This window comes from Paramormyrops kingsleyae, chromosome 4 (assembly GCF_048594095.1).
Source record: "Paramormyrops kingsleyae isolate MSU_618 chromosome 4, PKINGS_0.4, whole genome shotgun sequence".
Lineage (NCBI taxonomy): Eukaryota > Metazoa > Chordata > Actinopteri > Osteoglossiformes > Mormyridae > Paramormyrops > Paramormyrops kingsleyae.
Genome location: NC_132800.1, coordinates 38,960,594 through 39,019,866, shown reverse-complemented (window position 1 = coordinate 39,019,866; position 59,273 = coordinate 38,960,594). Strand labels below are relative to the sequence as shown.

Sequence of the window (59,273 nt, the reverse complement as noted above, 5' to 3'; positions counted from 1 at the left end):
TAGTAGTAACGCATTACAAAGTAACGTCTTACTGTAATTCCACGAGTAATTTAACTACCTTTTCAAATTAAACAAGGCAAGTAAAAGTACTGAAATTTACATGGGCTTGTTACTCAAATCAAGCTCCTTGGGCTATTAGCACGGTGTTGGTAGTAATATAGTAGTAATACGTTACAAAGTAATGACTTACTGTAATTCCACTATTTTTAGCAGTAACAATTAACGTAACTACCTTTACAAATTAAACAAGGCAATTAAAAGCACTGAAATTTACATGGAATTGTTACTCTAATCAAGATCCTCAGGCTGGTAGCACTTGTGTCTTTATTTGTTGCTAATCCAACATGAATGCAGAACTTAACTGTCCAGGTTTCTTCCTACTACAAATATTTCAATAATAATTGAAAACAGACACAAACATTATGCACCTACGATGAGGAGAAAAAGATTGTGGCCAACTGCCCCCCCCCTTTCTGCAGTTGCAAATTTTTGTCTCCTCAAATCCTTTTGTCTACAGTGCTGACAAAACCGGACAGGTTACCTTCAGGATTCCCATTTACAAGACTGCAGCCCATGTCTCCACACCAGGACCCCTAAGCCTCCAGCAGTGGGCTCGCTGGCCCTGAAAGCATGTCACTTACATTTTCATTACATGTATTTTTGTTTAGCAGATGCTTTTGTCCAAAGTGATGTACAAGTTAGGCTTGTTTTTTTGTAGCTGCCGTTCTCTCTCTGGACAGAACCTACAGTACGACAGGGCCTTCCCTGACATCCTTTGCCCGACTGTCCCAACGAATCACCCTGAATGATGTCTGTCTGTCATGACGAGTGAGAGGCTCCCGTTTGCTTTGCCATCACCGCACACTCAGGGTGTGGAAACTGTCATTCCTGAACCTGAATGACCACGAAGACACAGGAAAACCCTCTATGTTGATGTGCCCCCTAAAAATCCATTTAAAATACCATTAAACTTTATACTGGAAATTATCTGTGGCCAATATATAGTAAATTTGATATGATTATACCACCAACAAGAGTGATGTATGACATCCATGAAAAGCCCACATCAAGAGGACTTGCTGCTGCCCAGGGCACTTACAGGACTTTGTGGGGGTTCCGGGACGGTTAACCTCCTAAGGGGGGGGGGGGGGCAATGTAGTGCTGGAGGTACTGTGGAGCAGCATGGCATATTGGACTGGCACCAAACTTGTACATAGTTCTTAGTAAAGCTCACATCAATTTTTGGGCTTCCTGTTTCACTCTCTTTGTAGCAAAACCAGACAAACAGCCCCTTACGCTGAAATGGTTTCGCACCCCACAACAATAACATGATGATGATAATATCTGTCCATGCATGGGTGTGTGTGCGTTCATGGCAGAATGAGGGATTATGGGAGTTAGTGAACAGTAGAAGGAACCATCTGAGATGTTTGATCTCCAGCAATGGCCAGTCAATTCCATCCAGCACTCTACCTCTCCTCATGCCCATTGTAGCCGTTCATATTCATTGTATCTTGTAACTCCATTTCCACCGAGCCGTTGTTCCTGATGTCTGAGGGGTTCACTAATACAGCCCATGCCTACGATGTACACAGACCTCAGAAACATCCTTGGCTGCTTAAGGCACCGCAGTATAAGCTGCCTGTCAATCTATACTTCTTGTATCTAAAAAAAAAATAATAAATCAAAATTGTAAATGAAAATTGTTTTATGCTTCATTTAATTCCTTAGTCACTCATTATTAATGTTGGGCCTTGCAAATGTGTTTGTTTTAACACACAAAAAATGAATATGGGTAGTATTTCAGTATTTTGCCTCACTAAAAAAGAGAATGGTTAATTTGTGTGCTTTCTTTTTGTTTTGCTACTATTTTCTTGCTTTTTCCCTCTCTTTTTGAGACACTTCATCAGTGTAGCACATATAATGACTGACTGAGGAACAAGGCAAGGGCAGACACACTACACACGCTAGCAAAAAAAACTCATTATTAGCGTAACACTGCCACCTGCTGGACAAACACTCCTGGCGACAATCGCTAAAAGAACTGCGTTTGCACCTTTCTTTAAATGAGTGAAAAACACAATAAAGACAAAGTTAACTGACTCCGTTAACTGGGAATGATGTCACCCTACTTATAGTGTAAAAAAAAATAATAATAATAATAATAATATAAATAGCGATTGAAGCTTTCTTCATCGCGTGATCAGTACATTGTGCTATAACAAAAAAATAAATACACTGAAACCATGCCACATGCAAAAAATTGCATTACACCTACAGGAAATTTTATGACATCCCATTCTAAATCCATATCAGTATGGAGTTGGTCCCCTTTGCAGCTATAACAGCTCCCACTCTTCTGGGAAGGCTTTCCACAAGATTTTGGAGTATGTCTTTGGGAATTTTTGCCCATTTATGAGGTCAGGCAGTGATGTTGGACGTGAAGGCCTGCCTCGCATTTTCACAAAGGTGTTCATTGAGTTTGAGGTCAGGGTTCTGTGTGGGCCAGGCAAGTTCTTCCACACCAAACTCACTCCACCATGTATTTATGGACCATGCTTTGTGCACTGGAGCACAGTCATGCTGGAACAGAAAAGGACCTTCCCCAATCTGTTCCCACAAAGTTGGAGGCATAGAATTGTCCAAAGTGTCTTGGTATGCTGAAGCATTAAGAGTTCCCTTCACTGGAACTAAGGGGCCTAGACCAACCCCTGAAAAACAACCCCATACCATTATCCCTCCTCCACCAAACTTTACAGTTGGCACAACACAGTCAGGCAGGTAATGTTCTCCTGGCATCTGCCAAACCCAGACTCGTCCATCAGACTGCCAGACAGAGAATCATGATTTGTCCCTCAACAGAACACGTTTCCACTGCTCCAGGTTCCAGTGGTGCTTTGTACCACTACATCTGGCGCTTGGCATTGCACTTGGTGATGCTCGACCTTGCCGATCCAGCTCACTTTGGGAGTAGCTGCAGGGATCCGTGCACCGAGGCCGGCAGCTCCTACGTACTCGCGGCTATGGACTACTTTACGAAGTGGCCCGACGCATATGCGATTCCCGACCAGAGCACCACCACCACTGCCACTAAACTGCTGAAGACTGTGGGCGTATCACGCAGCGGTACAGAAGAATGCCGGCTGCACCCCCACTGCCCTCACGTTTGCCTGCGAGCTACGGGTTCCAGTGGAGCTGGTGTTCGGCTCACCCCCTGAGTCGGAGTTGTCATCGACATCACCACTGGACTACCTACGCCATCTCCAGGAAGCGTGTCTGCATTGTCCACGAGCTGGTCAGGGACCCTCAATGCGCGGCCATGGCCAGACAGGAGAGGCCGTATGACGTCCACTGCCGGGGACAGGCCTTCCAGCCCAGGGACTCTGTTTGGATGTACGGCCCCATCAGAAGGAAGGGGTGGTCACCCAAGCTCCACTGGAGGGACTCTGGGAAGGTCCTGGAACGAATCTCTGACATGGTGTACAGGGTGTAAATGCCAGAGCACCGCAGAACTGTCATGCTGCACCATGGCCGTTGGCACTGTACCAGGCCTTAACCCACTCAGAGCAGTCATCACCAGGATCAGTGGTGAGTACCGTAGCAAGGACTGTTCAGGACAGTAAGGGACTCGGGGGCCCGCAGCCGCTGGGGACTTGCTGCTGCCCAGGGCACTTGCAGGACTTTGTGTGGGTTCCAAGACGGTTAACCTCCTAAGGGGGGGGGCAGTGTACTGCTGGAGGTACTGTGGAGCAGCGTGGCATATTGGACTGCCGCCAAACTTGTACATAGTTCTTAGTAATTACCACGTATTTTTAATGTCTTGTGCTGTATCGTACTGTCATGTGTGATATTAAATGTTAATTGTGGTACATAGTGTGTATGTGTGTGTGTGTGTGCGTGTGCATGTGTGCGCCAACCATGCTTGTTAGGAATAAGCGGGGCAACGGGCACGGTGAGCAGTAACTGGCACAGGTGAAATAAACGCCACCTAGAGGTCGAATTCCACCGCCTCCTCTCACTTATTACGTTGACATTATGGCTAGAAAGTACGCTACGATATATTTTAAAAAAAACGCACTACAACGCATTGTGCTTCTCATTGAGTTTTTTGGCTTCCCTAGTGTGAACATACCCGTAGACCCCATATGCAAGTAGACATCTTTTTGCCATAAATGGAAATCCATAATTAAGAAACCCAACGCAACAATGTCTACCTCCTGTGACTTGTTCTCACTGTTCACGTTAAGGGGAGCGTAGAATCGAATTGTCCGCGATAGTAACATCTCTACTTTCCAGTACTTAGGGCTGATGCAGGTTAGAGGATTATCTCTCTCATTGTTGCGGTTTCCTGTGTGACTTTTCCCTGCAATTTGAATTTGTCAGTTCAAAACCTCAGCAAGACCAGGTTCTTGTAAACACCACACATCTTCCCACCGTTTGTTGACGTGTCATTATATTTAAAGGTCGCCCCTTCAGTGACATCTCAGAACATGGTCGTGAGGTAGGCAAACTCTTTTGTTTCCTGATTATAGTAATTATAGATTCCACTGATAGTGATTTAAACAAAAATGGGTATTAATTCATTTGCAGAAAAAATGTTGTATTATTAGTAATTTGCTCTTTGTTGGTGAATTAATTATATATAAAACCCATGCACATACCAAATTTTTGTATACAGATAGAGAGTCAATCACGTGTTTATAATTATAATTTTTTTTTACTGTAAAATGTTTTATTACATGCTTTAAATTATTCACACTAAGCTCTCTCATTTTGTCTATCATTTCTGTATCCCCTTAGCTAGTTTGTCGTTTTTTGTCAATATTACCCACCTGATTTTGGAAAGGTTGAAGATGACAGCATTTAAATTGCTCCTAATTTTTGGGTTGTATCAAGGTAAGGAGATTCGTTAAACAACCAAATCCATCCAGGAAAATCAATTCAGTACCACAGTCCTCCAGTCGGACCATAATGTGCCATTTGTTAAACCCAAACCTCTCTTCTCAGTATCTGTTGGAGATCAGCTACAAAGTGACATTGTAGGAGGACACAAGGCGGACCAGTATCGTTGGCCTTGGATGGTTGCCATTTTTGTGAAAGAGAAGAACCCACACAATGCTGGAGACACCAAAGCTAACTTTACATGTGGAGGTACTCTCATTCATCATCAGTGGGTTCTGACTGCAGCACATTGTGTCCAGTAAGTGAAGGAGATGTTTCAATGGTGACCACCGGCTGGAAGTAGACTGCTGAAGCAATGTGTGGCAATATGCTCTTTTCAATGTCTTTCCAATATAAAAATCATCACGTATTTGAAATGTACTGTGCCTCTGTGATGTGGGTGTTTTAGGTGCCTTCATGCAAAACTAATCCGGGTGCATGTTGGCATATATAAGAGAGATGACCCCAGCAATGAAAGGGAAGTGAAATACTTCAGTCAACATGAGGCGTATGCTCACGGCATACAGAGGAACGACATCGCCCTCCTCAAGCTCTCTCAGCCTGTGAAAGATGTCCAGCTGGTCACTCTCTCCAAAGCCTCTGATGTTTTCTCCTCCGACGTTGAGTGCCGTGTTGCTGGCTGGGGCAACATAAAGCAGGGTGGTGAGTATAATTAGGTTACTTATCAAGAAGCCGTCAACAATCATGGTCATTGCTGTTGATCACTATACTCACGTCCATCACCAGTCCCAGTGGAAGCTTATGTGGCACCTCAGGCAAGCTTCACCACCGACACCCCCTGGCAAACACCCTATTTCACTTTGTCTAGGATGGTGCATGGTACTATTCAGCATGGGGGGGGGGGAGTTGTTAATTTAGTATAGACTCGAAAGATGGTGCCCTAGGCAAATGGGTTGATCAGCCCTGCCCATAACATGGTAATTCGCCCCTTGTGACTAAATTCCTCCACAAATCATTGCTGTTCCCACATACTGCAGTTCCACTGAAAAAACCAGGAAAGCTGCAAGAGTTGCCAGTCCCCCTTGTCAATACTCAGACATGCAAAGAAAGTTACACAGATTCTCTGACTGTTTTTGATGACAGCGTTCTCTGTGCTGGGCTTGGAAAAACCCAAAACCAAATATTATCTGGAACTTGTCAGGTAAGAGCTCAAATTCACTGCATATTGCATATGTCTAATGATACTTACAACACCTACAACAAAGGATGGAAACTGGTCACCACAGTGTCACCTCAATGGAGAATCGCAACTCAACCAATCAAATTCCTGCTTGTTACAATGTTTAATACATTTACAAACAGTGATCAGTAAACAGAGTTGAAACCACAAACTCACAATGAGTTGTGCTATATTTCCAAGTGAGACCTTTTGTATGAATCAAACATAAAAAATGTGCACAGTATTGCATGAATAGATAAGCAGAGCCCTGTTTGATTGAGTTCCTTATACTATTCCTACCACGGTATGTGTCATTTTCAGTTAATTAAAAGAGAAAACAGTTATCAGTCATATTTTTAACTTATTTGCATGGAAGCAATACACTAGACAAAATTTACAACAATTTTGGGAGAAAAGTAAGATTTTTCCATTTCATATTCTTACTCCTTTTTAAAAAGTTTTTAAAGAAACCTTAGTTGCATTAGAAAACACTGAAGCTGTCACAGAAATAAGATTACCACTATTACTTGGTCAACTTGTGGAAATGGCAGTACTCATAACACCAGTAAGTTAGTGGTATTACAATAGCAGTAATTATACCACTGGTCCTTGTAATGGTAGGGTACATGGGGAAATTGTGTGACTTAAGGCTGCCCCCTGAAGGCCAGATTTGGTAATTCATGTCCTGTCTCACATGATGTCTGCATTCAGGGAGACTCAGGAGGTCCTCTAATGTGCCCAACCAAGAATAAAAATAGGCCCTGGGTACAGCTGGGCATTGTGAACCAAGCAGACGGATGTGGTGAAAAACCTTCAATTTTTGCCAATGCTACCTACTACCGACGCTGGATCGCCGAGAAAGTGGGTGTGGTGCCGTAGAAGAGTGTCCCCAAAGAAGGCTTGGCACGCAAAACTGCTCTGATTTTTCACCCCCGCTTTGCACATATTGTCATTGTCATCCATGAAATGCATTTCCATATGGCTTACGCTAAACAATAAGCACTGTGCATCCATTTTTAAAATAAACTGCATTTAATAAAGTTGTGCTGGTTTCGAAATGTATCACTTCAACGCTGAGGTACCCAGAAAGCCCAAAGGTAACTGTGCCAGATCTGGGCCAGATCGGGTCAGTGCCCGGGTCCAACGGCCCAATACCGGCACAGATTTGGATTGGGGATCAGGAACAGATCTTGGCCAGTACTGGACCAATACAGTTATTAATGCTATGACATGTGGTGTGGATCTGGCCCAGATCTGGGACTCAAACTTTACATCTGGGGCTCTTCTGGCCCTGGACTGTGATTGTTGATGATTTTTTTCAGCTACATTTGGGCCAAAAGTGGCCCAAATAAATCCCCACACATTACTTGCCTTCAAAACAGTTTATTTTATTTTTTTTTTACATTTCTGAATCTCAATCTCATCCAGAGAAGACATAACATTTTTTTATTTATTACAAAAACTTCAGTCATATGAAAAATATCACAATGTTTTGAATATTTTTTACAAGCTTGCGTGAATTAAATTGTTTAATTCAATTTCACCGAGGTCACAGGGCTGATCCACTGTCTCATCTAAATCTTGGTCTGAGTCTCTTCCTTAAGCAGATCCATCCTATAGGACTGCTGGTCAAAATGTGATGTATCTACAACAATGTCCTCCTCTAGCAACCTTTCACTCCTAATCTCCTACCTCTCCTCCATGTCACTCCCCCTATTCTCCAAGACAGTGTTAGCTGGCCTTTCCCTACATCCAGTCTGCCCTTCCTCTACACTTTCCCAACTCCAACACTGGTATTACAATAGTAAAGCTTTCTTGGTACATATCCCTAATTTCTTCAAGTCATCTTGCAACATGCTCTCCATCTAACGGCGGCCCTAGAGAGGATCGAGCGTTTCCTTTGAATCCATCCCTCACAAGCTGTTAAATTTGCAGGAAAATAAAAGGAAAAATAATAAAAAAAAATAAAAATTTACGAATTTAGGTGTGTGTGGAGACCAAGTGTCAAATGCAAGACATTGAAAATAAGTCAACTTAACATGACAGTTTGGGTGATTAAAGGAAAAACAGGTGATGAGCAAAAGTTGGAGCCAGTGGAAGCAGGTACAGGTTCGTGAACTTAAAAAAAAAGAAAGGAACATTCAGTAATTTCCGACTATACACTCACCTAAAGGATTATTAGGAACACCATACTAATATGGTGTTTGACCCCCTTTCGCCTTCAGAACTGCCTTAATTCTACGTGGCATTGATTCAACAAGGTGCTGAAAGCATTCTTTAGAAATGTTGGCCCATACTGATAGGATAGCATCTTGCAGTTGATGGAGATTTGTGGGATGCACATCCAGGGCACGAAGCTCCCGTTCCACCACATCCCAAAGTTGTTCTATTGGGTTGAGATCTGGTGACTGTTGGGGCCATTGTAGTACAATGAACTCATTGTCATGTTCAAGAAACCAATTTGAAATGATTCGAGCTTTGTGACTTGGTGCATTATCCTGCTGGAAGTAGCCATCAGAGGATGGGTACATGGTGGTCATAAAGGGATGGACATGGTCAGAAACAATGCTCAGGTAGGCCGTGGCATTTAAACGATGCCCAATTGGCACTAAGGGGCCTAAAGTGTGGCAAGAAAACATCCCCCACACCATTACACCACCACCAGCAGCCTGCAAAGTGGTAACAAGGCATGATGGATCCATGTTCTCATTCTGTTTACGCCAAATTCTGACTCTACCATTTGAATGTCTCAATAGAAATCGAGACTCATCAGACCAGGCAACATTTTTCCAGTCTTCAACTGTCCAATTTTGGTGAGCTTGTGCAAGTTGTAGCCTCTTTTTCCTATTTGTAGTGGAGATGAGTGGTACCCGGTGGGGTCTTCTGCTGTTGTAGCCCATCCGCCTCAAGGTTGTGCGTTTTGTGGCTTCACAAATGCTTTGCTGCATACCTCGGTTGTAACGAGTGGTTATTTCAGCCAAAGTTGCTCTTCTATCAGCTTGAATCAGTCGGCCCATTCTCCTCTGACCTCTAGCATCAACAAGGCATTTTCACCCACAGGACTGCCGCATACTGGATGTTTTTCCCTTTGCACACCATTCTTTGTAAACCCTAGAAATGGTTGTGCATGAAAATCCCAGTAACTGAGCAGATTGTGAAATACTCAGACCGGCCCGTCTGGCACCAACAACCATGCCACGCTCAAAATTGCTTAAATCACCTTTCTTTCCCATTCTGACATTCAGTTTGAAGTTCAGGAGATTGTCTTGACCAAGACCACACCCCTCCTCATCCTTTAGGTGAGTGTATGTTGATCTGTGTTTGTGTGTGTGTGTGTTTGTGTGTGTGTGTGTGTGGTGGTATCTTACTTGGCCTGTCACTGAAGAGTAGAAAGTAGCAAGTCAGTGGAAGTCCTTTTGGGATTTATGACCAGACTGATTCCCCTTTACTAATGATTTTCATTAAGCTGGAGTAACTTTTCATCCATACACTTTCATGGTAACCATTGACCAGATTTGGAATCAGGAGTGATTGTCCATCAGTTTGACACCAAACATGCCATACCAGCCTGGCGGTTCACACCTCATACCATCTATATTACTTAATTAGCAATTACTTATGTTATGTATGTTACTGACTCACATCAGTATACGGTATAGGTGTTCTGGGTTGCACCTCAACAGATGTTACACTTTGGGTAAATGGTACAGATATTACATTACATATTCACATTTAAACAGCCCATCTTACCCTTAGATAGGCGTGGCCATTAGTTTGCAGTAATACCAATTTAAATTGCACATCTGGGAACAACATATTTTGGTTGGTGTGGCTTATGCCAATTGGTCTGCTCTCCCGAATGGATAATGTACACCTTAATTCAGTTCAGAGTTTACTAATGGGCCACAAAGATCAGATAAGGGCCACAGAGGAATGTGAAAAGGGGGGGGGGGTTAAACAAAGAAAGAAGAACTTCTGAAAGTTAGGACACATCACAATACCTGGTTACACCATTTAATTTTCAAGATAACCATGAGAACATATATGCAGTGGTAGCTATACATATTCTTTTATTCAAATTTAAATAAGTGTTTAAGTGCGAGGGGTAAAATAGGTGACACTCCATGAATATGATTATAAGGGTGGCACACAAAACACTAATATTATCTAAGGACACATACAAACATAACCTATCTGTATATTGAGATTAGTAGTCATGAGTAAATCAATATACAGGGTATACAAAAGCCAAACTTAAAAGAAACTCTCTTTTAGGGTTTAGGGTGAGTGGTATATAAGGCAGGATGTATGGGGAGGGGGTTGCATGCCAAGTCGAGGGGGCGTAGTGGTAATGGCGCTACTACGACAGGTACATCTGGACAGTGGGTTGCCTCTCCCCCCGCCAGCTGGGCAGCCCGCACCCTTTGTCAACCCCGCTGTGTCTGCTCGTGGAGAAAAGCGGACAGATCACAGACAGGAGGGCGTGTCAGATGCCTTTCCGGGATCTGCAGCTAGTAGCCCTCCACAGCCCTCTGTGAACACCCGCCGCAGGAGGCAGAGACTGAAGCCCAGCCCAGGGGATGACGCCGCCATGCCCCCCTTTGGCCCCGAGGAGTGGAAGATCCCTCTTCCCCTCGAAATGCTGCCCCGGTTCAGCCTACTGCCCCAGGGGCTTGAATGTGGCTTGCCCCCTGAAGCACGCCTGCTTAGTTCAGCCAGCCTGGGGGAGGTGTCTGCTCTCCTGCTCATGCCTTATATTTCAGGCTCCCAAAGGCTCCTGCTGCGGCGTGTTCGCCCACGACCTCTGCCTCGCCGGCTCCTGCTGCGGCATGTTCACCTGCGCCCTCCTGTGGGCCCCAGTGCCAGTCCTGGCCTGCCCAAGGCCTCCAGCTCCAGCCCCGGCCCTCCCGAGGCCTCCAGCCCAGAGGGGCCCTGTTAACCACAGGGGGGAACCCCCTAATTTGACCCTGGTTCCTGACCCAGCCCCAGGTGCCACTGGGTCCCTGTCCAGAAGGGGCCTCTCTGCCCCTCATGTATCCAGGTGGGGGGTCTGCCATCCCTCAATCTCCCGTAGAGGGAGACGAGGCCACCGCCATGGCCGTCTTCTAGCCCCCGTGTCTGTCCCCATCATCCTTCTCCCCCTACAGGTGCTCCCAGGGTCTCCAACTCTGACCCCACAGCACCGGTGATGTCCCCCTGCCCTGTTGCCTCAGCACCATCGCCTGACCCGGCCGTCCTAACGTCACTTCCCCGCACCAGTCCTGAAACCCTTTTTCAGCCACCTCACCTCTCTCTGGCCAGCCCTGGACCCCCTAGCCCTATCTTCACTAGTCCTATGTTCCCCCTTCCACCCTAGTACCCTGCCCTGCCACTGGTCACCCCTGGTCCATTTCCGCCCCTTATTCCTCCCGTACTGTCCCCATTTTGGTCCCTTCGTCCTCCCCAGCCTCACCTCTTGCCCCAGAGCCTTAGCCCGCCTTGTCTGCTCCCTAATGCGTTATTCCCCTTCGTCTGTCTCTCTCTAGCCCTGGTGTCCCATCACATGGCTGCCCTGTGCTCTATGTACCTGAGTCTTGTGTCTCCTATGGTGTCCAGTGCTGTGCCTTGTCCATAGATGTCAAGTCTCCCGTTTTGGCCGGGAAACTACCATATTTTACCCTTCTTTCCCACCGTCCTCCCGTATTAGTATTTTCCCGTAAATCTCCCGTATTATAATATCATTTTAAAAAAAATTCCTCTGCCTCTCCAAACTGAACTCAGTAGCCTCGCGAGAACTGCCACCTGCAGTAGTCTGCAGGTCATTTACAACATTAACCAGGTCATAAATGCGGAGGTTAAAATGACAATGCTGTGTGCGAAAAACAACGTTACTTTCACTTTCTGTGACGACTTCAACAAGGATACAAAGTCTGCAACAAATCTGTATAATAAGTCATTAGTGAATGCCAGAGAGCCACGAATGCACATGAGAAATTAAAAGAAATTTTGTAATGAAAATAAAATGTAAATGACAAGTGGTTATTTTAGATTTCTTGTACACCTGTCTTAAAATGTAAGGGATACTGGAGCTTGGTTGGGGTGGCGGGATGGCTCGCGGTGAGTGCCGGAAAATTTCCCTTATTTTCAAATCCAAAACTTGACAGGTATGGCCTTGTCCTAATCCCCATGTGCTATATTGAATTGTGGTCTTGTCCTGCTCTTGTTCCCCAGGTCTTGTCACTCTGTCCTTGTTCAGTTCTAGGGCATCCTTGCCCCTTTCGGCATCCCCTCTGGCTCCTGCCATGCAGTCGCCATGGGTCCCTCCTGCTCTAGCCTCATGGTCGCCTGTTGCTCCTGCAGCCTCCACTTCACACCCACTGAGGGTCCCTCCAGCTCCCCGGTTCCACTTGCCCTTTGGTTCCTGGCCACCTGGGCTCACTCGCCGTCCTGCTTCACTGTCATTCTCCTCGTCCTGTAGTACCTTCTGGTTCCTTTGTGCACCTTGTTTCCTTGTCCCTCTGTCTTCGTTCCCTGCTGGTCTCTCTGTGCCCCCTATGTTTCCTCTGTCCCTTTATTTCCTTCTGTTCCCTGTGCGTCTCCTGTGGGTGTCCCCCCCCATCCCCCCCAGGGGTGGTCCCTCCATTGTCCCCTCATAGGGTTCCCCGGTCCTGTTTCCATCTTTGGTGTCTTTGTGTGTTTCCTACTTTTCCCATGGTTTTTAGCTTATTGTTTTAATTGTCCTTGTGCCAGATCTGGGTGTCTGTATGGGGCATTTGATGGGTTTTGCTTTTGTTTTCCCAGGTTTAATGTCCTTGGTCTCGTCTCCTCGCTCCCCTTTGGTGGGCCCTGAGTGCCCGCCTTTTGGGGGGGGTGTTCTGTCATGCCCCGCTCTGATCCCCGTGTACCACGCCCCCTCCCTCGCTGCCCCGTGCGGAATCCCCATGTCACTGGCTGTGTCTAGTTTCGTTCAATGTAGTCTGGTGTATTTAAGTACTTCCCTGTTTGTCTTCCCCCAGTCCTGTCATTGACGTTACTGCCTGTCCAGTGTGCCCGACTGTCTCCCCTGTACTGGCCTCGTTTCCCCAATAAACTCCTTTGTTTCCCCGACTTCTTGGACTCCCGCTCGTCTGTCTCCGTTCCGTGCCGTATTTCAGCACGTAACATAGGCCAACTCGGAATGTAGGAACCTTGGGGTCATTTGGCTTCATCCCCCCCCCCCAATTAAATTGACCTTTACTTTTAAATTATTAAGTTGTGTGCTTCACAATATAAAACTTCTACACATTTTCATATGCTGTTAATTACATGTTGAGTAGCTAGCTTTCCAGTATGTAGGGTTGATGCACATTAATTTCTGCAGCTTTTCATGCTGACAAACAGGCTGAATCATTGAGGGTTCAGTGGTCTTTGGGCGTGATGTAGCTCTTTATCTATCTCGCTGTTGAGGTTTCCTGTTTGCCCTGAGAACAGCAAGGGCTAACCTGTCCGGGTTCATCATAGCGGCAAAGCGTGCACATGCAACCAATCAAATTCCTGCCTGTAAAAGTGTTTAATATGTGTACAAACAGTGATCAGTAAACAGAGTGGAAACCCCAAACTCACAATGAGTCGTGCTATATTTCCAAGTGAGACTTTTGTATGAATTGATAAAGGCCATTAATGAACATAAAAAACTTCTGCTCAAAACCTGAGAGTTTACTAATATACAGTGGTGATCAAAATTGGAGAACAAGAGATGTTTTTGCAATGTACGAAGTCACAGCTTATCTGAATTTCAAAGTTATTCTAACATGAATAGAAGAGATGTATTTTAATTATGGTTCATCAGTGAAAGCTATGCCACATCACAAAAACGATATAAACAAGAAATTTGAAGAAGGCCTACGATCAAAATTAGAGAATGATTTGTTATACTTGACAGTTTTTGGATGTAATCTAAAATATCTTGAAATATCTGGCAACCCCAATCATTTTGGCAACATTAGTGGGCATTTTGCAAGATGGTGGACCTGTCCAAGGTGCCTGAAATCCTGTGGCGTCAGGTTGTTCAGATAAAGGCTGATGGGACGACCCTCTTAGCTGCTGGAAGAGAAGTTAGTTGTTCCGAGCTTTATTTCTCAAATATTGAAGCTGTACAATAAAATGAAGTCATTCAAGTCCCAAAAAAGGCTGGATGCCCACATATGACGAGGGCCTGAGTTAACAGGATAGGGAGAATTTGGGTAAGCTGTGACTTTGTATATTACAAATATATCTCTTGCTCTCCAATATTGACCACTGCTGTAGACCCAGAACTTGAAATTGCCACATATATTAAAAATTTAAAAAAAATTGCCACACATTTCCACACCCATTTGTTGACGTGTCATTATTTAAAGGATATAAGACTCCACAGTCAAACCTCAGAACAGTCCCAGAACACGAGGTAGGAAAACTCCTTTCTGTTGGTCATATGAATGAGGTTTCCTAAATATTGTAATTATAAATTCATCCCATAATTAACGATTTAACAACGATCAGGTATTAATGCAATTGCAGGAAAAAATGTTTCATTTTTAGTTAACTGCTCTTTCTTGGTTAACTAATTATATATATATATATATATATATATATATATATATATATAAAATCCATGCACCTACCTTAATAAATACTAGGGTTTCGATTCATTTTGTATTCAGATAGAGTGTCTATCGCATGTATTTTTTTTTTTTTAACTGTGAAATGTTTTATTACATGCTGTCACATCACGGGTAAAGACGGACGTGAAGGCAGGCATGGGGAAAGCAAAAGGGGCTTTATTAAACACAACTACACACAGGGCAAAAGGAAAGGGACCACGTGGGGTCAAAACAGGGTAGGAAGGATCAGGCCAAGACACAGGGCAAGCTGGGGAGCACATGCAGGCAGCAACATCAATGACCAGACTGGGGAGCTCAAGACAGGGAGGCACTAAATACACCACTGAGGAGGAAGCAGACGAGAGGCACCTGGGGTGAGCCACACAAGGGTTGTAGCAAGAGAAAAGATTAAACAAGTAAAACAATGGAGAGGACGAGGGGAAAGGAATGCAGGGCATGACACATGCTATAAATGACTCGCACTAAGCTCTCTCATTTTGTTTATCATTTCTGTATCCCCTTAGCTAGTTTGTTGTTTTCTATCAGATTCTCCCACCTTATTTTGGAAAGGGTGAAGATGACAGCATTTAAAGTACTTCCATTTTTTGGGTTGTATCAAGGTAAGGAGATTTGTTAAACAACCAAATCCATCCAGGAAATACAATGCAGTACTACGGTCCGACTGGAGGACCATAATGTGCCATTTGTTAAACCCAATCATCTCTTCTCAGTATCTCTTGGAGCTCAGCTGAAAAGTAACATTGTAGGAGGGGATAATGCAGACCAGAATCATTGGCCTTGGATGGTTGCCATTTTTGTGAAAGAGCAGAACCCACACACCAGACACCAAAGCTAACTTTGCATGTGGAGGCACTCTCATTGATCCTAAGTGGGTTCTGACTGCAGCACATTGTGTCCAGTAAGTGAAGGAGATGCTTCAATGGTGAACAGCAGCTGGAAGTGGACTGCTGAAGCAATGTGTGGCAATATGCTCTTTTTCAATGTCTTTCCAATATAAAAAACATTACATATATGAAATGTACTGTGCCTCTGTGATGTGGGTGTCTTAGGTGCCTTGATGCAAAACAAATCAGGGTGCATGTTGGCATATATGAGAGAGATGACCCCAGAAATGAAAGGGAAGTGGAATTCTTCATTCAACATGAGGCGAATGCTCACGGCATACAGAGGAACGACATCGCCCTCCTCAAGCTCTCTCAGCCTGTGAAAGATGTCCAGCTGGTCACCCTCTCCAAAGCCTCTGATGTTTTCTCCTCCAATGTTGAGTGCCGTGTTGCTGGCTGGGGCAACATAAAGCAAAATGGTGAGTATAATTAGGTTACTTATCAAGAAGCCGTCAACAATCTGGGTCATTACTGTTGATCACTATACTCATGTCCATCACCAGTCCCAGTGGAAGCTTATGTGGCACCTCAGGCAAGCTTCACCACCGACACCCCCTGGCAAACACCCTATTTCACTTTGTCTAGGATGGTGCATGCTGCAACTCACTGTGGGGGGGGAGGGGTTGTTAGGTTAGTATAGACTGAGAAGATGGCGCCCTAGGCAGCTGCCTATGCCGCCAAATGGGTTGATCAGCCCTGTCTATAACATGGTAATTCACCCCTTGTGACTAAATTACTCCATCAATCATTGTTGTTCCCACCTACTGCAGTTCCACTGAGCAAACCAGGAAAGCTGCAAGAGTTGGCAGTCCCCCTTGTCAATACTCAGACATGCAAAGAAAGTTACAAAGATTCCCTGACTGTTTTTGATGAAAGCATTCTCTGTGCTGGGCTTGGAAAAACCCAAAACCAAAAATTATCTGGAACTTGTCAGGTAAGAGCTCAAGTTCATATCACATATGCATATTGCATATTTCTAATGATACTTACAACACCTACTGCAAAGGATGGAAACTGGTCACCACAGTGTCACCTCAATGGAGAATCGCAACTCAACCAATCAAATTCCTGCTTTTTAAAATGTTTAATATGTGTACAAACGTTGATCGGTAAACAGAGCAAGTTAGCTAACGTTAAATAGGTAAAAGCTAAATTACATAGCAAAAGCTTAACTTCACTTCTAATTTAGCACAATAAAATGTATAGTGCAGCACAAACAACATCAACATTTACACTTTGTTAATCATCTTGTCGCATACAGTAAAAATTAGTCAGTGGGTAGCGAATGTCGATCCAGCCCCGCTGTTTATTAAAAATGTCCGTGGCATTGACCTGTCAGTCAAAAACTTATTAGCCAATGGGGACGCGTCCCTGAAAAAACTCGCCCACGCGAGAAGTTTGTGTCAGGATTGTAAGCTAACCGCAAAGTCAAGCAGCGCAAGCGAAAAAGCTGGCAGCGTAAACAAAGGAAAACATTATCAAAAGACCAATCGTGTTTGCAAGTTATAAATTTTACTTTTGAGATGACATTTCTATTGCTTCAGTTAGTTTTTTTTCTTCTCGAAGCCTTGTTTTTGCTTGATGTCAAAAAAGTTTTGCTTGATAATATTGGCACAAATCTGATTCCATAAACTCTCACAATGCTAAACATCTACAACATTGCAACTGCACTTTATGTACACTATGTAGTATATATTTCTGTAATCTTTGTATGAGTTGAAAAACGAGCAGCACTGATCAGGATTGCCATCGTATTTCTCTGGCAAAGCCACCGGTATAGGGAGAGAGACAGAGGCTCGCGGAGGGGAGTCTGGTAGGACACTCTGGGCGGCTCTCCCTTCCAGAAGCTGAGAAACCAGTGCGGTCAACTGGTCCACCTGCCGTTGGAGTGCTGATGGGTTCTCCGTTGGGTCCATCTTGACACGATCGGGCAGGACACCAGAGTCGGGACCCAAAATGTGGGAGACACCAGGTTTATTGCGAAACCGATAAATGACAAATCCAAAGGGCAGCACTGGGAACGTAGTTGGGGACGGAGCAGAAGGGTCGTGAGCCAAGGGGATCAGTCCTACATGATCACACAGGACACGGGGAAGGGCAGGACAGGAGGCTGGAACAGGCAGGAGGCAGGATGACAGGAGGTCCAGGACGGGCAGGCGGGACAGGCGAGGAGGACAGGGCAGGCAGGATACGCGGGGCAGGAGAGAGAGACAATAGACGATCAATCGCTCTGCAAGGCACACCTAAACAAAGGCAACAATACCTCCCGAGGTCCGCTGGTCCAGGACCGTCCTTTTAACTAGAAGGGGCGGTTCCCTTCCGGGTTGAGTCCGCTGTGGGGCGTGGTCTTGGCAGTTGGTTGCAGAGGCTGATGAGCTGATGGGATGATGGCACTCAGGAAGGCACGGCGTTTGGAGCAATGGAGTGGAGCCCCTTGGATTCTCTCTCCTGGTGAAGCTTTGTCTTGGTTGCAGTTCTCTGTTCAGCTGGGCCATTACCGGAGGGCTTCTTGTGGGGTTCTTTTCTCCTGGGCTGATGTTCTCTGCCTCTCTTCGGGCTGATGGGCTTTTCTTTGCTCTTTGATGATATTTCTGCTCTCTTCTTTGTTCTGAGGTGCCAGGTTTTATGGTCTAAAGTTCATGAATAGGGATGACCAGGAATTCGACTCCTGGACCAATGGCTGGCCATCCATTTGGCGGGCTTTCGGAAGGGGGTCCGTATCAGTCCTTTTGGGATTTATGACCAGACTGATTCTCCCTTTACTGATGATTTTCATTAAGCTGTTATAACTTTTGATACATCCACTTTTATGGTAATCACTGACCAGATTTGGAATCAGGAGTGATTGTCCATCAGTTTGACACCAAACATGCCATACCAGCTTCACGGGTTCGCACCTCATACCATCTGTATTAATTGATTAACAATTACTTACATTATGTATGTGACTGATTCACATCAGTATATGATACAGGTGTTTTGGGTTGCACCTTAACAGATGTTACACTTTGTACAGACATTACATCACATATTCACATTAAAAACAGCACATATTATCCTTAGATAGGCGTGGCCATTAGTTTGTGGTAATACCAATATAAGTTGTACATCTGGAAACAACATATTTTGTTTGGTGTGGCTTATCCCAATTGATCTTCTATAGAATGGATAATGTACACCTTAATTCAGTTCTTTAATATAGCATGGTAGAACTAAGAAAGCTTGCTAACGTACCACTAAGATCAGATAAGGACCACGAAAGAATGTGGAGAAAAAGGGGGGTTGTTAAAGAAAGAAAGAAGACTCTGAAAGTTAGGACACACTGGTTACACTATTTAATTTTCCAGATTCTTCTGGTATAACCATGAGAACATATATGCAGTGGTAGCTATACCTATTTATTTATTCAAATTTATATGTGTTCAAGTGTAAAGGGGTAAAATAGGTGATACTCCGTGAACATGGTTATACGGGTGGCACACAAAACATTAAGATTGTCTAAAATTCTAAGGACATATACAAACATAACCTATCTGTATATTGAGACTAGTAGTCATGAGTAAATCAATATACAGAGTATACAAAAGCCAAACTTAAATGAAACTTTCTATAGGGTGTTGGTCTGTTGGGTGAGTGGTACAGTATGTAAGGCAGGATGTCTGGGGAGGGGGTTGTGTGCCAAGTTGAGGGACCCCTGTCCATTAGGTTCACTCTGCTGTCTGTAGGTCCCTAAATCTTTGGGCAATAAAAGTTGGAGTGATGGCCTCCCTTGTTATCTGTGTGTGTGTGTGTGTGTGTGTGGGGTCACTAACCCCCCTTTGGTACCTCTCGTACCAGGCTCGGCCTTGTCTCAGGCCACCTGGAATTTAAGCCCTGTGATATGTGCATGTGTGATCCTACACTTCTGAGATTCAGATGGAGTTCTAGGTAATTTTTTTTCGAATTGGTTGGTTCGACTTTTAAGAAATATGAGTTCTAATGAGTTCGAGATTCAAATAACACATATACATTTTTTTAACATTTACCTTTATATTTATAAATATAAATCCATATTACATATTCATATTGTAGATTGTACGTTCATTGTGACTTTACATATTGTTGTTGTTTTTATACTGTTGTGCTTGAGAGACACCATCGACCGGAATCAAATTCCTTATATGTATTCGCTCACATACCAATAAACGCGATTCTGATTCTGATATTGGTAGGGACAAGTGGCTACCATCCATGTCCAGACCTACACCCTTGTACTCATGTAGGCCAACTTGGAGTGTAGGAATCTGAGGGGGGAGGGGGGGCATGTACCTCCCAACATTTAATTTGGCTTAATCTGCCCCCCCCCCCAAATAAAATAGATCTTTACATTTAAATTGCGTTTTGCCCTCCACAATATCAAACTCCTACACATTTGTATATATTCATATGCTGTTAATTACATGTTGGGTAGGTAGCTTTCCAGTATGTAGCATTGATGCAGATTCATTTTTGCAGGTCTTCATGCTGACAGACAGGCTGAATCATTGTGGGTCCAGTGGTCTGCGGACGTGAAGTAGCTCTTTATCTTGCTGTTGAGGCTTCCCGTTTGCTCTGAGAACAGCAAGGGCTAACCTGTGCGGGGTCATCAGAGTGGCAAAGCGTGCACATGCAACCATTTAAATTCCTGCTTGTTAAAGTGTTTAATACGTGTACAAACGTTGATCGGTAAACAGTGGAAACCCCAAACTCACAATGAGTCGTCATATTTCCAAGTGAGACTTTTGTATGAATTAAACATAAAAACATCTGCTCAAAACCTGAGAGTTTACTAATATACAGAGGTGATCAAAATGAAAGAACAAGAGAAAATATGGACTGAAAGCCCACTCTGTGGTGACCAAGGCACTCAATAGCAAGAAGAACGAAAAGGCAAGACTAGCCCTTTGCTGAGAAGCATGTTGTGTGGACAGAGGAGAACTGGTCCAAAGTTATCATTCAGTTGGTTCAGAAGGCAAACAGTATTTCTGGCACTGAATTGTGGAAAGACTTGACCGAAAGTGTGTGAAGAAGTGAGAAAAGTTGAGAGGGGTAAGAGCCATGGTGTGGTGTATGCTCTCTGCTGCAGGAGACAGACCTCTCACATGGTAAGGTGAATACTAATGAGTATCAGAACCTCCTTCAGCAACATGTGGTTCACTCCATAAAATAATTTTAAAAATAATTTTAAATTGGATGTCCATCCCCCCCGCATCTTTGTCTCAGGTCATTTTATCACAAAATTGCTTTGGAGTGTACACTCTGTATGGCAAATTGTATTATCTGAGCAAGTTTCATTTACATAGCACCAACAGAGCCAGAATTCAAAGGGGGTGCAATTCCCAGCAGGTACGTACCCTGCTGTAAAATGCACCCTCTCAGGATCTCCCAGATGATTATATAATTTTTTGATAATACACACAGTGGACCTATAGTTATCTGATCAAGCTTCACAGATTCAATTTCAGTGCAACACGATTTGAAAAGGGTGCATAACCTTATGCATAAGGACGCACCCCCACCCCTGCATGTTCCTGTCAGTTGATCTTCTCCTAAAATGCTTCTCATAAATCTACACCATAGACCATGCACAGGGCCTAATTAGCTGCTGTGTTCTAGTGAATGGATTAGATATACTGAGTAACCTTATTTAATGCTAATGCTAATGCTAAACAGGAGCCGTGGCGGTATACTGACGCGAAGGTGGGAAAACTCCGGGCTTGGAAGGTGAAGTCCTTTAAAGTTGATGGTGCACTAACAATTAACTTATACACGGATATCTATTTTATGTATGTATTTTATTAAAGCTGTTAATCAGTCTCCCCCTGCTCCGATAGCAGAGCCTTCGCAGCAAGGTGAGTGGGTGACGACCCGGCGGTATAATAGTAAATCCAAACCTAAGTCACACCGGCACCATTCGCTGATTCGCGTTTCCAACAGCTAGGTTCTCCTCACTCAGTGAAACACCCGTTGAGATGCCTGTCGAAAGTGCTCTGGAGATTCTATTCTAAGAAACAAGAGAGTAGCAACTCTAATGACCATAGTAAACTGTCTCCCTGGTGCCAGAGCAACCGACATCTCAGCAAATTAAAAAGTGCTGGTTAACAGTAAGCGTAAATATTCTCAAATTGTTATCCACCTCGGCACTAATGATGTCCGATTAAGGCAATCAGAGATCAGTTAGGCAAATTGATCACCTCTGTATATTAAACTTTGAGCAGACATTGTATGAATTAGACATAAAGTCTCACTTGGAAATATAGCACAACTCATTGTGTTTGGGTTTTCCACTATATTTACCGATCAATGTTTGTGCACGTATTAAACACTTTTACAGGCAGGAATTGGTTGCATGTGCACGCTTTGCTGCTCTTATGACCCCGCACAGGTTAGCCCTTGCTGTTCTCAGAGCAAACGGGAAGCCTCAACAGCAAGATAGATAAAGAGCTACATCACGTCTGCAGACCACTGAACCCACAATGATTCAGCCTGTCTGTCAGCATGAAAATCTGCAGAAATGAATCAGCATCAACCCTACATACTGGAAAGCTACCTACCCAACATGTATATATTCATATACTGTTAATTACAAGTGTGTAGGAGTTTGATATTGTGGGGGGCACAATTTAATAATTGAAATGTAAAGATCTATTTTATGGGGAGGGGGCAAATGAAATGCTCCAGCACAAAACTGGTAACTATGCCTGTAACTGACCTATAAACACTGGTGACCTAGCCATGCACAGGGCCTAATTGGCTGCTGTGTTCTGGTGAATGGATTAGATATACTGAGTAACCTTATTTAATGCTAATTACCTCAGCTTTGAAGTGATACATTTTGAAACCAGCACGACTTTGAGATGTTGTTTATTTCTACAATGTATGAGACGACATTTCAATGTCTACATGCACATGTTAATTGTTTAGCATAAGCCATGTGGAAATGCCTTTCATGGATGTCAGAGGCAGGTTATGCAGAGTGGGGGTCATATCTACAGGTTAGGGGTAAAAAATCAGAGCAGTTTTGCGGGCCAAGCCATCTGTGGTCCGGGGACACTCTTCTTCTCATTGTCCCGGCGATCCAGCATCGGTAGTAGGTAACATCAGTAAACAGAGTGGAAACCCCAAACTCACTAAATTTCCAAGTGAGACTTTTGTGTAAATTAAACATTAAAAATGTCTGCTCAAAACCTCGGAGTTTACTAATATACAGTGGTTATCAAAATTAGAGAACAAGAGACATTTTTCTAATATACAGGGTCACAGCTTATCTGCATTCAAAGTTATTCTAACCTGAATAGAAAAGATGTATTTTAATCATGCTTCATCAGTGAAAGCTATGCCACATCACAAAATAAGTGGTTTAAACAGGTTAGTTAACTGCTCTTTCTTGGTTAACTATATATAAAAACCCAAGCACCTATCTTAATAAATTTTATTAATTCCATCCATTTTCCAAACCGCTTATCCTTCTGGGTCACAGGGGGTCTGGAGCCTATCTCGGAAACTACAGGCACAAGGTGGGGAACAACCCAGGACGGGGGGGCAAATCCATCGCAGGGCACATGGAATGGTGATTCACTCACACATGCACAATTTTTTTTTTTTAGTAACTCCAATCAGCCTCAGCATGTGTTTGGACTGTGGGGGGAAACCGGAGTACCCAGAGGAAACCCCATGATGACATGGGGAGAACATGCAAACTCCACACACATGTAACCCAGGCAGAGACTCGAACCTGGATCCCAGAGGTGTGAGGCAACAGTGCTAACCACTGCACCACCATAATTAATTAATTAATTGGGTTTCAATTAGTTCTGTATTCAGTTAGAGGGTCTATAGCATGTTCTTTTTTATTACTGTTCAATGTTTTATTACATGTTATAAATGACTCACACTAAGCTCTCCCATTTTGTATATCATTTCTGTATCCCCTTAGCTAGTTCGTTGTTTTCTATCAATTTCTCCCACCTAATTTTGGAAAGGTTGAAGATGACAGCATTTAAATTGCTCCTAATTTTTGGGTTGTATCAAGGTAAGGAGATTCGTTAAACAACCAAATCCATTCAGGAAAAGCAATTCAGTACCACAGTCCTCCAGTCGGACCATAATGTGCCATTTGTTAAACCCAAACCTCTCTTCTCAGTATCTGTTGGAGATCAGCTGAAAAGTGACATTGTAGGAGGACACAAGGCAGACCAGAATCATTGGCCTTGGATGTTTGCCAGTTTTGTGAAAGACCAGTACCCACACAATGCTGGAGACACCAAAGCTGACTTTAAATGTGGAGCCACTCTCATTCATCATCAGTGGGTTCTGACTGCAGCATATTGTGTCCAGTAAGTGAAGGAGATGCTTCAATGGTGACCACCGGCTGGAAGTAGACCGCTGAAGCAACGTGTGGCAATATGCTCTTTTTCAATGTCTTTCCACTATAAAAAACATTACATATATGAAATGTACTGTGCCTCTGTGATATGATTGTCTTAGGTGCCTAGATCAAAAACAAATCTATATGCATGTTGGCATATATAAAAGAGATGACCCCAGAAATGAAAGGGAAGTGAAATACTTCATTCAACATGAGGCGTATGCTCACGGCATACAGAGGAACGACATCGCTCTCCTCAAGCTCTCCCCGTCTGTGGAAAAAGCAGTAAAGTCGGTCAGCCTCCCCGAAGACTCTCCTTCAATGATGAGTGTCGTGTTGCTGGCTGGGGCAACATAAAGCAGGGTGGTGAGCATATTTAGGTTACTTATCAAGAAGCCGTCAACAATCATGGTCATTGCTGTTGATCACTATACTCACGTCCATCACCAGTCCCAGTGGAAGCTTATGTGGCACCTCAGGCAAGCTTCACCACCGACACCCCCTGGCAAACACCCTATTTCACTTTGTCTAGGATGGTGCATGGTACTATTCAACATTGGGGGGTTTGTTAAGTTAGTATAGACTCGAAAGACGGTGCCCTAGGCAAATGGGTTGATCAGCCCTGCCCATAACATGGTAATTCGGCCCTTGTGGCTAAATTCCTCCACAAATCATTGCTGTTTCCACCTACTGCAGTTCCACTGGGAAAACCATATGAACTTATTTGCACAGAAGCAATGTACTAGAGAAAATTTAGGAACATTTCGGAAGAAAAGTAAGATTTTTCCATTTCATATTCTTACTCCCTTTAAAAACGTTTTTAAAGAAAACTTAGTTTTATTAGAAAACACTGAAGCTGTCACAGAAATGGCAGTACTCATAACACCAGTAAGTTAGTGGTATTACAATAGCAGTAATTATACCACTAGTCCTTGTAATGGTAAGGTACATCAGGAAATTGTGTGACTTAAGGCTGCCCCCTGAAGGCCAGATTTGGTAATTCATGTCCTGTCTCACATGATGTCTGCATTTAGGGAGACTCAGGAGGTCCTCTGATGTGCCCAACCAAGAATAAAAATAGGCCCTGGGTACAGCTGGGCATTGTGAACCAAGCAGACGGCTGTGGTGAAAAACCTTCAATTTTTGCTAGCGTTTCCTACCACCAAAGCTGGATCATCATAAAATCGGGGGTAGAAGAGTGTCCCAGGACCAAAGATGACTTGGCGCGTAAAACTCTTATTTTTCACCCCTGATCTGTTGATATGACCCCCGCTCTGCGCAAATTGTCATTACCATCCATGAAATGCATTCCCATATGGCTTACGCTAAACAATAAGCACTGTGCATCTATTTTTGAAATAAAGAGCATTTAATAAAATTGGTGCTGGTTTCAAAATCATTTAAAAAGGTAATTATAGCGTTAAATAAGGTGACAAGTGCAGTCTATCAAGTGCATTCATCAGAACAAAACAGCTGATTAAGGCTCTGTGCAAGGTTCGGTCACAGTTACGGCCCTAGTTTTGTGCTGTAGTACATCGGGCTAGTAAAAATATGTACTCCCATTTATGACTGTCATTCGAGGTCTTGACACCAAGCTCTTCCTAGAATGGATTTCTTGATTAACGTTAAAATTAAAACTGCACTTTCAATCGTTATTAGCATTGAATCTAATAGGGAAACGATTCATTGAAATTAGGCTCATGACTAAATCAGAGTTTATTTCACAAGCGATTACATTAACAGCTTTAATTACACACGCTGCCGAAACTCCTCCCTTTGACGATTAGGAGGCTGATCAGCCGTGAGTCTTCGGGGTCCTCGGCTGTAAAAATCGTATTCTTCCATTTTGAACACGGGGGCAGCGTCAGGTCAATTTCTACCCAGAGAATTGACTGCTAATTAAAATAGATAATGCATTAATTTTGTTAGGGTAACTCCGGTCAGCTTCACATTGCTCTTCAGCGGAGCATGCTTACCTTCGCATTAGTTTGCGTAATTCCCTTGATGGCATCAATCATCGCATATTGCTTTGCAGGAATAGCTAATCTGCTTTGCTATTAAAATGCCATTTTGCGGACTTCCCCGTCTGCTGTCTTCCGTGAGTCTTTAACCTAGTGCCGATATTTTTAAGTGTTCTTAAGTTATTAAAGTGCGTTTAGTTTGTCATGGAGTACGCCAAAGCTTTGGTTCCACACTTTGTGGCTAGGTGGGTGTTTCCCCTACCGCCTATAATCTTGCGAACCCTTCTTTGGCTCTGTTTTCAAGCCTTCTACCTTTATGCCGTGCAGCGGAGGACGCGACTAAAGCGATTTTTTTTTTTGTTTTTTTTTTTTTTCTTTTGTGAGTGCTGACTCACCCCGCCCCTGGTAAACTGTTCGATTGTGTTATCGAGAAGTGCCAGTTTCCTTCGTTCGGATAAAAGGTGTTCAGGCCTCTTCTCCCACCCCCCTTCACTTCAAATATTCCCACAATGCGTTTTTAACAGCCTGTTATTTTCACCTTGTGGGAACATGTGTATATTTTTCTATTACCCCAATCACCCCAAGGGGGAAACCCAGCTTTGTATTCAGATTTTTTTTGTTTACAATCAAAAAACGTCTTGTATTTTGTTTGGATATGTGCGGATCTCTTAACTGAGATTAGGACAATGTCCATAAATGAATGGAATCTGTGTGTTTGCTTTAAATACTACTGTTGTGGTACAAGAGATTGTCTGTCTGGTCTCCAAATGCTACTTTCCTGCACTTCCATGTTTGTGTGGTATCTGAGTAGCCTGGCTGCTCCCTTGCAGGAGAATGTCGCTGGTCAGCATGTTCCTCACCCACGGGCTCTCCCTCTTGCCACCTCGGCCCTTCAGGGTTTGTACATATGATCGGGCACAAAGACGGGCCGTGACTGCAACCTCCTTGGATGATCTGGTCCATAAGGTATGGACCTCTGCTGTCTTGGTCATACTGGCAATTTGCAGTAACCCTAACCCCTAGCTGTGTGACTCTGGTAGCAGTAAATGAATAGGCTATACAGCAGGGTTTGTGATTTTGGTCAGTCCTAGCTGTATGGCCAAAGCTAATAAGAGGCTAAGCTCATGCATTCTCATAGCAACTGTACAACCGGTCTGCCTTAGTTTGTATGTGGGCTGCGCATTGTGGCAGGAAATGGCTTCACACTTGTGCATTCGGGCCCCTGCTCAGTCTTCTGGTTTGGCTACCAGAAAAGATCTTCTGTTTGCACTCCAGGTGAGGGCTGCTTTACTGCTCTCCTGCCAGTTCCTGACCCTGACCCTAGAAGAGGACGGCAGTGTCATCGACACGGAAGACTTCTTCCAATCTCTGCCCAACGATGCAGAGATCATGGTGCTGGAAAAGGGACAGACATGGAGCCACATCAAGGTGACTCATTTTCCAGAGTGCTTGTACAGGCTCTGTTCTGGTTTTGGCTCCTTGCATATAGGTGTACAGTTGCCTTTTATCTGAGACTGCTCTTCTGGTGTCATCCTTAATAGGATATGTCTGTAAAAACGCTGAAGAGAAATGGAATAGCCAAGGTGACCTTTGACCTGTACAAACTGCACCCAAAGGACGTCATTGGCTGCCTGAACATAAAAGCCAGGCTATATGATGCCTATACCATTTCTTATGACATTCGGTGTACAAAGGCCAAACACCTGTTTGTGTGAGTTGCTGATCTTTCTGCTAACTATCTTTAGAACGGCATGGTTTTGATGTGGCTCTGATGCTCGACTTGTGCTCTTCGCAGATGTGCACTCTGCTTCCTGGCACGGATGGCTGCTGGGGTGGCCCATCTCCTCCTGTGTGGCTCGTCCTCTGTGTTGCAGTACTTTGAACATGACTGACCCCTGCTGGATGTGCTTCGCTGGCTCTTCCAATGGTTTAGCGTAATGGCCAAAGCTTCTTGGTTGAGACTTGCAGTGGAGTGGTTTAGTTAACTCTGCAAGTATCACTGTGAATTATTTAAAAAATCCACACTTAAAACCTCCGATTTTAACTTTAATGTCAGCTGATTGTGTAATAAAGCAGAAATTAAGTGGGATCTGTCTTGCACATTGACCACTACCAATGGCACTTAAACTCAGCATAGGGCTTCACAATGTAGGATTATTATTATTTTTTTTTTGCACTAAATTACTATTGTGGGTTTTTCTAGTGAAATTTTAGGTAAACTATAGCCAAATTGTGCTTTTTATCTACCACTCAAGTCCTTTTCAGTTTATGATGTTGCCACAACTTAAGCCAAAAAAATGCCTTGTACTTTGACTTGGCTGCAAAGCAGTTCTCTGTGGAAACCAAGTTTGTACTAACACTTGTATGCTTGTGATGTGCTCCCATTTTATCAGTATATGGGAATGTGCTGGTCATCACACCAATCCCCTACTTAGACTTTGAATGGACTCTTTGCGCTGTTGTGCTGAGAGGGTGCGAGTGAAACAGCATTAACCCTGCAGGAAAGTACAGTGGTACCTCAGAACTCGAACTTAATCCATTCAGAACTCAGGTTTTTTTATATATTTATATATATATATATATATATATATATATATATATATATATATATATATATATATATATATATATATATATATAGCATTTAAACACAAAATGAACAGGATAAAACAAGAGCATTTTTTTCCCTTAATGGCTTCCAAAACGATAAAGAATGTACCCCGACACTACCACCGTCCTGTGTCCCGATCGTCCGCTCCTTCTGTGGCCCGCGCCCCCTCGTTAACCTGGTGTGGAATCCCTGTGTGATCAGCTGTTTCTGGTTGTCATTAGTCCTCTGTATTTAGTCTGTGTTTCAGTTTTGTTTCCCCAGTCGGGTCATTGTAACGTCATTGTGTTCTGCCTGTTCTCAATTAAACCTTGTGTTTCCCGCTCGCTTGAGTCTTGTCCCTGCTTCCCCCGGTCCCAGCTCAGCAGATCGTGACAAGCCCAAGCCATGTCCCAACACTGCGCGGACAATGGGGTCCATTGTTTATTTTTATTACACTATATTCATTAATTTGTTCGTAAATCAAACTTTTAGGTTGTAACAGTTGTACAACTATTGCATAACTTTTTGGTGAGTACAGTGTTACTTAATACAGTATTTTCAATTAAAAAAAAAAAAAAAAGGTATCACCCACAAATGATGCTGTCACAGCGAATGTGAGACTGAAGCGTTACCCTTTCTTTTCGCTGAGATGTGACTCATTTCCCCGCACGTACAAGTTCTTAGGTCAGCGTTCATGGTTCGACTTCTGAGATTCAGATAGAGTTCTAGGTCATTTTTTTCCGAACTGGTTTGTTTCGACTTTTAAGAAATTCAAGTTCTAATGAGTTCGAGAACTGAGGTACCACTGTACTTTGAACAGTCTGTATGTGATCACTTCATCTGCTAGACTGAAATCAAACCACATTTTACTTTAGAACAGCAGTGAACACAGTAGGGCAGACTCATTCACGCATATTGTTCATGTTCTACACAGCCATCTCCTTGGAAGGCCCTCATTACTGGAACAATTACATCACAAAAAAAACAAGATATTCCTGTCGGTGAGTTTATTTCATAGATAAGATGCACAAATCTAGGGAAAACACTGAAACGTTCATCACTGAACACTAACATCTCTCTCCCCTCCCTCCCCCCTTAAAACATCACAGCCCTTCTCTCAATGGATAAGAGTGAGTAGGAAATCTGGGCAGATTTGGCCTAACAGATTCTTTGAAGCATTACCATAAACAGGAAATGTTACAGAAATGCAACAGTCTCCACAAAAGCAAAGAGTGGTGATTTGGCATCGAAACACAGGATCAGCGCTGAGCACTGAACACGTACACTACAAACACGCTGCAGATGCTCCGTCATAAAAGACAATCTGCAGCTTATCCCGGTTACGTTAAAGTCTGGTTATGTTGACTAATGCAGTAATGAAGTCCGGTATTTTTCTGCCCAACGCCAGTTAAACAGGCTGCGTTTAATTAAAATCTCATCCAGATTTTCTTTGGCGTCAGAATCCCTTTATAGCTTCATTAATTTACATATTGCCTGTACAGCCTGTAAAGCCAATAATTGAGCCATCTTTAACTGAACACATTTTCTTTAAATCAAAGCCAAGAATTTAATTCCAGAATTTCGCCTCACATCCACTTCACAGAAGCAGCGTCAGTAAGTGCTTTTGTTCTTCTACATCAAACGTGACTTTCACTCTCTTGCTCATCCTGGAATCCCTCTGCATCCCCCACCTTTGGCAGGAAGTCCCCCACACACCCAAAGCTGCTGACCTCTCCACCTTCCCAGATGAGGGCATAATAAACCAAAATGTGTCCACAACACACCAGCTGGGTTCTCTGTTCACAGGTTCTAGTAAAGGAACCAGACGTTCACCACAGGAATGCACTGCGTGAGATGAACAAGCCAGTCAGAAACCCAGTAGACTTCCCCAACCCCCCGCCCCACCCGTGTCTCCGGACCCTCAGAAAGGCATCCCATGCGTGATCTGTCGTGCCACCTGCTCCTCTGTGCTCTCCTCCTTCTCCTTGTCCCGTTCTCGGTTCCAGTCCTTGAGGCCCTCTGGCAGGGTCGTGTCCTCGTCCATGCCCCCCGTGCCCTCCACAAACTCCTCATAGCTGGACTTTTCTGCGAAGGGCCTCTGTCCCAAGAGTTCCACCATGTCGTTCTTGTCCAGGACCTCCTTCTCCAGCAGGCGCAGGGCCACCTGAGACAAAGAAGGTCACATCACCCATTGCAAATCGCAGAACACACAATACGTGCAGTCTGAACATGACCTGGGGAGAAAAAAACATCCAAACTCAATTTAACCCTGGGGAACCCACAGGGTCATATACGACCCTTCCTTTTATTTCTGCCTAACATTCAACCCACTCATCAAAGTTAAGATTTTTTTTTTTTTGCTTTACAGCCCATTGTACCATATACTACCCAGTAACAGTGACATTTAGTGATTACTGACTGAATTAACCAGATTTTTTTCCCCACAATAAATATGGCCCCCAACGTGTTTTGAGGTTGTTGCTGTACATGCTGCAAAGATTCACCTGTCAAGCTGCAAATAGGTAAGTGGCAGAAATTTTGCATCATCAGTTATAATGTTTAGATGTTATAGAACATGTACAACTAGGTTTTGGATGTTTTAAAACTTTTCTGGAAAATGTGATGATCATGTTCCATGTGCTCAACATCAGCCTCATACAAAAACAGAGGGAATACAGGTGGTGCAGCAGACCTTACAACCCATCACAAGTAAACTCTCTGTGTGTAGTGCACCTTTTTGCAGGTCTGTTCACTTGACCTGTTTCTTGATGGGTTGGCATATTTTGAAGCATGTGTTTTATTGCCAGCACATGGTGAATGATATAAAGGAAAACTCAGTAAATGCATTTTGAAAATGAGAATGTTGCAAAGATTTGGTTTTTCCTTCCTTTCTGTCCTTATTTCATAGGTGAAATTAAACAAATTGGAACAGCATGAACAGTCCAGCGGGGCTTATATGACACATTCATAACATGGACTGGGAAATGGTTATTTTTACAAAGCACCTGCTTTTGAGTTCACTGGGTCTGTATGATCATTTTAGCCAATGGACATATTATTTCTATAACAAGGTGGTCTGGGTTCCCCAGGATTAAAGCTATTTAAAATTTTACAACATCCCACCCCTAAAGCTGAAGGAGACCTTCTGACACGCCCTACCTTCTCCACCTCAGCCTTCTTCTCATTCAACAGGGTCTGGGTGCGCTGGTAGGCCGTGTTGATGAGCTGACGCACCTCCGTGTCGATCAGGCGAGCGGTGGCCTCACTGTAAGGCTTCTCTAGCACCATCTCCCCCTGCCGCGGGAGGTCAAAGGAGACCTGGCCCACCTTCTCGTTCATCCCAAATTGCACAATCTGAGGGCATAACCCAAAAACACAGACTCATATGCAGCACGTTGACCTCAGCACTGAGTGGTGAGGCCAGCTCTTCAGGATGCCCACCCACACTCGCCCTACCTGAGCATAAGCGCTCTGCGTGACCTTCCTGAGGTCGTCCTGAGCTCCCGTCGTGATTCTGCCGAAGAAGATCTCCTCTGAGACACGTCCTCCAAGGGTCATGCACATGCGGTCCAGTAGCTGCTCCTTTGTGTAGAGATACTGCTCCTTGGGCAGATATTGGGCGTAACCGAGGCCCTTTCCACGTGGGATGATAGACACCTGAGAGAGCCAATCACAGAGGGCATCAAGTCCGGACACATTTCAAAAGCTTCACTCAGGTGTAGTCATGGTACCGTGATGCACGGTCACTGCCCAAGGCGGTGTGAGTAGAAGTTAGAAGCTGACCTTCAGCAGGGGGTCCGCGTGCTCCAGGAACCACCCTGCCACCGCGTGCCCGGCCTCATGGTACGCAACAGTCTTCTTCTCCTCTGGCTGGAGCACCTGGGTCTTCTTCTCAAGACCTGAACATACAGAAGCTCAGTCAGCCAGTCTGCTGATCCTGCACACACTCAACTCCACCAAAGGCTTCTTATCACTTTTAATTCTATTCTAATCTCAACTGCTCCTGACAGACGACCCCCCCCCACCCCCACCATCTGCACCCCGGACAATGGCCCAGAAGGTCACGCTCACCTCCAATCACTCGCTCGATGGCCTGCTCAAAGTGCTTCTGGGTAATGGAATCGGAGAGGTGCCTGGCAGCGATCAGTGCGGCTTCGTTGCAGACGTTGGCGATATCAGCACCTAAGAAGAGTAGGAGTGGGTGGAAGAACTGGCAGTGTGCCAAGGGCAACACAGTCCACATGAACATCAGGATGTTCTGGGCTGTTACTGGGAGTTGCCAATCTGCTGGTCCCCTCACACCAGCTCTGAGAACGGGCTCACCTGAAAATCCAGGTGTGAGAGCTGCCATCTTCCTTGCCAACGCGTCCTTATCCAGGGATGCGTCCAACCTCAAGGGCCGTAGGTGCACCTTAAATATGGAGGCTCTGCCCTTAATGTCAGGAGGACCTGAATGGGTGCAGGAGAACAGAGACACAGCAGATCTTTGTCAACCTCGTCTGACTGAAACGAAGACGTCAGCATCCGACAGTGTCTGTACCGATGTAGATCTGCCTGTCGAAGCGGCCGGGCCTCATAAGCGCAGGATCCAAGATGTCAGGTCTGTTGGTGCCCGCAAGCACCACCACATTGGTGGCAGTGTTGAATCCTGGAAGGCAATAGGAGCAGGACAGTAATCAAGGTGCAGAAATAGCAGAGCAGACGATCACTTTGTCTTACTTGTGTTCAAAGTATGCACCACCAATTCGCACCCACTACCGTCCTCAGTTCAATCAGACTCTTGTTCCTCCAAGTGTGTGTGTAGGAGTTAATCCTCAAGCCTAGTTCATGCTTCTCTTTTCTACGCGCGCTTTCAGGCTGGGGATGGTCATCCACGCGGCGTGACAGCTTGTGCTCATACTACGTTTGACTGCGGATGCGGACGGTTGTGGTCGGTGCATGCATACAGCAGTGATATTCCACCAGGCCAGAAGAGGGCAGATGTATAGCATCAAACACAAATACAAGCAATGTAGTGAAATGGGTGAAACTTTCGTGAACAGGTTTAATGTTATTAGTCAAGGCTTGGGCAGTATTACACCAATATTTCAAAATGCCAGAATAGTGTTGCTTTTTAAAATACCATATACTGTATAATATCTGCACAGTATGAAACGTTCGATATGCAGGAACCTCCAACCCTCCTCATACAGCTACTCATCACAACTACAACAACAGCTACTCTTCCTCTACTGCAGTGATTCCCAAACTGGGGGACACAGAGGTATTGCGGGGGGGCGCACCAATGGGATAGCCTCAGGGGCATGTGCCACCCTAAAATAATCTCTTCACAGACTGGACGATTAAACAAATAAAGCAGTGCAACATTACAGTAACTAACAATAAATGAACCACTAACTTACGTGTACTATTAGAGCATTTATGTCATTTATTTAAACTTTATTTCAGCAGGTAAATTAACTGAAAACCAGTTCTCACTGCTTTACATGATATTCGGGAGAAATAGCATATAATGCATCGGAACTTCCTGGGATATGAACGTCATACAAACGACACATTCTTCAGCCAATAAGGGCAAAGTTGTGTCGCCACGGAGGCAGTTCCAGTTTGTTCAGCCGGCTGAGAGGTGCTGTGCGATCTGTCTTAAGTCGTCTTGCTCCTGCAAGGTTTTTTGTACCGTGTGACATGGTGACTCGTGATGACGTTTTGCAGCACCAGACAAAAAAAAATCTATGAAAAACGAGGTTTAAAATTTTCTACATGAAGTGCAGGGAGACTATCAATTAATGGGTATGATTTAGTGTTGTTTTGTGCTATAGTATAGGCTGAAACCTGTGGTTATCATTAAAAACAAAATACGGTAAACGTAAGACAAACTTTAATTTGTGTATGCAAATGAATATTAGCAGGAACGTTAAATCTGTATTTGCATAATTTCAAACTTATGCTGGACTTTTATTTTTAATTGATTGCTCTTTTTTCTCCCACAGTGGTGAAATTGCACCATTTGTATTTTGTAATTGCATTTGTTTCACTCAGTTAGAAAAGGGAGTTGTATTTCAAATAAAGTTTGAATCTGAACCTGTGTAGTTCGAATGGGGGGGCTCAATAATGTTCCTATCTAGAAAAGGGGGGCCCTGCAGAGACAGTTTGGGAACCACTGCTCTACTGTTTCATCATTGACTGCTGATCTGTACCTACTGGAAAAACCTAATCGATTATTTTGCATGAGTGGTCGATGCACAAGGACGCGCATGGTTTCTGTTAGACATAAAAATCTGGGCTACACGTGCAAAGACCACAGCCTTCTGCAGGCAGTCCATCATGACGAAATTGTCATGCAACCAAAAGTGCATGCGGAAAGGTACGAATTGGCCTTCCAACTGAAACTGTTAAATGTTCCTCACCGTCCATCTCTACCAGCAGCTGGTTGAGGGTGTTCTCTTGCTCGCTCTGGCCTCCAAAGTTCCCACGGCCTCTTTTGCGTCCCACCGCATCGATCTCGTCGATGAAGAGGATGCAGGGCGCATTCTTTCGGGCCATCACAAAGAGGTCGCGGACCTGAGCAGGGGTCAGAGATGCTCCAGTTCAGGATGAGATACCCATGGGGATCTCAGAGCCAACCTGATCTGGTACTAGGACCCACTGGATCAGGGTCCCAGCAAGAAAGGCAGAATTATGGAAAATAACTCACATTACTGGCAAAATGTGGCAAAAAAGTACTTCATATTCCTATTCTCTGGAAACATGAACACCACACCCAAACAGAGCAACAATGATCGATTCTAGCATAGCGCTCAAAGCAGACAGACGACACTGAGAGCAGGCTGGGTCCTCGTCTCACACACCCTGGCTGGCCCGACTCCCACGAACATCTCCAGGAATTCTGAGCCATTGACCGTGATGAATGGGACATTGGCCTCTCCAGCCGTTGCTTTGGCCAAAAGGGTCTTTCCTGTGCCAGGGGGTCCAGTGAGTATTGCTCCCTAAGGGGGAAAAAAAAAGTGGGCAGGAATCCATTAGGTGAAGACACCATATATCAGGTTTCAATACCAGGTGCGTCGTCTGTCTGAATCTTTTATACGTGGCAGAAAGCAAAATCTGACGATAACACGCTGCCATGATGCTTATTTTAATGAGGAACAGGCACATATTTTGGGTAGAGGTGTATCTGCCCTCTTATGACAGCATGCATCCTTCTCTGGCACCTTGGGGATCTTGGCACCCAGGTCCTGATACTGCTTGGGGTTCTTCAGAAAGTTGACGAACTCCATGATCTCCAGCTTGGCCTCCTCGCAGCCCGCCACGTCTTTGAACTTGACGTCAATCTCGTCGCGCAGCACTTTGGCAGTGGTCTCGCCTACGCTGAAGAGCCCTCCCACCCCCCGACCAGGCCGGCCTCCTGCCGCGGGGCCCCGACGCAAGGTGAACAGCAGGAAGGCGATGATCAGCATGGTGGGAAGCATGCTGAGAAGGAAAGAGCTGCAAAAGGACAACTGTGATTTAGGGTATGACGGAAGTTTAGTCAAGACGCTCACAGGGAGACCTTCGGGGTCACCTGCGCTCATGGGGAGACCATCAAGGTCAGCTTTTAGCAGAACAGCAGCTACAAACATCTGTGGTTGACAACGTATGATGCTTCAATATAAATACACAGACCAAACATGGAGAGAAGTGAATTCCTGCAGTAAAGGAGGGAAGGTCATGCATGACTGGGACCGTGCGCATGCTAGTACACACTCCCTAGCCCAGTGGTTCTCAAACTGGGGGGCGCGGAGGTATTGTGGAAGGGCGCACCAATGGGATAGCCTCAGGGGCGTGTGCCACCCTAAAATAATCTCTTCACAGACTGGACGATTAAACAAATAAAGCAGCGCAACATTACAGTAACTAACAATAAATAAACCACTAACTTACGTGTACTATTACAGCATTTATGCAATTTATTTAAACTTTATTTTACCAGGTAAATTAACTGAAAACCAGTTCTCACTGCTTTATGTGATATTCGGCAGAAATAGCAGATAACGCATCGGAACTTCCTGGGATACAAACGTCACACAAATGTCACGTTCTTCAGCCAATAAGGGCAAAGTTGTGTCGCACGGAGGCAGTTCCAGTTTGTTCAGCCGGCTGAGAGGTGCTGTGCGATCTGTCTTAAGTCGTCTTGCTCTTGCAAGGTTTTTGCACCATGTGACATGGTGACGCGTGATGACGTTTTGCAGCGCCGGGCAAAAAAGTCTAACCAAATCATGAAAAACGAGGTTTAAAATTTTCTACATGAAGTGCAGGGAGACTATCAATTAATGGGTATGATTTAGTGTTGTTTTGTGCTATAGTATAGGCTGAAACCTGCGGTTATCATTAAAAACAAAATGCTGTAATTGTAAGACAAACTTTAATTTGTGTACGCCAATGAATATTAACAGGAATGTTAAATCTGTATTTGCATAATTTCAAACTTATGCTGGACTTTTATTTTTAATTGATTGCTCTTTTTTCTCCCACAGTGGTGAAATTGCACCATTTGTATTTTCTAATTGCATTTGTTTCGCTCAATTAGAAAAGGGAGCTGTATTTCAAATAAGGTTTGATTCTGAACCTGTGTAGTTTGAATGGGGGGGGGGGGGGGGGGCTCAATAATGACTAGAAAACGGGGGCCCTGCAGAGAAAGTTTGGGAACCACTGCCCTAGCCCAACCCAGGCTCACCCATCACTCTCAGATGTGTAGACCACAGGCAGCCGGTTCTCCCCCTCGATTCCCAGCTCCATCTGCGCGGTCTCCAGGTTGCGCTCAAACGTGTCCACACTGCCAATGTTGAACCAAACATACTGCTGCAGACAGAAGACCGTGTCAAGGAGTTAAGCTGGAGACCAAACACAGCACCACAGTCAGGCAAAACAGGAAACTCCCAAGTGCATGTTCACACTTTGCTTTGTTACAGTCTCCCTGTCTATGTTACAGTCTAATGCCATGAGCGCAGCACATTTTAACAATGGCTACAAACAAGCAAATGAAAACCATTATTTACTACAACTGCCATAACGAAAGGATAACCAGCCAAAACGTTTGAAGATCCCATTACAGCATCACACACAAAATCCTAACATCAGTCACCAAAAACTGATGGGACTCACTCCATCCACTGGAGCCTTCCCCTGAGAGAAGATCACTTTGACGTAACGCTTGTTCGTCACCTCCAGCCTGTCCACCTGCAAAGACGGGGGAAGTCAAACCCAGTGCTACTGCAGGAACCAGCACCAATCAGTGATCATTACTGATCCCAACAGAAGCAAATAGATAAACTAAACAGACAAGCAGTCTGCCATTCAAATTAACTCTGCTGGCTCACAGGAGCAAAATACTCACAACTCCTTTCGAGAGGTAATTGTTGACAAAGTCCTTCCAGGTCACTTCTCGGGCTGCGTTTCGGAAGAAGAAATAATATCCGACTGTTGTCCAGAAGGCCGCCGCACTCAGGAAGTACATCCGGAATTCCCGGTCATCCCAGGGCACGTCGCCCTGGATGAAAGTAAGAAACAGGAAGGAAAGAAAAACAAAACATAAGCCCCATAGGTAGGACGCCATGCTCTCCGAATTTGGCACGACAGCCCACCTTCTGCAGCCGACTCCACCACGTAGAGTCCTCCTTTCTCCCTCCTCTTCTGCCCCCGCCTCCTGTTGAGCCCCCACCTCCACCTGCTCCTCCACCTGGCCCTCCACCTCCAGCTGATTTCCCTGGGGGCCGCTGGGCATTTGCAGGCTTGGCTTCTGGTCCGGCACAAACACCAATCAATGGTCAAACCTTCATCACGCGATTGCAGTTATTTTACTTCAGAATGTGCAACAACAAAAACACAAGTACGGAGAGTGCAAGCCCTTGTGTACTAAACTCAGTGTGCTTAAATCCGTAAGCAGTATTGGGGGGGGGGGACAGTACCTTTTGCTTCTGCACCGGGGGGTTTGGTTTCATTGTTCTTAGGACCATTTTTGCAGTAAAATCTCTCAAGTCCTGCAGATAAAGAAAACGAAAGTCAGTATAAGCTTTAACATACAGTATACATTTTAGAATTAAAAATAGAACAAATTACATTAAGTAGTAAAAGAAAACAAACATGTCCAAACCTATCCAAACAAGTAAGTAAACCATAGGTAAATCATGCTGGTACACACTCCCTAGCCCAACCCAGCCTCACCCATCACTCATGAATTAACTGTGATCAACCACAATTATTGGAAAGCAGAGTTCAATTTCACTAGCCACACCCAGGCATGATCACTGCCAGACCAGGTCAATCAAGAAATCGTTGAAATGATACCTGTCTGACAAAGTGAAGTAGCTAAAAGATCTCAAAAAGCTACACATCATGCCACGGTCTAAAGAAACTCCAGAACAGATGAGAAACAAAGTCATTGACATCTATGAGTCTAGAAAGGGTTACAAAGCCATTTCTAAGGCTTTGGGACTCCAGCGAACCACAGGGAGAGCCATTATCCACAAATGGAGCAAACTTGGAACAGCGGTGAGCCTTCCCCAGTGCGGCCGACCTAGCAAAATCACTCCAAGAGCGCATCGACGACTCATCCAAGAGGTAACAAAAGACTCCAGAACTGCAAGCCTCACTTGCCTCAGTTAAGGCCCTTGTTCATGATTCAACAATAAGAAAGAAACTGGGCAAAAATGGCGTCCATGGGAGAGTTCCAAGGAGAAAACCACTGCTGACCTAGAAGAACACGAAGGCTCAGGAAGGCGGTAAATACTTTTTCACAGCACTGATTAATATATGATATGTAATATATTATATATGACTATATAAGCCATGAAAAAGTAAAATTGAGACCACTATATATTTATACAATTCTGCTTTTTTAAATCCTGGTTTAATCCTGGTTCTGCTGGCAGAGGCTATGCTGAGTAGCAGGATGCTTCCAGGCTCAAAGTTTCTAAGACAGCAGAACAGAAGAATAAGGTGAAGCAGGAGACACTGGGAATAATCAGAAACCAGCCGGGTAAAGGGCAGAAGCGACTTTCTAATACCGAGATGACTGTTAAATCATGAATCGGAGGATGACATCAAGTGACCTTCAAAAGGAATGGGAAGCATTAAGTGCAGGTGTGAAGTGCACTGCTAGGACAGTTTATGACTCCTAGAAGCAGGACTGAAGTCCCATAAAGCAAGGAAGAAGCCCTTCATTAATGAGGAACAGAGAACCAGGCTGGAGAAATGAGTGAAACAAAAAAAAATGTGTTGTGGTCTTAATTTTTTTTGAGGCTGTATAAATACACTTATTTTTCTGTTGTGTATTATTTTCTTTCCATTCCTAATACTTCCCAGTCCTTAAAAACTAGCAGATTGCTTTCGATTTTATGAAGTTCAGCAGTTTTAAATCCATTGAGTCCACCGGTGAAAGGAAGGAAAAAAAGAAAAATGCTAAATTAAAATGCCCAAGACAAGTTTTAAGGCATTTCGGCGAAGGAACTACAAAGACGCGAGATCTTGATTCGGGTTTCACAATAAGTAGCTACCTGAATATGGTTCATGCACAGAGTTAAACGCTACTATTTCTTTATGGACTAAGGATCTGGAATAAAATATCTCCGGAAACCTGCCAGCCAGAAGCAGATCTAAAGGTCAGAAGCAGATCTATGGTCATCCCAAGTAAATATGTGGCCACCCCACATCAAAATAATAAAAAGGAAAATATGCTTCATTTAATTTTCTAAGTAGAACCATAGAATAGACAGGGTGAGGTGTGGCCACCCCCAAAAATTTAACTGGCCCCTGATGCCCACCCCAATCAAAATTTTCTGCCGACATGGCCACTACCTGCAGTAACACACACATGGACGTACGGGGAAAATGAACCTAACCAGGATTATGATGAACATCACCCTTATCAGCACGTGGAGGGACAACAGACCTTTTGCACCTTTTGCCCGTGGGCCAGTGAGCCTCCTGTAGGCTCCCAGCACGTCCGCCAGCAGAGTCGTCCTGTCAAATGCAACCTGGGTATCAGGTCGTCCGGAGACCTGGAACAGATACAAAGGTGTCAAACCCAGACCTCTCTGATCTAGGTAACCGTCATAAATAATTATCATGCAGATCATCAGACAACGACTGTGTGGCTCAGGCTTTAAAGCAGTGTTTAGATAGAAAGATTCCCCTTAATGTTCAAGAGATCGCGTTACATTTAAGGTTACGTGTGCCCCCGTGTGTGTACGTAGTTAAAGTATTATATATACAGATAAGAAAGGCAGAATCCAAGGACCCGGCAGCGCGCATCCCGGCCAGTTCTCCGCGAGGCCCGATCTGGGCTTTCGCCGTAGCAGGCCGCCGTGTTACCCCGCGCAATGTCGCGTGCAGGCCTGCTCTACAAGACAGTCCGCGCCGGAGACCCGTGGCGGGGGACGCAGAGACCGGCCCGGTGCTGGCTGGGGGACATCGGCGGCTGAAGCACGGGCGACCCCAGTGAGCCCCCGCAAGCGAGGCAACGCGCGGGCAGACATACCAGGCGTGAGGCTCCGGAGCGCACCGCCGGAGACAGCGCGCACTGCAGGAACGTGCGGCAGCCCAACGACAGCCGAAGGTAGCGGTGGGCCATGGCGCGCGGTGCCGCTTTCCGTCAGATATCGGGACAGGTGTCACGGTAAACTGCTCCGCCGCACAGAACCGTCATGCTTCTGTTTACGTGCGTGCGTCATTACGTCACCGCCCGTGGCGTGCATCACCAGGGACACGCCTACTCCGCTCCTGCCCAAGGTGACTGGAGTTATCCAATTCCAATCACGTTCACAGCCTTTTATGTGTATTTTTATTGTTTTTTATTTTATTGTTTTTATTTTTATGGTTAATTTCAAACTGCGTCCAGATTATGTGTTTATTTTTATGCCCACCTATGGTTTAACCGGAGCAACAATTTCTTTTTTCCTATATTGCAACACGTTATATAAAAATATGTTTATACAATTGCTATGGCAGCCTGGTGGGAATTTGAGCTACTTACTTTTACAGGTTAGGCATTCAAGTACGACATGGCATAGCGCAAAAGTGATGAAATCGATTCTCTATTGATCGGAATTTGACTTATTTCCCTCTCATGTAATTTGCCATAATGACCGCTAGATGGAAACCTTGGTCATACCAGCGAAGAGCGTGAGCATTACAAACATTATTGTATTCAGTTACTATGTAACCTCGTAGATTTTCTTTGTAAACATTCTTTCCTCTTTACTGCTGCAATTTGACTTTATAAGAGTAACGGTGATGTGTGTCTTGACCGGTTTCATCCGGTTTTAGTAGCTGAATGGCAATTATTAATATTGAATATTAGGATAACACTCTGGGGTAACATTGGAGAATTTAACTTAAATGGTTTGAAGTGGATATTTAGCTGAAATCTGACATCAGTGCATCCAGTCATGCCACACTATGACTCCCTCCTTTATTAAAAGCAATTTACATGCAGCAAATGCTTAAGCCTTATATGGACCTTGGTCTGCAATAAAGGGGCCAGTTTAATGGGCAAGTGCAGGGACACACCACAGATCCTGCTGCTATGGATACAAAAGGGGCCGTCCCAGCAACTGAAAAAGGCAGGACCTGAGCGGGGAGGTGCAGGAGAGAGTGAACCACTCATATTCAAAAAGAGGGACTGAGGGGCAGAGTGCTGAGAGCACAGTAAGTGGCCTCCTCTGGGAAGAGGAAGTGAGTCTGTGTCACTCATGCATGTGTGTGTGGGTGTTTCGGAGAGAGAGGACGGGGCAGTTTGATTGGGTCAGCACACAGGAAGTGATCTCAACTGCTTGCTCCCAGGGTAGTCAGTGGCTGAAGCTCAACTTCTAGGCACCAGATGGAAAGTTCTCCCAAAGAGGCCCCCGGCAGCTGTGGAGGGCTGCATCACATGCCGTTCCTGAGTCGTCAGGCCAGGGCCGAAGGCGGCATTGATGGGCCATGGGGCTGCCCCGAGGAAGTCTCGCACCACGTCCGCTCAGGCTGAAGATCAGCAGGAGGAGAGTCGGGCTGGTCATCCTCTTCTGGTTCGGGTCATGGTTGCTGCTCAACGGGCTGCTCTTCATCCACAAGACCTTGCTGTCCGACATCTGCACAGATGACCGGAGTCGCAGGATCCTCCAGAGACTGGTAAGAGCTTTATGGGTTCTGGGGTTCGTGCAGACACATGTATGTATATTCAAACGCTTTCATGTGATGTCACGTAAGGGTCACATAAGAGTTACCCCTTCTGTCATCTTCTGGGGTTTGACACTATCACATTTTTATTCCTGGCAGATTCCCAAGACACATTTTTAATATAATTTTATATTTATTTTATATGTCAGATTGTTTCATTCCCTCTCAGAGTGAATCTGACACATGATCGGCCGCTGGTAAAGTGGCACAAAACGTCCACCTGCACGATAACAGGCCTCCTGTGGCAACATGTACCCAGCATGCATTTCACTCGACCTCCTTTACCAGACAAAGCTATTCCGCTCTTCACCATAATAAAGGGTGACCTCAAGTTTCATCCCTTCCAAAGAGAGACTGACTGTTTTTCTAATTTTTTTCCTTCGTACTGGTTCCTCTGGGTCCTTACAGGTAACCACCCCGTTTTCATTCTGTGCTACTTCAAGCTGTATTTGAATAGCTGCCTGGCTGATCGCCCTAGTTTTTCCACTTCCGAAGGTACACTTTGGTCTGGCAAATGCGGAATGTAACAATAACACACAGCGATCAGGCCTCTTCTGTTTCTCTGCATGTTACTGTGAGGTGGGACCACACTCAGATCAGTGCGTCTGCAACACAGCTCAACCTACAGCTTTTCCCATTTCACGGTCACTCTAGTGGAACTTTTCTGTTATTGAAAGGAACAAAAGTGACAGATCCTTAATTTCTTCAAATTTTTGTGTCCTGCATTAAACCTAATGGTACTGTAGGTACCATAACATATTTCAGTGTGACAGGAAAGTCAAGTGGATGCATATATATGACGTATGGTTATGACCCCAGCCCTCTAATCTTAATTAGCATAGGTGTGCCAGGGTGCTGCAGTGGTGACTTGCTTAGCACTGCTGCCATCCACCTCTGAGACTGGGGTATTTGTCTCCACCCCAGCTCTATGTATGTGCAGTTTGCATGTTATATTTTCCCTGTGTCATTGTGGGCTTTCCTTTGGGTTCTCCAGTTTCCCTTCCTAAGTCCAAAGGTATGCTATGGTGAATTGGAGTTGCCAAATTGTTTGTGTGTGTGCGTGTGTTTTTCCAGTCAAATGTCCTAATAGTGGGACACACCTACTTCAGGGGACACAAAGGTTCAGCTCTGGCTCCCGCACTCATGTAGTGGTTGCAGTGTTATGTTTCACAGGGAACTGGCTCACTGAACTGCAGCCAGCCCCTCAACTAGGGCTGTAACAGAAGCCCGCGTGCACCACTTCCCACGGCTGGACCAGCCTGGACCTCCTGAGCTTGGCGTCTCTCTGTTTCAGTGTGAGGAGTACAGGCGGGGTATCCTGACGGGCAACCTCTGCCACGACCTCTGCGTCAGCCGTACCCTGGAGTACGAGCGCTGCCTTTACTACGAGAGCGGCAAGAAGGTGATGAAAGCTGACTGGCGGGGCGTGCCCGTCGTGCTCAAGTCCAAGCTGGAGAACTTCTCCTCCTACGAGAACTTCAGCTTGCTGGAATACCAGGACGCTCCAGAACTTTTACCCATGGACATAGTCCTCTACGCCACCCTCGAGATGAAGAACTCCCTTGGTCTGGAGGTGAAGAGCAGCACTGTGCCCCAGTTGTGGGCCCGCCGCCTCAGAGGGCGTCAGCAGAAGGTCACTCGGGCTGAGCTGGCCTCCCTCTGGTCTCTCCTGCAGCAGGAGGAGTACACCTTCTTCAGGGTGCTCCAGGATCTCAGCCAGCATGTGGTAAAGGTTCTGGGCTCGTGCGGCCATTTCTATGCGGTGGAGTATCTCATCGCCGGCCAGGCTAGGATGCAGCATCTCTTTGCCCTGGAGGAGCTTCTGGAGCTGCCCTGGGGGAGGAAGGGGGCCTCAGGCAGACGCATGGTGCTCCACATCGCCCTCAGCTTCATGGACATGATCAGGCATTTTGAGGACGACTTCACCCATCGCCTCCACCTCTGTGACGTCAAGCCAGAGAACTTCGCAGTCCGGAAGGACCTCACGGTTCGTGCTAAATCACCCTATTTTACTGCCTTCCATTTCATATTACATACTATTACATGAGTATGGAGTTACTCTTTAATACTCTTAGAGCAGCTGGGCAGCTACGCTCCCCATACTCCCTTCACTGACATTTTCACTGAGCATGTGACCCACCCACCATGTCCTCTGCGGCAGCTCACGTCCTTCTCTCATCATTGGCCTTGTAGGTTGTGGCCATCGATGCAGACCTGGCTTTTTTCGAGCCCAAGATGCAAGCCATTCTGGAGCAGAATTGCACCAGCAATGACGACTGTGTCTTCTTCGACTGCAGCTCAAGGTGTGACGTGAGGAGACACAGATGTGGCTCAGAGCGCATAAACAGCAACCTTCAGGTAGGCAGTGCAGCAGGTCGCATTAAGTCTCTATAAGAGCAGACATCCAAATGAACAGGTCTGGCTCAGTTCCAGCCCCATATTTTATTACTATAGTTAACATTCATTGCTTTAAATGCAAAAAAAAAACACTAGCGCATTTTTTCCCAGAAACCCGAAACAGTCTGGCATAACTCCATGAGATATCAAGCTTTCCAAATATGGACAGCACCTGCAGAATGAGCACAGAGAAGCATCTTAGTGTGTGGGAACCCCACAGTCCAAGACAAGCACCTCATACTCACTGAAGTGCCACAAACCCTGGAATTCACATATAGATACATCAGCACAGTAGATGGGGCACAAAGTATAACTTAGACTGAAATGAAATGAAATTAGATAAAATGAAATGAAATTAAATGAAACTGAAATGACCATGCTCCGAATCAGAAAAGGACTAAGTATGATTAAAAAGAAACTGTGTACATAGTACATAGTCTGGTTTCCTGATCCACAGCACTCTCTTCCTAGGTGATATGTGACAAGATATTTAGTTACTGGTTCCCCACCGCGTACCTGGGCGGCAGGGCAGGGCACCCCCTGGAGGTGAAGCTGAGACATACTGTGCAGGAGTGTGCCATGGGGGCAGGTGGCCGGGCTGTGCAGGAGCGCCTGCTGAGGCTCCTCACCCAGCTCCTGCAGGACAGCACGGGGACACCAGCACGGGGACACCAGCACGGGGACACCAGCACGGGGACACCAGCGCACGTTGAGCGACACCGAGCAAACGGCGGCTGATTAAACAGGCCCGATGTGTGCTTCTGATACAGCAGCAGTGCAGGAAAGTACTGAACGGGGATGACCCATGAATAGACTGAATTTTATGCATTTTCCCTTATTATTTTAAGAGAAAAGTGATTTGCATTTATTACACAAAAACTACCAAAAATGAATATTCATAATATCATGACTTATTGCAACCCCTAATTTTATTTTAAAAAAAATAAATAAATAACTACTTTTGCTGATGAGCATTCGTTTTATATATATTTTCTCATATAAAATACATCATGGTGAATGATTTCTGCATAGTAATAGAGATGATGTTATACTGTATGAGAACAGTAGCATGAATAGTCATCCCTGCCCTGTCTGCTGTTTCCATGGAAGGAAAAGGTTGTACAGACAGGAGGGGAGCTGTGATATTAGACAGGCCTCCGTCCAGAGACTCAGCTCTCTATGACTCTATATTGTGAAGAGCAGTGATGTCTCTACAAACCAGCCCTGATGGAGACCAGCGACACTGTGTGTCTCCCCTCCTATAGGGAACGTTGGACCTGTATGCCTCTGGGTGGCTATAGTTAGGTAGAGTAAGCGAAAGTCATCATTTATGGGGTTGTTGATATAATGAGCGATACAGACGCACAACATCACACACGCATGCGGCTGACAACATCCGCACTGTCAGAAAAGAAGAGTATCAGTTTGTACCTTTGCTTGTCACTGGGGCTGTACTCTCAAGAGTTTCCCAATTGTACCATATAGCTGTGAGTAAATGTACCTTTTAGCCTAATTTAAGGTACAGAAATGGACTCTCGAACATCCCCAAGGTAGAAAACAACATTAATATATCCCTAATGTTCTTCAGAATCCATTTCTGTACCATAAAAAGTACAATCACCTACAGCTAAGGGTACAATTGGTAGACCCTTGAGGGTACAATACCAGGGACAAGCAAAGGTACAAATCGGAATTCTTTTTCCTGACAGTGTGGATGGGCCTGAATACTATTAAACCTGGCTTCTTATTTTCATCCCAGAAACATCACACTTCTGTCCAGCTGTGTCCTCTGGAGGGCATCTCAAGAGAAAAGCCTCAAGAATCTCGCCAGATTCTCCCATCGCAGGGCATAAAGATATCACATAAAACAGAATAAAACAATATTGAATATTACTATGTGTCAGGCCACCAGCCATGGTTCATCTCAAGGGCCTGACATTTACTCAGTAATCGACAGAACTTAGGGTGATGTTTCTGATCCCAGAAAATGTCAACAGATGCAAGGGCACCTCAGCTTGATGTCTGGTCTAATGTTGGTAACAAAACACCTACAGAACCCTGACACAGGGACAGCAAGTGGCTCCTGCTGGACCATCAGCCACATGCTTTGTGAACCTCTCTGTCGAAGTACTGAAAAATCTTCTTGTGGTCCTCTTTTGTTTCTGTTTCTCTTGGACACACACCAATTCTTTTCAGGCAGAAAGAAAAGTCCACACCGGGGGAGGGCGGGGAAAATGTCACACAAGCGGAAAACACTTCATGTGGAAAGTAGTTCTTGGCAGTGCCTGCATTGTGATTGGCCGAGTTCATGAGATTGGGTTTCCCTGGAGACAATAGCTTCTAAGCAGATTTGCAAGTCAGGCTGAAGAGATCTGAACATGCTTTTAGAGGTAAACAGCACAGCCCAAGAGCTTGGACAGAGAACCTCAAAACGAACATCTGATGAAGTGTATGACACAGTCATTTCCAGAGCTAGGAACACAGATCAGGTTTTGTAAGCTTGCGTTTAGAGGCATTGTAAACTAAATACACATAGTTTAGATGGTGGCTCAGTACTAAGGTTTACCTGATCAGCCTTAGTCATTAGTGGTCACATGGGACTAGGTGGGAATTGAGTGTACCTGATGTAACCAACAGCACACTGTCTTATGAGGAGAGGTTAGCTGAGCTGAATCTGTTTAGCCTCAAGCAAAGGAGGATAAGGGGGGGACATGATTAGATTAGATTAGATTAGATTAGACTTTATTAATCCCACAATGGGGAAATTCTTTGAGAAACAGCAGCAATAATGAAAAAAGACAGTACAAAAAAGGACATTCAGGTATATAAGATTCTAATAGGTCTGGATGCTATTCAGCCAAATGGCTATTTCAATATTAGTTTAAATACTAGAACTCGTGGCCGTAAGTGGAAATTAGCAGGAGAACATTTTAAAAAGAATTTGAGGAAGCACTTCTTTACACAGCGTGTAATTAGAGTATGGAATAGTCTTCCTGTTAGTGTAGAGCAAGCTGAAACCCTGGGGTCCTTTAAATCAGAGCTAGATAAGATTTTAACAACTCTGAGCTATTAGTTAAGTTCTCCCCAAAGAAGCTTTATGGGAGAAATACCAGTCTGTCACAAAACTAGCCATGAGAGCCATTAGGGTTAGGGGTTGGATTTAGGGCTAAGAATTAGGGGTTAAGGTTAGGGATAGAGCTAGAGGGATAGAGGCTTTTCAGGAAGGGAATCTCTGCAGCCAGACCACTGAGACCAGCTTGCTGCTTTCTCTTGGAACAAAGCAGCTCTTACAGTCCACTTTGGCTACATCAACATGACAGGGTCTTTCCGTTTGAGGTGTCTTTGGGGTCTGCACTTGATTGGCTTTGAAGGGCAGGTCCCAGGAACACTCAGCTATTTACTCAGCCTTCGTTGGCTCAAGCTTTGACCATGTTGTATCTAAACAGTTATGTAAAGGCAACCGAAGTAGTAGACCTGGCTCTTCTGCTGATCGTACAGGTAACGTGCTATTGTGAGGAATTCTCTTTAAACATTTTGCCTTATATGGGTTGTGTAGCCTCACTCACATTTGGAAACACAAATAAGATTTCTTCCTACTGGGGAGTTTTTCCGTGCCTCTGTCGCCTCTGGCTTGCTCCCTGGGGCCATTGGGCAGGGATGACGTAAAGCTCTGTTAGAGAATGTAACAATGTGAAAATACACTATATAAAAATAAGGTGAATTGAACTGGAGTTGGTACGGTAGCACAATTGTTAGCATTGTTGCCTCACTCCTTTGGGACCTGCGTTTGAGTCTTTGTTGAGGTTCTGTGTGTGGAGTTAGCATGTTCTTCCCAAGTCACTGTGGAGTTTTCTCTGGGTGCTCTGGTCCGCCCCCCCCCCCCCCCCTCCCCCTACAGTCCAAAATATGCTGAGGTTAAGTAGAGTTGCCAAATTGTCTGTAAGTCATTGTGCCCTGCAATGGGTTGGTGCCCCATCCTGGGTTGTTCCCTACCTTGTGTGTCCATAGGCTCCAGACCCCCTCTGACCCTGACTAAGATAAGCAGTTACATAAAATGGATGAATTGAAGTAACTTTGATTAATAATAATATTTAAATGATCGATTTACCCATGTGCTGGTGTTATTAGCTGATAACTTGTTGATTTTTGTCCTTATCTGTCCACCCATCCATCTTCTAACCATTTATCCTGGTCAGGGTCACTGAGGGGGGGAGGGGGGGGCTGTTGTCTATCCCAGGCAGCATAGTGCACAAGGCTGGGGCTTAGCCCTTATGACCGGGAGAAATAAAACAAACATAGCAATACAGAGAATTTTCTGATGACTGTGAATGCAGGGTGTCGCCTTTCCTATGTCCCCTGGAATGGGCCCCACCCCCGACCATTTGTCATCTTCAATTCCGACTGTAAGATTTTCTTAGCAAATGCAGTCTGATTAAGTTCGGTAGATGACATCAATTACGTCTGCAGATGTGACCAAAAGGTGCCTAACGCCCCCTGTAGGACAATCTCAGAATATACCTGATGGATAACAGGGTTTTGTGTGAGGAGGAAAATTTTTTCAACTAGCTGATAAACCAACAATTTGTCAAATCACAAATCATTATCTGACCAGGCCTACCTTTAGAACTTGTATCTGACTTTGACATTCAGTCCTGAAATCACTGCAATAGTAAATACAGCTTTTCTGCGACCAAATTACTGATACTTTACAGAAACCTATCTGTAAGTCCTGCAGGGTAATAGAAGTCCATGTCTCTCCGGATTGTTAACTTGACCATGACATGAATTTATTACTGTGCGTACAGCAATTGATTTTGGTACAGTTTCAAGGTAAATGTGACCTTTGAAAGAGAATCGCACCCAGCTAAGGAGGTTAATCGTGTTTGTCATGGTCTTTGCACGTCAGCACACGTAGTCAGCCCCCTTAGCACCACAAAAGTAGCCAGATAGGCCCTTCGATTAATCTCATTGTTCACAGAATAACATACCTGCATATTATATATTTTAACAGATCATTTTAACATATTCTCATTTATTGAAAGCCTATAGCTAGTTTCCTAAGTAAGCAGCAAATGTTTTATCTTGTTATGAACATGGGTGTAAATAATGGGGGGGTTGTAACCCTCAGCTAATCCAATCCTCTGGACCCCCTTAACTGAATAAAGGCCTTGTAAATATTGTCAATTCGTTATAAAATTCTAACTCTTGCGAGTTAAGCCTAAGTGACAAGCCACCTCATTTCACAGAATCCCAGACTTCCTAATTTGAATGAAATATTTCATGGATTCATATTCATGTAAATTCAGTGATCAAATCATACTCTATTATTTTCAAATATGTGTTTTCACTATACATGATATTTAAGATGTTGTTATAAAGTCTTTAAATGTCAAGAATGAAACTTGATTTTGTGGTACATGACGACTTGCACGCATATAGGGCGCGCTTGTGAAAGATAAAGCTGAAGGAATTTCAGGGCGGAAAGCATTGCGTGAGAACCAGGCTTCCCAACATCTCTCTCTCTCTCTCTCTCTCTCTCACTCTCTCTCTCTGTCTGTCTGTCTCTCTCTTTCTTGCAAGCTGAACTGCGATTGCAATTCGCTGAACCCTCACCTAGTCGCTATTCGGGTGCCTGCCGTGCAGAGTTTGACGGACACTCGAGTGGACCAATCCCCGAATCCTTGCCGGGCAACCGAAACTGGTGCGGACCAATCCGTGTGGTGTGTACAAGGCCAGTGGGCTGAACCAAAGGCGAAGCGTAGCTGTGCTTTAACAAAGTTAAATCTGACACGTTTTACAAACGAGTGGCTTGCGTATGAAACTTCGCGGACATGGAAGGCAATACTGCTAACGAGCGGACCGTGAAGTACTACCGGCTTTCCGAGGTGGAGGAACGGAATTCGAGCAAGAGTACCTGGATTATTATCAACTATAAAGTCTACGATGTTACTAAGTTTTTGGAAGAGGTAAGATCGTGCGTTTAAGGGACACACTGTTACATGACTGTTGCTGGACATGTATTAGATGACCCGGGCAGGAGACGCAGCAGTTGCTATTGTATGTGACGCCAGTTCCCGGGGGTCTGGCCCCTGGAATGTGCTCCCTTGAGCTGTCCCGTGTTTTCCTGCTATGTACTCCCGGATTTACCCGACTCTTTACTTTTTAGCCATATTTCGAGCTCTTCCATGCATCCCCCTGCTATGTGCTTCTGGTATTTAATGTGTTTGCGTAATCTTCTATGAGCTCTTCCCTATGTATATTCACATACAAAACTACTGCATTTCATAGAGCAGGGGTACCCAATCTTATCCGCAAAGGGCCGGTGTGTATGCAGGTTTTTGGGATAACCTGTAGGTCAGGTGTTCAAACCCAGGTGTGAAGACTCTTTCAGCCAATCAGTCCTCTAATTAGTAATCTAATTAGGGAGTTGCAGCGAAAACCCGCATACACATCTGCCCTTTGCGGATAAGATTGGGTATCCTTGTCATAGAGGTTTTCATGGACCACCGCGGTTCATTCTGCTTAACTACCACTGCTGCATTTTCCGACATGCTGGTTCGCTGTATCTTTTTTTGTCTTTAAAACATTTCTAGGGTATTAGTTATTGTACAGCAGTCTTGGTGATTATTATAGATCTGAATGATATACAAAGAAATTGTAATGTATCGTTTTAATTATACATGTTACGCCTTATATGCTTCTGTCAATTATTAACCAGGTTGAACTTATTATAATATGTGATCGGCAAGATTGAATGGGAATTATCGACCACTATGATTGCCTTATGATTAGAGAATAACGCATAAAAGTAATAGGCAAACTTTTAAAATGAGGTGCTGTTCATTCATATTAGTTTGCCCTTGGGATGAAACAGGTATTGTTTTAATCTGAAGTCATTGACGTCTTGTGTACACTGGGCTCAGGAAACTTATGCTTTGTTTTCGTTTCTGATTTTGTAGATTAGCTAGTTGCACACAGCTTAAGAAATTGTATAAAAATGTTTTTCCGTAGACAGGAACTCATTAAGAAGCTAGGAAGCAATGTGTCAGCGGTCACTGCTTTGCATCTCCTCTGATTTTTCTAACAAGCCTCTTACCCATCTATGGTAGAACCACTATAAGTTGCTTCATGTCCTGGGGGGTATTAAATGGGAAAACTGTCCAATAGGAAGAGAGGTACATGACATTCCTATTGGACAATCCTTACATTTGGTTTAAGTTCAGTGGCTAGTGAGGAAATCCTGCCTTGTAGAATACATTTTTGCTAACAGGAGCTGAGAGGGAGCAAAAACATGGACTGGCTGAAGGTCCCCATAGATCTGGTTTGGAAATGCTGGTCTAAGGTGTGCTTGTAGTTGCATGTTTGGATTTTTTTTTCCACTTTTATTTCACTAATCAATCTTTCATACTTATACAGCACAAGGTCACAGGGGGCCCAATCCTGGGAAGCACAGGCCAAACTGCATGGATACCCTGTACAGGAAGCCAGTGAATCACAGAACAAAAATTCACCAGAGCACATGTCTCTAGGGCAGTTTCCTCAACCCAGTCCTTGGGGATCCCCAGACAGTTTGTGTTTTTTGGTGACCCACAAACCCGTCTGCCTCACTATATACTTACACAATACTACGCTTACACAATGACTAGATGATGTATTACATATTTCATAACATAATCTGCAGATGGGGCATGGAGGCAAGACATGGCAACATGAGAACTGAAACAAGTTTTATAAAAACTGCACATAGTGCAGTGTGATAATTGTCCTGATGCAGGATGTTTTTTGTTTTAAAGTGGGGGGGGGGGGGGGGGGGTTCAGGTACTGGGAGCTACAAGGCAGCAGGTTGTTGAGGAGCTGGCAGTACTGGCCTGGATGTCCTAGTACCTTCTGCCAGACGGCATATGTAAAAGATCAGTTTAATGACTGAATTCAGAGATGATGTTCTAAGCTGAACTGAGATAAGTTGTCCTCTGTGGAGGAAACATCAGATAACCTTGTGCTGATTTGTGCAGTAGAACTGTCTACGTCATGCTTAACGCAAACTGGAGGCCCTGGACTGGTGGCCCTTTTTTTGCAGACCCAGTCTTCAGCTGGGGGTGGGATGGGGGGTGGGGGCAGAGATTCTTCTCCTCACTAACTGGGTCGCTCTGCCGTCACATGACCCATTCATTCATGGAAAAGTCCTGAAAGTGGAGAAGAGAGTCATTGTCTATAAGAATTATAAAGGTGCATCACACCCCAGCAAACTTCCTGCTAAAATAAATAGCATGAAATTGTACAATGTCCTGCAGCTGCTGCATTTGGTATTTTAAGAAGCCTTGTAAGCATGATAGGTGCGTGATTTTGTGCAGGTGGTGTGGTACAGTGACGAGTTGGGTGGGGTCAGGGTCGGGGTCGGGGTCAGGGTCAGGGTCGGGGTCAGGGTCAGGGTCGGGGTCAGGGAGAGTAGGAGAAATGAATGGCTATCGGAACTTCTGTAGCACCCAGGAGAGATGAACCAGCAGCTGAGTGATTTAGGGAAAATATCTAATAGAGATTTTACTGACAGAATATTGCGATTTGGTTTGCAAATTCATTTATTAAAAGTCCAGGTTCGGTTCAATATACAGTGTGTGATAGATTTAAAACATGACACAGCATTACCTCATGAGATACCATCAAAATATTAACTGGTCTGTATTCTAATGCCAGGATGAGAACATAAAAATATGAACTGTGACATCCAACATTTATTTATTACTTTTGTAAATTAGCAGAGAACAATAAGACAATTGGTACAAAAGCTTTGACTGTTAAGTTAAAGTAATAATAATAAGAAAAATAAAACAATTCCAGTAAGAAAAAAAAATAGGGATCCTGCAGCTAATTCTGCTTGGACGCCTAATAATAGGACCTTTCTGTAACCAATCTCTGACTGTGAAATAGGCAGGTAATTCACTTACAGCTCAGCACCGCAAATGTACCATTTTCCTTGGGTTTCACGTATTTGCTGTTTGTGGACGTATACGCAGTCACCTTGGGCCACTTCTGATTGGTCAGCATGACTGGCACGCAGGGAGCATGTCACTTCTGTTGGTGAGAATGACTGTCACACAAGGAAAATGGAATGAATTTGTAAAACTGTTCTCAGGACAGTTTTAAACCCTGGATCAGCATATCCTAGATTGAGGCCTTTATGATTTGGTTAATTGTATTGTTTCGATTCGCGACTTCTATTTGAAATCGATAAATCGTTCAGGCCTAGTTTGACCCACTAAAGGATCCAGACTCGATCCTATGACTGAACTCTTTTCTCTCAAACATGAGAGACTCTGGCTGAAATGCACCTGTAAAATGGGTAGCAGTTTGCCGTACATGGCAAAGGATTCTAGGAAGAACAGCCCCCTCTGCACTTTCTTGTGGGCTCCCACCATACCAACGTGCCCGTCCAGACCTTTGCTGATTTAGACCATGAGATCTTCAAACCATTTCCACCTGCTCCTCTTGCTGGGTTCCTGCAGCCTGCAGCTCCCTGCTCTTTTTGAAGTTCATCGCTGAATCCTCTTTCTCCTACATGTAGAGAATTTATATTGATGATGTTTATGTTGATGTTCAGCCCTCAGGAGAGTTGCAGGCCCTCTCCTACCTCTGCTTCTTCAGGCCTCCCCAGAGCTGCTATCTGTTAAGGGACCTGCAGCCTTGTATGCAGAGATAGTCATCAGCTGATTTGTGGCTCAGTCTTGGCTGTGGTTTGCCCAGCTCACTGTGTGCTGATGTTTGTTCCTGTTTGCTGCACCCACTGGTCATGTGACCTGTCTTCCTGAAGCTCGGTTGGTTTCTATATCCATTATTCCCTTGGCTTAGTCAGGAGACTGGATGACAGCAGAGCACGTGCCATAGAGGTGTTATTCATTCAGTGTGGCCATCAATCATCATATTCTGTCTAGTAATGACTCCTCACCATCACGCTATAAATGTTATTGTGATGAGGAATGGAGAGAAAAACACCAGGCACCCAAACAACACACTGGGAATTGTAAGTGAGCCTTAAAAGTGTCTCTCTAGGTGATCTGGCTGTTGTAAACCCATTCGGGGATTGTTTTCATTCATTCTGGCTAGAAAAGCTAGCTATTAAAAGTGTGCCTGTCTCTTTAAACATTGCATCATGGCTGCCCATAGCAACCATCCCATGATCCCCTGTGCTGTGTACACACAGCATCCCGGTGGGGAAGAAGTGCTGCGGGAGCAGGCGGGGGGCGACGCCACAGAGAGCTTCGAGGATGTGGGCCATTCGAGCGATGCCAGGGAGATGGCTGCAAGCTTCGTCATTGGAGAGCTGCACCCGGTAAGAGACTGTGGGCGGACCCTGTCCCCCCCAGCCATCCTATGTCCACAAGGCCGCCTTTGTTCACTGTCCACCACTGTCCACCACCCATTTCCACAGCCTCCCCTGATCCTGCTGGTGTTTTGGAACAAAGCATATAGAAGAATTTTAGACCACAGCCAGCAGCCAGATGCGTTTAGGCTTGGAGGACACAATCAATCAGACGGGGGATATTGTCGAGCTTAGTTTGGGGTTTGGTTTTAAAGTACAATAACACAACTGTAGATTTGCCTTTAGACCAAGTCAAAATACACATAGAACAAAAATAGATGTTGCTCAAGTAGGATCAGTAAAGAAAGTCCATTCTAATGTACACAGGTGCATAGGTGATTGGAGGTGATTGGATGGAATTGTCACCTGACTTGACCCTGTCTCGCACCTACACAGTGTAATACATCCGTAGGCAGCATGAGGCTGAACAGGTTAGGGCACTGTCCGTGTTATTCGGAAGGTTGCCAGTTCATATCCCAGGCCTGGCAGAGTGATGTCATTGTGAGGGCCCTTGAGCAAGGCACTTAACGCCCAATTGCTCCTGGGACTGACTGACATCCTACTTTCTCAAAAATGTGTATTGCTTTGGATTAAAAAAAGAAAGGTCTTGTAGCTCAATAATTCAAGCATTGCGCTAATGACGCAAAGGTTGTTGGTTCAAATCCCAGGGAGGACACACAAATTGTAGCCCTTACCTCTACTGTAAGCCGCTTTTAGGTAAAAGTGTCAGATAAATGAGTGCAACTTTAATAAAAGCATCTCCTAAATAAATGTAATATATTCGGCTTGAATTCTGCTTTGTGATTCCAGAAATGCTCTTGTTGCCTGTTGCCTTTATTTTGTCTGTCTGTTCACAGGAAGACCGGCCTAAAATTCAGAAACCACCGGTAAGGAGGAGGGGTTCTTCACTCTTGTGTTTAGCACAGTGGGCCGCAGGAATGTGAGCCAGTCTTGGCTGATGTCCAGGATGCTGGAAGCAGGACCCTGAGCTGGGTGAAGGATGCAGCGATTGCTCAGTGATGGGACAGAGTCCGCAGTGTCGGGGTCCACATCTGCCGTCTTCTGTTTCTTCCACTGACGAGTAGCATAGTGTCCACCTTGACAAAGCACATTGTTGTGAAGATTTTCCCTTTACTTACACTCCTGAATTCTGCTTTTTATCCAGGAGTCACAAGTAACAACTTTTCCAGATAATTCGAGGTATGTCCGCGCGGCATTGTATGACACTTTGGTTTTAGGAACTGTGGCTGGATTTTGTGTTTAAGTAGAATTTAAGTTACTTTTGGGCATCCCCACTGCTAATTTAGCACTTATAATGCACTACACTCAGAGCTGGAATACCTCTGGTTTGCTTTTGTTCTGGTTGACGGAATATCAACGTTTTACATGTCAAGTTCAGTTCTGTCCCTGATAGAATGAATGAATGAATGGTTTTGTAATTGCACAAGATACAACGAAATTAGAAGAGTGTTTCTGCCTTACATTATGGATGATTATACTACGGGACCATTGAATGCTTGAATCTGATTGGCTGAAGAACGTTCTGAGGTGTGCAATTATTTTCAGGGAAACGCACGGCGAACGTAGTTCCAGGCAGCTCTCTTGACCGCATTACAGTTCCATATCACTTCGCATAGTTAACTGTAATAACAGAAATTAGCATACAGTACCTATATATACAGCACACAGGACTAACAAAAACAACAACATGACAGACGATTTTCCGAAAGTAAATTTTAATATTTACGGTGAATAGGAAACTTTCAACAACTGGGCTGCAGCAGTATTAGACAGTCCAGATGAAAAACAACATAAACGGAAGCGGACATCAAAGGCAGCCGGCAACAACAAAAGACATAAAACGATCAGCGAAGAACAGCTAGACATACTCGAGGGAGAAAAACACCAAAAAAACAACAGCTAATGACGTTTTGGAACTGAGATGCGGAAGAAATAATCCTACTCACAATAGCGATTTAAGTAGAAAAACTGGACGAATCCCTTGAAATATATCATCTGATCGATGTCTTGAGGTGTGGCAACCGTAGTATAAGCGGAATAATTGACTCCGGACCGTTGAATTATTAGAAAAATAATGCACACCCGAGGTGTAACGGCCACTCCGCTTCGCGTCGTGGCCGCATCACCACCTCGGGTGTGCATTATTTTTCTAATAATTCAACGGCCCGTCGTCAATTATTCCTTACTTAAATGCTCTGTGTGAGCATCACGTTTACTTGTTGACTTCTCACGTTTACTTGACTTCTCACCGCGGTGGTTTAACTCTGAAGGACATTTAAACTATCGACAGATAAAATTTCTCCAGTTACTAGTATTCATAGCAAGATCTATAGACCATGTAAAACCCAGCCGCGGTAATGAGCACCCTGAAGATTATAATACTTTAACTGACAGTGGTTTCGTCCCATAGCTGGTGGACGAACCTCGTGATTCCAGGCTTGGCCGCCGCTGTCGTCACGTTGCTGTACCGCTTGTATATGTCTGAAGAGTGATGTCGTGAAATCTGCCCCAGTGCCACGATGCATATTCCCAGAGGTGCCAAACTTCAGAGTACCACTTCAGGTTGATCTTATGTAACATGTAACCCGTGTTGCTGTTATTGTTGTATTGTCTGTCTGTTTTTATTTCCCCGTGAGGTTTAAATACTAATGTATAACTTGACATTTCACATCGTTCACTAATTTTTAGGGTTTTTTTTTTTTGTACTAAACGTGTATCGTAAATGTATGATCTGGATTTTAATGACCAGTTCGTGCTCTTTTTGCATCCTTTAGAGTTGCCAAAGGTTGGGTCATACAGGTCACTAAAACGCATCCCCTGTGAAACAGTCTGATCAGTGAGTTTTATTATTGAATAAAAGCTATCACATTGCACAAGTGTGTGTACATTTTCTGTGGTGGTACCTCATTCTGCAGCTGGAAGCTCCATGTTGGTAATTCTGACTGCTGTTCGCATGCATTATGCCGTAAGGAGGGAAACCAAGACAGGATGTGTTGCTTTGTGTGTAAAATGTTTCCTGAATCAGACCCCTTAATTAACCATCTCTTAATTTGGCTTTATTGGCATATTGATGCACAGCACAATTTTGCTAATAAATGCCTTCATATTTCATAATATAAATTATTTTGTATTTCGACTTAAGTGCATTAGGGGCTATGGATGAATAGCAGCTGATTCAAAAGCCATGATTTCGTAACATTTTTTTCATTACAATTTTTCTGTAATATTAATTTATGAATTTGCTAATTATATGTGATTTTAATATTCATTCAGCACAATGCAGCCTAATTTATCTAGTCGTCAAAGCCTTTGTTTGTTTTTTGAGATAAATGTAATGGTAAACCAATAATGTTTAGTAGGATCCATCAATCCATCTGTCTAAAAGCTGCTGGCCGTCATAGAGCAGTGTTTCCCAACCCAGTCCTCGGGGAACCTCGGACAGTCCATGTTTTTGCTTCCGCTCAGCTCCCAGTCAATCGGGAACACCGAATGCCTGGTACAGGTGTGCAGGGAGCTGAAAGGAAGCAAAAACGTGGACTGTCTGGGCTTCCTGCGGACTGGGTTGGGAAACATTGCCATAGAAAGTAAAGCATACAGACGCTCTTTTTGTCTTTGCTGTGTTTATTTTGATTATTTTGTCTCTGTAATGAAACATGGAGCCGAATGGGCCACCAGCTTGCCAGTGATGTTACACAGTGAAGAGTGTTAATTGGAATATATTCCTCCATGGTTCTTCACTCTGAAAGAT

The 59,273-nt window shown here is 44.5% G+C and overlaps 4 protein-coding genes and 2 long non-coding RNA genes across 11 annotated transcripts in view; 4 read left to right on the top strand and 2 right to left on the bottom strand.

Moving 5' to 3' along the window:
* Positions 1-14,488: 14,488 nt before the first annotated feature.
* Positions 14,489-25,187, top strand: LOC111859547 (uncharacterized). Its single transcript, XR_011990053.1, has 6 exons — positions 14,489-14,525; positions 15,246-15,341; positions 15,453-15,640; positions 15,792-16,045; positions 16,397-16,560; positions 25,047-25,187. It is a non-coding gene; the product is annotated as an uncharacterized lncRNA (long non-coding RNA).
* A 523-nt stretch (positions 25,188-25,710) lies between these two features.
* On the bottom strand, positions 25,711-26,123 carry LOC111859538 (uncharacterized). Its single transcript, XR_002841842.1, has 2 exons — positions 25,989-26,123; positions 25,711-25,907 (listed from the first exon to the last, which is right to left on the bottom strand). It is a non-coding gene; the product is annotated as an uncharacterized lncRNA (long non-coding RNA).
* LOC111859535 (lipid transferase CIDEA-like) lies at positions 25,743-28,062 on the top strand. Of its 4 annotated transcripts, none has more exons than XM_023842295.2 (5): positions 25,743-25,813; positions 26,804-26,939; positions 27,249-27,401; positions 27,515-27,684; positions 27,769-28,062. In XM_023842295.2, the coding sequence occupies exons 2-5, from the start codon at positions 26,808-26,810 to the stop codon at positions 27,863-27,865; spliced, it is 552 nt and encodes a 183-aa protein (XP_023698063.1). In that variant the 5' UTR covers positions 25,743-25,813; positions 26,804-26,807; the 3' UTR covers positions 27,866-28,062. The 4 variants fall into 4 exon arrangements, with proteins under 4 accessions (XP_023698063.1, XP_023698064.1, XP_023698062.1 ...); XM_023842296.2 differs by lacking the exon at positions 25,743-25,813 and adding an exon at positions 26,073-26,218 and having other exon boundaries at positions 26,870-26,939; XM_023842294.2 differs by lacking the exon at positions 25,743-25,813 and adding an exon at positions 26,073-26,218 and having other exon boundaries at positions 27,279-27,401.
* A 1,493-nt stretch (positions 28,063-29,555) lies between these two features.
* On the bottom strand, positions 29,556-41,279 carry afg3l2 (AFG3-like AAA ATPase 2). Of its 2 annotated transcripts, none has more exons than XM_023842300.2 (17): positions 41,075-41,279; positions 40,487-40,595; positions 38,505-38,576; positions 38,181-38,335; positions 37,934-38,086; positions 37,702-37,776; positions 37,274-37,395; positions 35,772-36,045; positions 35,412-35,549; positions 34,971-35,124; positions 33,104-33,211; positions 32,887-33,012; positions 32,635-32,745; positions 32,347-32,462; positions 32,020-32,220; positions 31,723-31,917; positions 29,556-30,727 (listed from the first exon to the last, which is right to left on the bottom strand). In XM_023842300.2, exons 1-17 carry the CDS (start codon positions 41,165-41,167, stop codon positions 30,485-30,487), a joined length of 2,445 nt encoding a protein of 814 aa, XP_023698068.1. In that variant the 5' UTR covers positions 41,168-41,279; the 3' UTR covers positions 29,556-30,484. The 2 variants fall into 2 exon arrangements, with proteins under 2 accessions (XP_023698068.1, XP_023698067.1); XM_023842299.2 differs by having other exon boundaries at positions 37,274-37,398; positions 41,075-41,278.
* LOC111859542 (divergent protein kinase domain 1C-like) lies at positions 41,254-46,798 on the top strand. Of its 2 annotated transcripts, none has more exons than XM_023842302.2 (5): positions 41,254-41,325; positions 42,379-42,705; positions 44,048-44,740; positions 44,947-45,111; positions 45,622-46,798. In XM_023842302.2, exons 2-5 carry the CDS (start codon positions 42,517-42,519, stop codon positions 45,886-45,888), a joined length of 1,314 nt encoding a protein of 437 aa, XP_023698070.1. In that variant the 5' UTR covers positions 41,254-41,325; positions 42,379-42,516; the 3' UTR covers positions 45,889-46,798. The 2 variants fall into 2 exon arrangements, with proteins under 2 accessions (XP_023698070.1, XP_023698069.1); XM_023842301.2 differs by lacking the exon at positions 41,254-41,325 and adding an exon at positions 41,363-42,243.
* A 3,961-nt stretch (positions 46,799-50,759) lies between these two features.
* LOC111859550 (cytochrome b5-like) overlaps positions 50,760-59,273 on the top strand; it is an 8,726-nt gene continuing 212 nt past the window's right edge. Inside the window, exons 1-5 of the mRNA XM_023842322.2 lie at positions 50,760-51,116; positions 55,346-55,474; positions 56,362-56,391; positions 56,670-56,704; positions 57,936-59,273. The exon at positions 57,936-59,273 is cut by the window's right edge and continues 212 nt beyond it. Coding sequence (XP_023698090.2) covers positions 50,982-51,116; positions 55,346-55,474; positions 56,362-56,391; positions 56,670-56,704; positions 57,936-58,017 — 411 coding nt within the window. The 5' untranslated portion in view covers positions 50,760-50,981 and the 3' untranslated portion in view covers positions 58,018-59,273. The remainder of the gene's footprint in view (positions 51,117-55,345; positions 55,475-56,361; positions 56,392-56,669; positions 56,705-57,935) is intronic.

What these genes read in the sequence shown, in the direction of transcription:
- LOC111859535 (XM_023842293.2), top strand. Translation starts at nt 26,178, where the DNA reads ATGGAGTACGCCAAAGCTTTGGTTCCACACTTTGTGGCTAG. An exon ending in AGACATGGAGCCACATCAAG is followed by an intron (nt 27,402 to 27,514) that starts GTGACTCATTTT and finishes CATCCTTAATAG; the next exon opens with GATATGTCTGTAAAAACGCT. An exon ending in AAGGCCAAACACCTGTTTGT is followed by an intron (nt 27,685 to 27,768) that starts GTGAGTTGCTGA and finishes TGCTCTTCGCAG; the next exon opens with ATGTGCACTCTGCTTCCTGG.
- afg3l2 (XM_023842299.2), bottom strand. Translation starts at nt 41,167, where the DNA reads ATGGCCCACCGCTACCTTCGGCTGTCGTTGGGCTGCCGCACGTTCCTG. An exon ending in TACACATCTGAGAGTGATGG is followed by an intron (nt 36,046 to 37,273) that starts GTGAGCCTGGGT and finishes GTCCTTTTGCAG; the next exon opens with CTCTTTCCTTCTCAGCATGC. An exon ending in TGGGAGTCGGGCCAGCCAGG is followed by an intron (nt 35,125 to 35,411) that starts GTGTGTGAGACG and finishes ACCCCTGCTCAG; the next exon opens with GTCCGCGACCTCTTTGTGAT.
- LOC111859542 (XM_023842302.2), top strand. Translation starts at nt 42,517, where the DNA reads ATGGGGCTGCCCCGAGGAAGTCTCGCACCACGTCCGCTCAGGCTGAAG. An exon ending in GCAGGATCCTCCAGAGACTG is followed by an intron (nt 42,706 to 44,047) that starts GTAAGAGCTTTA and finishes TCTCTGTTTCAG; the next exon opens with TGTGAGGAGTACAGGCGGGG. An exon ending in CAGTCCGGAAGGACCTCACG is followed by an intron (nt 44,741 to 44,946) that starts GTTCGTGCTAAA and finishes TTGGCCTTGTAG; the next exon opens with GTTGTGGCCATCGATGCAGA.